General features: G+C 41.7%; 1 protein-coding gene and 4 pseudogenes across 1 annotated transcript; 3 read left to right on the top strand and 2 right to left on the bottom strand.

Moving 5' to 3' along the window:
- Positions 1–2,393: 2,393 nt before the first annotated feature.
- Positions 2,394–4,040, top strand: LOC147441138 (uncharacterized; annotated as a pseudogene).
- A 1,020-nt stretch (positions 4,041–5,060) lies between these two features.
- LOC147441139 (uncharacterized) lies at positions 5,061–5,772 on the top strand (annotated as a pseudogene).
- A 33,737-nt stretch (positions 5,773–39,509) lies between these two features.
- On the bottom strand, positions 39,510–40,302 carry LOC147441140 (uncharacterized). The gene is made up of 3 exons (XM_086483396.1): positions 40,186–40,302; positions 39,793–40,098; positions 39,510–39,527 (listed from the first exon to the last, which is right to left on the bottom strand). Exons 1-3 carry the CDS (start codon positions 40,300–40,302, stop codon positions 39,510–39,512), a joined length of 441 nt encoding a protein of 146 aa, XP_086339522.1.
- A 101-nt stretch (positions 40,303–40,403) lies between these two features.
- Positions 40,404–40,933, bottom strand: LOC147441141 (uncharacterized; annotated as a pseudogene).
- A 17,192-nt stretch (positions 40,934–58,125) lies between these two features.
- Positions 58,126–67,170, top strand: LOC147441142 (uncharacterized; annotated as a pseudogene).
- The last annotated feature ends 4,919 nt before the right edge of the window (positions 67,171–72,089 follow it).

The raw sequence follows: 72,089 nt of genomic DNA on the forward strand, positions 1-72,089 counted from the left end.
ATTACTTGGGTATACAATTTAAGTAGTGTAATGGTGGTATTGCCTCGTGTTAGAAAAGTTACATAGAAACATTGCTATGTAAGTTTGGACTTGAGGATTGCAAACCTATTGCCACTCCCATGGAAACAAGTTTAAAATTGAGTCTTCATGATGTTTCTGATCTTGCATATGTCACTCTTTACCAAACTGCTATTGGATGCCTCATTTATGTATGCAATACAAGGCTGGATATTCAGTTTGCAGTCTCACAGGTGAGCAGATTTATGCATAGCCCAGGGTCTAAGCATTGGTAGGTTGTCAAGAGGATTTTCCACTACTTGAGTGGCACTTTACATCTTGGTTTTTTCATCCCAAGGGGGAATCATTTCCGCCAAACTTACAAGCTTTTTTAGACTCAGATTGGGCTGGTTGTTTTGACAGGCAAGTGTCCGCAAGTGGTTTTTTTTTCATGCTTGGTAGTTCATGTATATCATGGTTGAGCAAGAAGCAACGTACTATGGCCACTTTGAGTTGTGAGGCTGAGTACATCGCAGTCTTCACAGTTACGGTTGAGTGTGTATGGCTCAGACGCCTTATGGCTGATTATAGCAAGCATGCTCAACAACTACTGCTTCTTCAAATAGCAATACGTATGCTAAGTCAAGCAATAAGGCAAAAAGAAGCAGAAATGTAATTAATGTAAGTCAAATGATCATCTCATCAAGAAATTCCCTAAGGTTAATGCTAAAGAGATTCAAAAGATAGAAGCAAATGGAGTCATTGCACATCATTCTTCCAATGCAAATTTGACAAATACGGAATGGGCTTTTAATGTGCAATGTCATTATGACCTATATTTTCATGATGCATGTATTGCAAAATCTGTGGATCATGTGTGGTACATGGCCACTAGTGCAACCAAGCACATTACGTGTCATCATGATTTGTTCGCTTCTCTTGAGACAGTCCCTACCGATAATGATGTCATGTGTGCCAACAATGCCGCTTACAAGAAGTAGTTTCAAGGTAGCTACCTCAATGTGCAATGTAAGCAAGTGCTTTTTGTAGGCGCCTTGACTCTTCTATAACGCGTTTTGATATGTATACACCACAAGATCAGGCACATACAATGTCAGTTTTTCTATGCAAAAATAAACTGTGTATACATCACATACTCATTAGAAGCATATAGACACACAAACAAAACTTGTTAACAATAATTTCTATGTTTTAATTGTTTTAATTAAAGTCGTTCAAAGTAGTAACATCTACATGTGTTTCTAGCTACTATGTAGTTGCATTTCTTCCTTTATCTTCTAAGAGAGGCATTAACTAAGCATCGTGTGTTGTACACATAGGCATTTGTTTCAGTCGACATCTCTTTTCCTATCCTATCCTATTTCTATACAGAGGAGCATTGAGTGGTGTGTCACACACACTCTTTTTCATCTTCTTGTGTAGGATATCGTGACACTTCACCGTGTTATTTTCTTTAAAAGAACACAAGCATGATATGCATACCTCTACACCTTAAAAGATTATGTTGAGTTCACACGGAACGGCGGCACAACAAGTGGAAGGGGCTTGGTAGAACATTGGTGCTTAGTGATTGGAGCAAAAGGAGCTTCAGAGTTTCAGACCCACCAACCGGGTAGGCGAGTCCCCCCCCGGACTAACTTACACGGGGTCTCAAGTGAAGGGCGAGAGGTGGGATTGAGGGCAGGGAAGCCGGGCGCGAAGGGAGAGGGGATCTCGGCGCTCCACGTCAGCGTAAAAAGTAAACACGGACAAAATTTGTAAACGCGGACAGGCCTGCTAATGTGGCGGGGCTAGTGGCATGGCGGGGCTGAGCTAGACAAAAAAATTGGATTTGCGTTTGGCGCGAGGCGTATTTTTGAAATTGCGAACGCTAAGGGAACGCTATGCGTGCCTGCTTCTGGTGCAGGGCGACCCTTACTTGTTGCAGATCAGGCATCCTGTGCACTCCTACTTCTTGTGCAGGACCACCCTCCTTGCTTGTTGCAGAATATGCGGCTGGATGCAAGCTATGCCTGTCAAAGAGAGGGCTGTCCAGTAAGGCTACGGATGCTCCTCAAAAATATCCATTAAGTTTTAGGGCTTGGGAGGGGCACCATATGGTGCTTGTTTAGGGTTTGAGAAAGAACAGAAAAAAGTGCCTTTGACAGGCTACATGCAATGGAGTCCAATGGGCATGTCAACCAGGTTCTATTTTGATCTTTTTCTCTACAAATGTCTCTCCCTTGTGTGTGCATTGCAATAAGCATCTAATGTCTCCGCTATTTTGCATGTCTCTTTGTCTACCAAAGTCTCACTAATTTGTGCATGTTTAATATTAGCAAGTTGGGTTAGTTCGGTTGCCTGCAAGGGGTTAAAATTGTCAGGCTTGCATTGTTATGCTCCTCCAGGTGCATGAAGCCAACAATGCAGCCAATCTTTTGTTTAAAGATTACCTTGGTTTGCGACCACTACGGAGGGCGAATCAAGCGATGATGATCTGGATCAATATGGCTTTTTGAAACACCATTCTCTTTGGGATGAGATGGATGTTTGTATGGATTCATTGCCTGATGTTGAGGACCTGGGGGATTCCTTAGATGCATTTCAATACTTATCAAACACATTCTTCTCATTTGATGAGAAGATGTACTCCTTAATGGGTGAATAATTTGGCTGGGACAGTCACAATGTCGCTCTCAATTCTAAAAGCACATGATGTGAGAGGGATGATCAATCTAAAGAGGTGGAATAGAATGAGAGATGATCTCTCCCTTTGCCCAATTGCCACCTCATAACAACTCTAATTGCAGCTGAAATCATCAGGCCTAAAAATCGCATACATAGAAGATTGGGCGCGCATTGTACGTGCAGCGCATTGTCCCTCAAGGCATGAAAAACACTTGGGAGTGGTTGCCACTATTAGCGCAATCAAGACCGAATGGTGCATTGACATGAGAAAACATAGGATATCTCATGACTACATAAGAGATTTGGTAATTGGTGTGGTTGTTTGTTGGAAGAGAAAGCTATTTCCCATGATGTCTCCTCTTGGCCTGCTTGTAGCTGGTCTACTACTACTTCGAGCACATCGATTGAGACAACACTATCCCAAGTGGAGCCACGATTGGCAAACATCATGATAAAGCATCAGACAAGGCTTGTCTTGGTCAGATCAACAAAGAAGCATGGATTCAGCAAGTGGGTGCAAGAATATATGTGTCATCGATGGGGTAGCATTCAACGAAAAGGTGCACACAAGCGACGAGATCGAAAATCCAAAAGGCGGGGATGTGGATTCAAGGTGATGGTCCAACACTTTGAAGAATTTGATAAGGTGATTATCAAAGTCCAAGGTACTCATGAGGAACATGTACCTGGCTCTCGTGCAGACCTTTATCACCTGCCAGTGCATCCATCTGTAATTGCATGTTGCACAAAGGACATGTTTGATATAGGCACTTGCTGGCATGTTGCAAAAATATCAAAGTCAAAGGAACACCTTCACATGGATCATGCATCTACACTTGATCGTGTGATCTATCAGTTCTTCATGATACCAAAATAAGTGCGAATGTTGCTACACCGGATGCGCACACAAGGTATTTCACTCTCTCCCAAAGCATCTCAAGGGTTGAATCGTATCGTTTTACAAGTAATTTATTGCATGTCTATATTATGTTGTATCTCTTGGCCTTATTGTAGGAGAATATGCAGAGCATGATTGGACTGCAATGCTTACGGAATCTCTTCACTTGCAAGATTTGAAGAAGGTACCATTGAGAGCTCAACTTCTGGTCACATTTTTCATGTTTTTTTGTTCATGGACATGCGCTTGCTTGTAGGCCGTATTTGTCCAACGATACAACCCGAGGGCAGATGATGAATGCAAGAGACCGTTTATTCTTGTCATTCAAGATGAGGATATGCTTGAAATTGCTATTCGTTTCTCTCGTCATAACTCTTGGCAGTGGATAGCACATTCAAAAAAATTGTCTTTGGGTTACCGCTTTATGCTGCAGTCTTGCCCAACCAAATTGGAGTAGGGATGCCAATATGGCTGATGTTATGCACGAGTGATGTGGGCACTAATCACGAAAAGCTGGCTTTGGAGTTGACCTTCAAGCTAGTCTTTGCAAGGCTAGGTAAAATTCGTCCTGCAGCTATTGTCATTGACAAGAATCAGCAAGAGCTGGAAGCAATTCTTAAGGTGGTCAATGTGGATCCTCATTGCTGGAGAGAAGATGAAGCCGGCAACCCAAAACAAGTTGCATGCCATGTGTTACTATGCTGGTTCCATGTCAAGAAGGCATGGGTGGAGAACTTATTGCCGCAGGTATGCAGTTGTTGTAGTTGTTGCATAGCTTTCCGTTCCTTTGGTGTGTCAAGGGCTGTTATCAATATTAATAACCAACTTGTTGAAATCATTTCATAGGTCCCTAAGGACAAGCGAGCTGATGTCTATAATCACTTATCAAATCTAATGCAAGCACCAACCGAGGATATTTTTAATCTAGGATATAGACAGTTGCTGGATACATATTCAATGCATGAAAATATCCAGCGTTACGTGACAAACGGTTGGTGTGGCAGCACATGCATGTGGCGAACAAGGTGGCCAAAGTTTGGGCGTCTATTTGTACATGGGAATGTGGACACGACCAACCTGGTTGAACGATTATGGCAATATATCAAGTATACTTTGCTTGATGCAAAGATAAATAGATTGGTACTTGTCCTTTTGCATGCACTTGTGGGTGATTCATTGCATGGAACCTACATCGGAGGAACCTTGCTTGAGTTCTTTAAGCAAAAGCAAGAGATTGGTAAGAGTCAATTGGTTTTGGAGTTTGTAACTAGTATCATATTCTATTGTATATGTCAACTCCTAACTTCTTGTGTTTAAACTTGTGGCAGCTGATTCCGGGCGTTTTAATCGAGTTGGGTCAAGCAAGCAGCACACATCCAAATTAGCAGGTGGTGAGGTGATTTTGAAAAGGTTTGAGGCTGATCCTACCACCCTTCAAGTGATAGAGGAAAGCACTTTGCTATTCAAAATTCTTAGCATGTCATCTCCTTCCCAATGGTATCATGTGAGCGTCCAATCCAGCTATTGTGATTGTCATGACTGGGGTTCAGAATGCAAGCATCAGTACGGAATCCGACTAATAGTTCAAAAGCACTTTCCTCAACTTCTATGTATTTTTCCAGTTCTTGATAGCATACATGCCTTCAACCATGTGGTTCGGGAAGCCAATGCTCAAGTAAGGGAGCAAGATGCAATGATGGGGGACCAAGATATGTCAAGCCAGCTACCCACCATGGCCGAGGAAAGTGTAGCCATTATTGATAATAACCAGATTCTTGGATGCAACTCAGACTTGAAAGGACTTTTACAAAGCTTTGAAGAACAGTTGAGACAGTGTGATAGTGACCTAAAACTGATCCTCTTTAATCAGTTGTGCAACTCAAGGGATTGCCTCTCCAGTCTGATTGTCCCAAAGCGCATCGACTTGCAAGCAAACAGGCTCAATTAGACAGATCCAAGCACATGTAACACAAACTCGACTTGGTCATGGTGTGGCATGAGAAGCCGATGGATGTGGAGCTGAAGCTGGGCTGGTCTCAGTTGTCCCTCCAAAGGCCAGGACTACTGGCGTTTTAAGACGCAAACATCAGCAAGGGAGGAGCCGAGTACGCTTCGAAAAGAGACGTAAAGTGTTCTTCTTCCATTGTTGTAGCAAAAGTCTTTTGCTTGATCCAAGAGAAAGCCACTAATGCCATACATGCCATGCTCTCTTACCCTTGACACTTGAGCAAGCCCCAGCTGGTTCAGAGTCTCCTCTTCTAAACCGACATGTTACTCTCTTCAATGATGTCATTTCGAGGGGGCAAGTGGTTAGATGTGTACATGGATATCTTGGTACAGAGGAGAGGAGGTTTACGATTCAATGTGGGGACATCTCAATACTTGATGGGGTCCTTACATCCCAGCAACGAATGGTTCTCATAACATGAGAAGCGAGGCTGCTACCGCTCTTTGCCCTTCAAAAATATTGCTATTGGATAACAAAGCAGTACATGCGGTGGTTTACGCTGCCGAGCCAAGATTGTAAGTGGCTCTTCATAATGCGTGTTTGTATTAATACTACTTTGACTGGGAGTTTTAGTGATGTAGTGCTGTCTTAAATGGTCATTGCTAGGCAGTCTTGCTAGATGTTGACAGTTTTTGTCTTCCCTTTTCTTCGGACATGCAAGGATTGCTTACATACCAAATTGGTGGACAACTAACAATGCAGTAATTTTTGGATCAATATTTGGAGCTTTAATGCCTGGTCGTTTATTCAATTGATGTTTGCATTGATATCTGTAGCTTTGGAGGCCTTCTTACATACCAAACTTTTGGGCAAATGAGCAGTGTTGGGTCTAAGGTTGAAGTAGTGGTGGGTTGATATTTGTAGCTTTCAATACCCGGTCACTTATTGCATTGATTTTTGGATCGATACCTATAGCTTTTAAGGCCCGCTTACATACTAAACTTTTGGGAAAATAAATAGTGTTGTGTCTAAGGCTGAAGTAGTGGGGATGGGTTTGGAGGTTGACGACAAATTGCAATTATTGCATATTTGTCTGGGTTGATATTTGTAGCTTTCAATGCATGCTTATGTACCAAACTTTTGGGCAAATGAATAGTGTTGTGTCTAGGGCTGAACTTTTGGGGAAATGAATGTAGTGTAACACCATTTTAGATAATTTGGAAAAATCCCGTTTCCCAAATTCTAAATGTGTATGCTAGGATTACGTTATTTAATGATTTCTAAGCTCTAGTTGTCTTTAATTTAGATAAATTATCATGATTGTATGAGTCTATTTTAATTTCTCTACTATAAAATTCAAGAATAAACCTCCAATATAGGTTTTGGAAAGAGGTGCTTTTCAAAATTCAACAAATGCTTCTAGATGTAGCTTCTCAAAAAATGAGGTGTCAAAAAACCAATTGATATGATTTTAAAGCAGCATATAGATTGATCATAGCAATTAAAAAAGATAATATGTAAAGGCAAATACTATTAAACACTCTTGTCATCATTTGGTGACCTTAATCCATGTATAACAAAATACTTGGTCATGGTTTTGTAGCATGCTATCAATTTTTAAATACATGATAATTTAAACAACATTCAAACTAATATTTCACACTTAAAAAGTCAAAACAATACTATATAGTATCCTATGGCTATAAGACCATGAGATGTCATCTATTGCACCTATGGCCTTAAGGCCATATGGTGCTCTTTGCAGACATGTCTATGACTTTAATATGTCTCTTTATGACCTCAAGGCCATAGGGTTAGGATTGTTAGCTGGTCCCAACGTACAAAGAGGTCCAGTCCTTCAAAGCCATATGGGACTTTATTTATGTGCCACCCTATGTCCCTAAGGATGTAGGTTGTCTTAGGGCCACAAGATGTTTTTTATGCCAATAAGAAACCCTTTTATGCTCTATGTTGGCACACTATGTCCCCAGGTGCACAAGGTGTGCCTCGTATGCTAGTTAGAAACCCTTTATTCTATATGTTGTCACCATATGGCCTTAGACCATAGGGTGCCCTCTGTGCTAGTAAGAAATCTTCTATACTCTGTGTTTGCACCCTATGGACCTAGGGCCACAAGGTACCCTCTATGCTAGTAAGAAATCCTCTACGCTCAATATTGAGACCATGTGGCCCCAAAGCCATAGGATATCCTCTATGGTAGTGACAAAAACCCTCTATGATCTATGTTCACAAACAATTAAAAAATATAAACAATACTATAGAGTATCCTATGGCCCTAAGACCATAAGATGTCATCTATTGCACCTATAATTCCATTTGTATTTTATTTAACTATGCAAAGTTAGATGAGACACTTACTTAGATAAACTATCATAATTTTAACTTTGAAATTATTTCTTAACATAAAACTACAATATAAAAACTACTAATATAAGTTTGTGCCAAAGAATCAATCTTAAGATGAAGATTTTTTACATCAAGTACATGCTTTAAAACTTCACTCAAAGGTTTTAGAGATGGTGTCTCAAAAAAAGGAGGTGTTTAAAAACACCATTTGATGTGAATAATACACATTGTATACATTGATTATGTCAAAATAGTATAAAGTATAAACATAAAGATTACCACCAACTTGACAGTTTCATAAAAATGATGGTCTTCATAGCATATACAATAAAAGACTAACTAGAAAGAGTATGATATCTCCAAGATTGAGGGTGTTCAAAAAACACCGTTTTGTAACACTACCAAATGTCAAGAAATTTTGATTGTTTGGATCACTTAATAAAGACAATTAATAAGAAGAAAAAGTTAACAATACCGTAGAAGCATCAAACAATGAAACCAAAGAACTTGAATGAGAGAAGTCTCCTGACATTAGGATGCACTTCATTAAAAAAACATCTTAAAGATGTTTCAAGATATCCCACAACATTCCATCAAGTTTAAATTTTGAAAAGTACACATTGCCAAATACTTGGTAGATGCTATTTAGAATACTTAACTAGTACACTTAAAATGGCCTCCTTCTCTTGAGATTTTGAGTCCTTTGAGACATATAACATTGCATTACATAGTGAGTCTCAGGATCAGGATGGAACATTACAAAATTTCTTATGGTATAGTCTCTCTTGTCTTTAGCATACAACCATCCACATAACCATGGAACAATTTCATCTTTTAAAAAACTTTGAAGCAATTGAGTAGGTTGGTTCCAAAACTTTGGAAAAATCATATAAGTTCCTTGCATATTCCACATCACTCGATATGGACTATCATCAAATATTATAGTGTTGCCCCCATCTAAATAATCAAATAGCTTCCATATGGTCGAAAGATTTTTGTGATAGGCTCTTTTGTAACCGATCATGAAATTTGAATTTTGGCAGCACCGGTTATCCATAATCATCTTGAATTTGTGACTTTGTGTAGGAAAATAGGTCTTGATTATGTGTTGAGCTTTTTGTAATCGATGGCAGCTCCAAATCCAAACCTCAAAGAACTCAAAGCAAAATCTTAAGAAATACTCTGCATCTGGACGCACCGCATACACCTCATTGTTATCTTCTATAATGCACATGTACTTGGTTCAAGTTGGCCTTGATTGAAGCTCAAATGTTGCAAGAAGCACACCCTCTAAATCCAAGATAAGCGTTCTTTTGTTCTGTTTGAAAGATGTTGGTAGATAATGAAACCATTGCTCTTGGTTTGAATGTGATGTTTGATGTAATATGAAAGGGAGCTCCTCTATTTTGTGATAATTTAATAGCAAAACATTTTTTCTTAGAAGCCCTGAAATGATTTTTAAAAAAAAAAGTTAATATAGAGATCTTAAGTGTGTTGAAGACCTTAGGGACATAGGGTGCTAATTTGTGGTTACACTTAGTAAGTCCTATGCAAGAACACATGCCAAACTATGACCCTATGGCCTTAGATTCATAGGGTGTTGAGACCATAAAGTGAAATTCCCCCAAGGACATATAGGGTGAGATTTGACCTTATGAGCATGTAGATTGTCCTTGATGGCACAGTGAACTCAAATTTCAAAGCAAACAACTATAAAAGCTTTTTAAAAAAAGAGCATTTGGCACATGAAACTCAGTAGTTACTTATAGTATTGAAAGACAATTTAAAAAACTATTAATCATTTACATCTTCATATATCTTGAAACCCTAAGCACTCTAACAAAGTCTCTGAGTACATCAAGATCTTTGTAAATGACAAAATGTTACAAAACATTGCTCCATCATTTCTTGATATAGGGCTATTTGAGATCATACTGAATTTTTAGATGCTTTATATAATTCCTGGCTTCATGTACTTTGATCACAGGCTCCTTGTATCCCAATTTTTGGGCAAGCATGATTGCTTCTGTATCTTTCAAGGCTGATAATGATTTGATATTCTTTAAGACCCTTACTTTTTCTCGATCACGTGTTGAAAGTTTCTTGTCTTGACTTCGAGTGGACATTCCACTAGTGCTAGATGTTGTAACTTTCTCATCGTGAAGAGGACAAGAAACTTCTAGTAGTCTTCCCGTGGAGTAGGTTTTTCCTAGAAAAATTAGATTTCTCCCCTCCCACTCTGCAACAACCTTGTGTATACGGTTATAAAGCTCATGACCTTGAACAATGGGTGCTTCTCCATATAAATGAGACCATGTAACTGTGCGAATGTCATTAACATGATTGAGAGCTTTGATATATGGTAGCAGCTCCCCAAGGAGGATATTATCCTCCTCATCATCAACATTAAATGATGGTGGAAAAATACAATTCAATGCAGGATTCACACATCCCTTTAATGGTTCATCATCTAAAGAAGCAATCTTCTTGCATCAAGCCCAAATTTTGATGATGCAATAGCCAGCGGTTTGAAAAGTGCTTCTACTCCTAGATTATCTAAGCGAGTGATCCTTGATTCTACGCATGGTTGACATTGGCTTTGCCCCCAGATCATAAAGAATGGAAATTTTTCTTTAGCTTCCTTTTCTAAAATCTTGATGATGTCCACAACATGCATGTCATTAGCAGCTGACCATATCCCTACATTGAAATTGCTAAATAGAGCCTTTAAAAGCTCAATGCATCCTGGACGAAGAACAATATGCTCATGTCCAAACTTTAAGCTCTTCATTTTCTTGGAATTTTGCCAGCATCTCCTCGGAACAATCCACACAAGCTCACTATTATAGTCAGCATTGGTTTGTTGGTGGATGGAAGGTCTGACTCACCATGCACTTCGATTTCCAAATCCTGGGGTGCTAAAATATTTGTGTTGGATTCTCCTTCTAGCGTTGCACATGTTCTGGAACTTCCATTGCCTTCTACTTCCATTGTGGTGTCATGCAATCCAATTCCCAACTCTTGGGCTACTAGAATATTTTCATTGGATTCTTCTTCTTCCCTTGCACATGTTCTAGAACTTTCACTGTCTTCTTCCATTGGATTACTCTTTAAATTTATCTCCAGTCGTTGTAGCAGTTGACCTTCAAAGACTTGTAGATTCTTGTCATCTTCGTCAGAAACTCTTTGGTTGACATGGAGATTGATAGAATCTTTCTCAGTAGGGTCAATGGCATTAGCATCCTCTATACCAACAGTCTCGAGTAAAACTTTGTCAGCCGCAATATCTTGTTGAAGGACTGCAAGTTTAAAGAACACCTAATTTTAGATTCCAAAGTATCTACATTTTGATAACTCTTTTTTGTCACACTCTTAGAAAAAACTAATCACAAATAGCAAATTTACTAACTGACAACACATCTACAATGAATTTATTTTTATGCTCCTTATTGTCTAGAGATTCCTAATCTTTATCTAGCTACATTAGTTCTTTGTCCATGATGGTGGCGCCTAGAAGTATACTTGGAGAAACATTTATGCCTTTAAGCTCTAGAGCAGAAGTCTCATTTTCTATTTCCATGATCTTCTTGCATTGGATGATTTCCTTGACTAAGTTTCTTATGGCCTGCCATACAGTTCACTTTGTAGATATCTCTATGACTTTAAGATAATCCAAAATATGTTTGTTTATGGCCTCAAGGCCATAGGGTTAGGATTGTTGGGAGGTCTCAACATATAAATAGATATATGGCTTCAAATCCATATGGTACTTTATTTATGTGTCACCCTATGGCCCTAAGGCCATGGGTTGTCATAGGGCCACAAGATGCCCTCTATGAGCACTAGTAAGAAACCATATATGCTTTATGTTGGCACCCTATGACCCGAGGGCCACAAGGTCTTCCTCTTATGCTAGTAAGAAACCCTTTATGCTACATGTTGTCACTCTATGGCCTTTGGGCCAAAGGGTGCCCTCTGTGCTAGTACGTAACAAATCCTCTATGCTCTATGTTTTCACCCTATGGACCTAGGGCCACAAGGTACCCTGTATGATAGTAAGAAATCCTCTATTCTCTATGTTTGCACCCTATGGACCTAGGGCCACAAGGTAGCCTCTATGCTAGTAAGAAATACTCTATGCTCAATATTGAAACCCTATGGCCTTGGATGGCCCCAAGGCCATAGGATGTCCTCTATGCTAGTAAGAAAAACCCTCTACGCTCTATGTTGGCACCCTATGGACATTTGAGGGCCACAAGGTACCCTTTATAATGCTACTAAGAAACCTTGTCTACATTGGCAACCTACAACCCTCGGGCCATAGGGTGCATCAAATGGCTCCTGGGCCACATGGTGCCCTCTATGCTAGAAAAGAAACCTCTGCGCTCTACATTGACACTCTATGGCCCCAAGGGCATAGGGTGCCCCTTACACCTAGTATAAAACCATTGAAACTCTATATTAGAATCTAAAGACCGTAGGCCACAAGGTGAGCTCTATGTTAGTAAGAAACCATCTAAACTCTATGTTGGTAGCCTATGGCCCAAAGGCCATAGGATAGCCAAGGAACCCTTTAGGAGCATTCCCCACAAAGACCACCTTATGGCCCCATGGTGATTTAGTGGCCTAGGTTCCCTTCTTAAGACTCTTTTATTTTTGTATCATATGGCCCCAGGGAAATAAGCTATCCTCTATGCTATCAAAAAACCGTTTATGCTCTTTGTTGGAATCATATGGCCCCAAGGCCATAGGGTGCTCTCTATGCTAGCAAGAAACCCTCCATGCTATATTTTTACACCCTATGGCACCAAGGACACAGGGTGTCCTCCATGATAGTAAGAAACCCTCTATGCTTTAAGTTTACACCCCATTTGACTATGTTGACACCCTATGGCCCTGGGGCCATAGGGTGCTCCCTAGGGCCACAAGGTGACCTTCAACTTAGGAAGAGACCCTTTATGCCCTAAATTGGTTCTCTTTGGCCTTAGGGTCATAGGGTGCCTTCTATGCTAGTAGGATACATTATATGGTCTAGGTTTCCACTCTATAGTGTAGGACTAAAAGGTTTGCTCTATGAAGAAACCATACATTATATGGTCTAGGTTTCCACTCTATAGTGTACGACTAAAAGGTTTGCTCTATGAAGAAACCATGTATACTATATGTTGGCAGTGTATGGCCCTAGGGATAGAAGGAAACCCTAGGGCTATAGGGTGTCCTCTATGCTATTATCATATGGTCCAAGGGCTAGATAGTGACCAAGGTATCATGTGTGTGAGAATTCTCTACTATATATACAAAAACCACTTTATGGCACTATGGCGTCCCAAGGGCAACAAGGTGCTATAAAAAGCCCTCTATGCTCTATGTTGGCACCCTAGGTCCCAAGGCCATAGGTCGGTCTTTATGCTAGTAAAAGTCCCTCTATGCACTGTGTTTACGTGTATACTTATAAGAAGACATTTATGCACTATGTTGGCGTCTTATGACCCTAGATCCATAAGATGTCCTCTATGGTAAAAGAGAAATTGTACATAGGATATGATGGCATCCTATGGTCCTAGGGCCATAGGGTGTCCTCTATGCTAGAAAAATGTGTAAGCTAAAAAATGCGATAAATATGCAACACGATATACAAAATTGAATCATTATCATACATCATACATTTGTTGCTGGATCATTATTTGTGCTAGATTCTCCTTATGGCATTGCACATGTTTTGGAACTTGCATTGCCTTCTACTTCTAATTTACAAACGTAAACAATGGTTATACATTATACAATCATTTCTTTGCAATAAACCTTGATACAATGTTCCGATTGCTACATTCCTGAGGGGCAAAAGTATTTGTGTTGGATTCTCCTTATAGCATTGCACATGTTTTGGGACTTGCATTGCCTTCTACTTCCAATTTACAAACTTAAACAATGGTTATACATTATAAAATCATTTCTTTGCAATAAACCTTGATACAATGTTCCGATTGCTACATGACAAGCTAAAAAATTCTACTAGTCCTAGCTTCTCTCTATTGAAAAAAATTCAAGATATAAATTCCAATTCTCTGCATCATCTAGAAGAGAAACAAAATCATAGTTTGGAACAAAATACTCGCACTTTATATCTTTGAATAAAATCTTGTTACAATCAAAGAACTAGATCTTCACATAATCCAAAGGACAAATGCTTCAATAACCATTTATACTCGATGTTTACTATCTAAGCAAATAATTGGCATTTACAAAAAATGTTGAATATATGTTTAATCTAGTTAGTTGCAATGCAAAGATAATTATTTCAAATGCTTACACCATCAATTCACAATAGAAGAACTTACACCCAACAAAAAATGATCATACATCAATTGTTCAAACTCTCATTTTGGAATTTTGAGGACTAAATACTTTTTAGTGTTTTCTAGCTTATTTCATTCTCAATAGAATATTAAACCTTAATCACAAGATAAGAAATATATGTCCCTAATGTATATGGACACAAGATATAAGGCCATTGAAAAATGTTCTTGAAACACTTAAAGAGTCTTTAGGTGACCTAGAATAACCAACCTATGGTCTAAAGGCCATAGGGTATCATGTGATGTTTTATAAGATGTGTCCATAAGAGCTAGGTGATTTGCATCCATGGGGTGATTTAAGTGCCCCTATGGAGATTCTATGTCGCCACCCTATGGCCCTAAGGCCTTAGGGTATCCCAAATGCTCTTGGATAACTTATGTTTCCTTCTAGAATAGCCCAAATACTCATGTGCCCGTTTAGAGACTTTATGTAATCTCTCTATATACATAAGATTGTAGGATAGCTGTGTTGACACCCTATGGCCTTAAGGCTGTAGACTAGCCCAAATGCTTATGTGACCTTTTAAAGACTCTATGTAATCACCCTATATCCGTAAGATTGTTGGGTAGCAAAATGCTTTTGGGGGATTCTATGTTGACACCCTATGGGCCTAAGGCTATAGAGTAACCCAGATGCTTATGTGCCCTTTTAGAGACTCGGTGTAATCACCCTACATTTGTAAGGTTGTTGGGTATCCCATTTTCTTTTGGGGGATTCTATGGCCCTAGGGCCATAGGGTGTCATGTCTACAAAGAACTCTATGATCCTCAAGTCTACAAAGAACTCTATGATCCTCAAGTCATAGTGTATTCTTCCCAAACCTCATATGATCAATTAACTTTAAAGTATTACATAATATATATCTTATGACCATATATAAATGTAGAATTCTATTTACCAAAACATGTCCATATAATATCATACACTTAAGTCTAATTCATTTATTGTAAAAAAACTCAAACTCACAAGTTCACATTTTTCCAAAGAAAATAAATTGAGAACAATAACGAGCCAAACATCAATGTTTTTAACATCATGGGCAGATTTGAGATGGGACAAATAAAATAAAATGACAACAATAATAATCTAAATATCAGTAATGTAATATCATGGGTGGCTAGCTTAACCTGTTTCCTGTAGACTTTCTAGAATGGCCTCAACACTTGCATCCAATGGTTCTTCAATTTCTTCTTCCTCTGAATCCTTGGCATTGACTTTCTCTGTGTTATCCACACCTTCCCACCTTCTAAGATCAAGGTCTTCTTCCACTATGGAATGGCAAAGAGATTCCAATTGCGTCATTTGATCACTACTACATGCAACTGATATCACCTTTCTCTGTTGTTGTAGTGCCTCTTTAGTCCCATAGCCTAATGAGAATATGTCTATCACTTGATCATCTTCTTTGAGACAGATGCATTTGATTGCACGACGTACAAAAAAGGATTTGGCCGTGGTCACAGCATCATACTCGTCGTCATTGATGCAGAGAGTATGCATTGGCTCCAACAATGACTCTTCAACAGTAGAGTAGTTGGTGTACTGCTCTCCTTGACTGAAAAATGCCCAAACCCCAAAAACTACTTCGCGAAGAGCACATGTTTGGATGGTCTCTGATCCCATTAAGGAGCTCAAAGGTAGAACGTGTATTTCATACCATTTAGCTTTTTCAAAAATTGCCTTCTCTAGGGAAGCAGCATGCTGATACTTGACTAAGCCGGAAATTAAAAACTCTGATGGTTGATGTGCTACCCCACATACTCCATCAATTACTTTACCAAATTGGGCAGCACTCCAACCACTAGATGTAAGACTTTTGTGTGTTGTGTCTATGATGCAAACACCAACACGAATTTTAGATCTATTCTCACTGTAGAGAAACTCAATGCCAACATACTTGATTGTCCATGGTAAAATGAATTGCAAACTAGAAGTGCCATTCTTTTGTGCAATGATCCACTGCACATATCCCCTAGTGATCTCAGGAATTGGCTCTTTCTCCTTTCCTTTTTGTAGTAGGAGATTTAGCCATTGCGTACAACTCGTGAGAAGAGATTTTTAAATCTCATCTGTAATGTTATAATGAGACTTACATTTATCCCATGAAGTAACTGCTATTGCTGATGGATCGATCTCTTTAAATGCCATCAACATTTGAGGCTCAAAAACCTTGGTCTTCTTTAAGACCGTTGCACGTGCAGTGTGTTAGTGCCTGATTTATCAGGGCTTTCAGGGCAGTCAGGCTATTACTTTTTGAACTGTAACTAAAACCTTTATCTTTGAACCTTAGGGATAAGTGAACATGGGTATTTTATATTTTGGGGAAGTTAGTTGTGTGTCTCGTGAATTCTCAGGACGAGAAGCAGTTATGTCTATGCCTGTTGATTGCAGTTGGCTCTCTACTGCATTAGTTTTGTGTTTTCTGCTGTATTACTGAATAATGATGATGAATGGCACACTATTTTCCCTCTATCTATGATGTTATGTACCTGTTTCCTTTGCAGTATAGTGTTTGAAGTATGCAGTTTCCTGCTTCCTGTTTGATATGAATTGTATGTTTACTGCATTGGTTATTTGTTATGGCAATGTGTGCCTAACATTTGGCGATCCTGCAATTGGTTCGAATTTCACCTAAAACCATATGGGTGCTAAGGAATGAATCACAACGGCGACCTGTTTCCTGATAGGGACCATCTGCGGGATTTTGCGAACTGGAAAACACCGGGGGAAGAGTCTGAGGAGTATACATCACAATTCTTGAAAGAATTCTACCCACAACTGCCCAGCGAAGTCAGATTTCTCATTCTCGAAAAGGTAGTTACAAAACTGTTACCCTTTGGAGCCTGTAATTTACCTTCAAACTACAATGTGCATAATCAAAGAATGCTAGTACAGTATTCTAGACAAGGGAGAAGCAGCAATGCATGAGTAGATCAGGGCAAGGGTCCTATGTACCACAACATTCATATGGAACAAGGCTTATATTAAGAAGGGAGTTCTCTACAAGAGGAAGACAAGGAGAAGAGTCGGGTAATGATGACCAAGAAGAACCAGTAGGGGAACTTGCTGCAGAGGCAGAAATTGTTGGGGAGGGGACTGAACTGCATGAACCTGAAAACAGGCTGCAGGAAACCCTACCTGCAAACCAAGAAGGCCAACAAACAACTCATCCCACATCAGACCCACTTTTGGGACCATTGGTCAATGTATTGTTAGCCCAAACAATTTTGAAGTCTCTGTACAGTTTCTGTGCAGTTTGTTGCAGAATGCAGTTTCAATTTTTCGGTTTGCAGAATGCACTTTCAGTCTTTCAGTTTACAGACTACAGTTTCAGGTATTTCAGTTTGCAATGCAGTTTAAGCAGTTTCAGGGTTTAAAGAGGTACAAATGCTCTCTATTCTTTTGATGGGTGATTAATGGCAAAGAAAAAGAAAAAGTGTGCTATTTGTCAAAAAGATGGGCACTGTGCAAAGCAATGTCCTTACGTGTGCAAGCCATGTCAAAAGGAAGATGTATGTGTCAAATACTGTATGCATAAACTGTGCAAGAAGTTGTATCGAATTGTCAGATCTTTTCGAGATGCATCATATCATGAGGAACTATGTGATGCACAAGAGGATTTGGATGATTTTTCTAATCTTCTTGACAAGGCAGAAGACTGGCATGAAGGTCGTGAAGGAAAAAGAAGAAAATCATGCTCTAGTATGCGTAGGATACAGGTGTTACAAGAAGCAATTGAAGGCTTGACAGAGAAGTATGAAGATCAGTTTCAGGAGGAAGACGAAAGTGATGATGACTGGGGAGTTAAAACACCAATGTTCCCCTTGGTTGGGAACAATCAGGTACAATCATGTTTAACTTCTCCAAATGCACTTGTTGCCAGTCTCAAATCAATGAAAGAAGCTCAAGCACAAAGCCAACCTGAAGAAGTCAAGAAGGTGATGTTGGAAAGGGCAGAAGAAAAGGAGCATCCTGAGAGCCAAAGAAGCCAAAACGAGCACTTAGTATCCCAAAACCACACTCCAGATAGACTCAAGGGTTTGCACAATGTTGAAGTACCAACAGTTTTTCAGGCACCTGCAGTTTCAAAAACTGAAGTTTCAAAGCCTGAATTTGAATTTTCAGCACCTTAAGTTTTTCAACCTGATTTTGATGTTCTTGAATATGGGATCAAAGTTGTAGATACTCAGATTATTGAAGAGAAGAAGTTGATTCAAGAAGGAGAGTTTGTTCAATGCAAGGGAGATATAGTCCAAAAGATGATGAAGGAAGAAGGAGGAAGCCAGGAGCAACTCATGAGCCAAAGGAGCCAAGAGGATTGCCAGCTATCCCCAAACCTCACATCGAAGAAACTCACCTCTTTGCAGGAAGAGAAGGACAGTTGCCCAAAAGAAGAATTACTGATTGAGAAGAAGGGAATACAATTGGGAGTGAGCGAAAGAAGACACCAATATCCTATACAAACCCATATACCAACATTTGACATCAATCTTGAAGATGTTGAAATTCAGGGAGACATCAAATTTCAGTGTAATGCAGTGGAAGATCTGAAGATACATAAAGTCATAATGTGTGCTACTGATGAGGATGATGTGATGAATCAATTTTTGATGAATCTTGATGAGGAGTATTCAACAGCTGACAATTTGAAAGGTGTTTGTTTTGATGGAGAAGAGTTTTTTGGAGTTTTGAAGACTGAAAGCCAATTTCCGAAAGCGGATATGAATTATTCAGGTTGTGAAGACAAGGATCTTCAATTTCAGATCCTTGAATTACCAGTTTTGATACCAAAGGTTCTTGATTTGCAAAGTTTCAGAATTCAGGTCCCTGATCAGCAGATTCTTGATTTGCAAAGAAGTTATGTACCTGAACTTGCTGAATTTCAAAGTCTTTTTCTTTCTCAAGTGAAGATGATCAATAATCTCTCATTCGAGCTAGAGAATGAGAGGCATTCAAGTATGGTTGCGGCAAATGAAGCGCTTTCCAAAATCAATCAACTTCAAGAAGAGAAGACATCATTGATGGTGGAGATTTCTCAGGTTCAAACTGAAGTTGATTTGCATATTTCTTACTGTTATGAAGTTCATGATGCTCTTAAGCAAGTTGTTTTGAACAAGGATAATCAAATTGAGGACTTGAAGCTTCAACTTACTCAAATCAAGAATGTGGAGTTTTCTTCAAATCTTGATGTTACAAAAGGTTTTTTGAATGATGATGCTGTTATCAATGATCTGTATGATGTTGGTTCTTTTACAAATTCAGTCAAGGATATTGGAAGTTCATCTGTTTTCAAGGAAGTTCACTTTCTTGATGATTTATACCAAATTTTGATGTCAATGGTTTTGTTGATGCTGAGGAGATGGTTTTGATTGATGATTATGCAAGTATTTTGCAATTTCCTAATGATGGTGAAGTGGGTTTTCCTGAAGACGGTTCTACATTTCTATGTGATGTTGTTGATGAAGGAGATGATGTTGATATTCTTATATCTCATTGGTTTTATATCTTCATGCTTGATAAAATAAGGGAAGTTTTTCAAGGAGCAGAAGTCAAAAGTTTTGAGTTTCAGGGAGATATCACTGATTGGACAGTTTTGCAGCTACAAAGTGGATTTCTTTATGTTTTTGATAAGGGATGTGAGGAAGCCATCTTGGTGGTGTTTTTTATGTGTAAAGGAGAGTTCAATCTGTTATTTTTAAGCCTTGAATCAAATCAGTTTGATGAAGAAGCATATCAATTTTGGTTTTTCTTGAATCAACATTTTCAGGGAAATCAATTGATTTGGCATGTGGAGTCTAAATCAGGTCTTCAAGTGTTGCATCTACATGCAGAGATATTGGATGTGTTCAAGAGACAGTGTCTAATGGTTGCAAAGTTTACATCCTACCTTGAATCTTTCTTCATTCTTCTTGAAGGGAAAACTGACCCTGAACCTGAACCTGACCCTGAACCTAAACCTAAACCTGCTACTACTGAATTTGGATATGTATTTGAATATGAAAATGGGCCTAAAGATCTGAAATCACTTGAAGAAGAGAAGAGTTTTCTACTTTGTAGAAGGTATCTCAATTCAACAGTTGTGGAGAAAATGAAGACTGAAGTGATGGAGTACATGAAGAGAGTTTGGGAGAAAATGAAAGTAATGGTGTATGATGTGGTGAGTAAACCATATCAGATGTTTGCAGAGGAGGAGATGAAGGAGGAAAACTTGTTTATGGAGAAGCAGAATACTGAACTGAAGCAGCAGTATACTGACCTAAAAGAGCAGTTTGAGGACCTGAAGATGTAGCTGCAACAACAAGAAGGCCAACAATCTGAGCAGGTGTTTGTTAAAAAAAAAAAAAAAAATCCTGAAGTGTTTGCAGGAACTGATGTGCTAGTAGGAGTTCAGGAGCATATGACTGAAGCAGCAGGGACAAGTGCAGTTGCAGGACAAGCTAAAGATGTTGCAGAGGAGGACACAGAAGCTGCAGGAGGAATTCACAACTTAGATGATCCAGTGCAAATGATTGTGGATGAGAAACTCTGTCAGGAGACTGAAAGTACTAAGGAGGCAGTTACAGTTCAGGTGGATGCAGAGGTTGAAGAATTTGACAAGGAAACTCCAACTACAGCAGCAGTTTCACAACAAACTGAATTCAAGGATTAGCTGGTGGATGAATTTTTTGATCAAGGGATATTGTGGGTTCTCACAATGTTTGAGAAACATTGCCCACCAGGTGTGCCAGGTGTTAGTGCCTGATTTATCAGGGCTTTCAGGGCAGTCGGGCTATTACTTTTTGAACTGTAACTAAAACCTTTATCTTTGAACCTTAGGGATAAGTGAACATGGGTATTTTATATTTTGGGGAAGTTAGTTGTGTGTCTCGTGAATTCTCACGACGAGAAGCAGTTATGTCTATGCCTGTTGATGCAGTTGGCACTCTACTGCATTAGTTCTGTGTTTTCTGCTGTATTACTGAATAATGATGATGAATGGCACACTATTTTCCCTCTATCTATGATGTTATGTACCTGTTTCCTTTGCAGTATGGTGTTTGAAGTATGCAGTTTCTTGCTTCCTGTTTGATATGAATTGTATGTTTACTGCATTGGTTATTTGTTATGGCAATGTGTGCCTAACACAGTGAGGTCGAGCATGCCTGCTTGTTGACGTGGTTGCTTCACTAAGCAAATCTTCTCATCTGCCAGCTCTTGTTGTAGTAGCTTGACATCATTATCTTCTAAACCAGCTAGGCATCTAAAGGTTGTTATGCTTGGTTGTCGCCCACGAGAAGTTGATGTCTGATGCTTCTCCAAGATGTGTATCCACTGATCATAGATTTCATCATCGTACATGACCATGTGTGCTTCTTTGTTGGCAAATGATTTATGGTTGAACACGATGTTCGCCACATTTACAAAGGCCTTCAAAATAAAGAAAAGAAAATTAACTTTATTTCAAGACATATTTGTAACAAAAACAAGCATAGGGAAGTGGAACTTACATCCCAACCTGCTCGACTTGGATGACCGATAGGAACACCTGCCTTGGGTTTTGTTGGTTTAGAATATGCAAGCCATTGACTACGGCCATGCTTCAAGAACTCCACATAAGGCTGGTGTTTCATTGCTATTATTCTCTCCATGTTCTCCATTCTGGAAATTCAAACAGCAACCTCTTTCAGAGCATCTACCACTATCCTTGCAATTCTAAACTTGTAGAACTCTTTTCTCAAAGCATACTTAGTGTTGTTGTTACGCAAAAAAGCTCTAGCCGCTATGATGGAATGCTGACCAGCCAGAATCCAGTAGTGGTATGTTGATAGCTTGTCTCCATGCACTTCAGTTGTTTGTAAAGGCATTTTTGTAATTGGGTTATACGGCATCAAGTCTGCTGCACTGGAGACTGGCCTAGAGTGCCCTGCAAATTGCTTCAAGAGATATTTCACATATACATCTGACAATGGTCTGCATCTATAGCCTTCTGGTGCAAGGTTGCATTGCTCAACTGGGATCAATTGGGTAATTGTACACAAAATTTAAAATAGTGGTCAATTCCGACGTATCCATCTAGCCCACTCTTAGAAGTTTTGGCAACTTCTTTATCAAGATCTTTTTCTTTGGGCTGTATAGTAGAGTCCAACACAGCTAAGGATGCTGAGTCCACAACCACTGCCATTGAGGGGGTTCCAACTGTTAGGGTTTCAAGTCCAGTAGAATCTCCTGCTTCTTAAGTCTGTAAGGGTATAACTGATTTTCTTCGGCCACATTTCCACTATTTTCTCCAAGTGAGGGAGTCTGACTCTCCTTGAGCGTCTTAGATTGATTTTTTGTACCTGTGTCTTCATTCTTTCGCTTCTTATTCTTCTTTGTGCTGCTCAATTTACCTAAATATTGATTGACTTTCTTAAAGCCCTCAATATATAGGTCTATAAAGTTCTCACTTGGAGTGTCGTCTTGAAGCTCCACCCACCCTGCTTTTGTCATTGTCACTCCTTCATAATCAACCTTCACCAATTTTTGAGCAAAGGCCACAGGCTCCAACAAGTAGGAGTCACCATTGAGTAGTTTTACTCCAAGACATGGAGACATTTCAAGATCTGAACAATCTTTCTTTATCTCCTTGACAATACCACCAGGCCTGGAAATTGAAGGGTGCCCTTGTCCTTCCTAGGGAAGGGGAATTCCCTTAGTTGGCCTTCGGAGAGGAAGGGCCATCATACACTTTGCCCGTCATCATGCAAGGCAAAAATGCACCAACCCGTCACTCGATACCCTTAATTTTCTTGCTCCTATGAAATATTCACTTGCTTTTGGTGTATCTTTTGTTGTTGCATACTTAAGAGTAGCTAGCATTAGGTATTCTTTAATTAAATTTGATGGTTAGTAAATTTTTAGAGTATTGGTATATTATACTTTAGCTCTGCTTGCTCCTCTTCCCCCCAAAAGCATCACCATTAGTTTTCACGTCTCTCTCTCTCTCTCTCTCTCTCTCTCTCTCTCTCTCTCTCTCTCTCTCTCTCTCTCTCTCACACACACACACACACACACACACACACACATCTTGAGAGCACTCACTTTAGACAACATGTGCCACAAGAAGAGTATGCAAGAGTGTGCAAGTTTGAGGGACATTTATGAGGTGAGGCCCTCTGAGAAAAGGAAGAGGAGGAAGGCAAATCAACGAGGTAAGGCCCTCTAAGAGGAAGAAAGAGGAATGTGTCTTGGTCAATGCCTATTGAAACAAAGGCATGGACGACATGATCCAGGAGTTTGTGCAAGGGTAGAGGGCCCAAGAAGTGGTTCGAGAGTCTCTTGGGATATAGTGGCCCTTCAACAGGCATTCTCCTACTTGCATGCTATAGCTGCAAGTAGGTGAGAGGGCAGTGGGTGGCGCAAAGAGACAAAGAAGTGTACATAGAAAGTGTTCATCTCTCATGTGAAGCCATGCAGAGGCCAGAAATTCGTTGAGAGAGAGAGAGAGAGAGAGAGAGAGAGAGATCGTGACTCGTTTCCTTGAGCCTCAATGCTATCTCCTCATTTCCTTTAAAAGATTTATGCCCAAACTCAATTGTAGTCACACATGCGCTAGAGGCTAGGACATTAGAGGAGGAGCTTAGAGGCCGCTAGATTCTAGAATCATCATGCACGTTGCACACATCACAAGTTTGGTTGCATCAGACTTTGCATTGCAAAGCATCTACATCCGTATAAAAAGCATAACTAGTGAGCTGTCACTCTCAAATCTTGTCGCATTTTGATTTTTTGAAGGTCTTCATTAAAAATAACATATTTAAAGTGTTATCTCTTCTTTGATTTAGGTGGTGGGATTCAAATTTTAATAAATTTGAACTTATATTTTACCACCTTAGAGCTTAGGCTTTGTTTTTTTTTCTAATATATAAGCAATGCTCAATAGGAGCTATTTATATTAAAGAAGAAAAACACTACAAGTGTCTTGGCTTTTATATGGACCCGCAACCCACCATTACAGACCATGAAAACCCCATGTTCATCACATGCCACAAGGAGCATAAACACCATAAAGACTAGGATCTTACAAACAATATGTTTGGGCACAGATCTTGAGCAACGGATGCCACCACATCGAGGTCCTTGCCACCCCACCCCAACATGTCCAATGGATAGGAAGACAAAATGACAGATGACAACAAATTATAATCTATCGGAGAAACTTCCTACCACCATAAAGCTCAAACTAAAACGAGTCAATCTTAAATGCAACACATCCAAGTTACACCTTAGAACTTAGGCTCATGTTTTAACTAAGCAACCTTCTACTTTGATTTTTTTTGGGCTATTTTATAGAATTTATCTGTGAAGGCTTATTTTCAAAGGACCCGTCTATTGGGAAGGGGCCTCTAAACAACATGCTCTTCACCGGGAAGGCCTATCACAAAAGTGCCATGCATGTGCAGGGCTAGACCCCTAAGGAAGGGTGGGAAGGGTTGCAATTTCCAGCACTGAATACCACAGTCCTTGAAGGGAAATTGCTCTTTATCTTAAAAGAACAAGTGGACTTTCTCATCACTTCCACCATTTGGTAAGTGAGAATCTAGATACCAAGAACTTGGTGTTGAGCCTGTTGCATCAACTAACTTTGACTTTCTCTTCTGAGACATTTTCTGTAAAAAGAATGACATATATTTAGACAAGATGGATATTATTACATCCATATGGACCTAGGGCCATAGAGTCGCCTCTATGTTAAACCATGTGGTCCTAGGTCCAAAGGGTGCCAACAAAATGGTTCTACAAGTGTACCTAGGCCACTCTATGGTAGTGTGATCACATGTTCCCTTATGACATTAGAGGACCCTCAAAGAAGTATCCCTTGAATGGCCTAAATACCCCTTTAGATCCTCTACACCAACACCATATGGCAATCTGTGGCCTGAAGGCCATAGGCTCCCCTGCATGCTAGTAAGAACCTCTCTATGCTCTACATTGGCATCTTATGGCCCCAAGGCCACAAGGTGGCCACAATGTTTTAAAGAAACACTTCATGAGGGTTTTCTGGTAACCTATGACACTAGGGCCATATGGTGCTCTCCATGCAAGTAAAAACCACTATTTGCTCTATATTGAGGAGACCTTGTGGGATGAAGTCCATAGGGTCCCCTCTATGCTAGTAAGAACCTCTATTTACTCTATAATGGCACCCTGTGGCCTGAAGGTCATAGGGTTCCCTCTGTGCTACTAAGCATCTCTTTGTGCTCTATGCTCTATCGTCTATGCTCTATGATCTATATTGACTTCCTATGGCCCCAAGACCACAAGGTGCCCTCATCGTTTCCAAAAACACCTCATTGTTTAGCAATGGCCCTAGGGCCATAGCTCTCTATGCCGATATAAAGCATCATGCTCTATATTAGCTCCCTAAGGCCTGAAGGCCAAAGGGTTGGCCTCAAGGGCCCCAAGGGTACTCTGTATGCAAATGAAAAATACTATTCGCTCTATATTGAGAAGACCTTGTGGGCTGAAGGCCATAGGAACCCTTCTATGATGGATTTTTGACAACCAATCCCCCTAGGTCAGGATGTTCTTTATGCTAGTAAAAACACTATTTTCTCTATATTGCCACCATGTGACTTGAAAGCCATATGGTCCCCTATATTCTAGTAAGAGTCTCTCCATGCTCTATATTGGCACCCTTTGGCCTGAAGTCCATAGGGTCCGATCTTTGCTAGTAAGAACCGATCTATGCTCTATATTGGCACCCTATGGCCTGAAGGCCATAGGGTCCCCTGTATGCTAGTAAGAACCTCTCTATGCTCTACACATCCGATGACCCCAAGGCCACAAGTTGCCCTCTATGTTTTGAAGAAACCCTTCAGGAGGGTTTTTTGGCAACCTATGGACCCAGGGCCATAGGGTGCTCTCTATGCCATTGAACAACCCTCATTGTTTTGGTACCCTATGGCCCCAGGTATAAAGCACTATTTGAAGGAGTACGAGTGGAAGTGCGACGCGAGAGAGAGTGCGAGAAGAAGAGCACGACGATATGGTGAACTCGCTCTACCATAATGTGTAGAGCATAGTGAGTTCTTATTAGGTTTTTACAAAAGAATATGTGTACATACCTGGCGGCCTGCCCACTTACCTGGGCGACCACATTGGGCTTTATACCCCAACAACCTCCCACTTAAAGTCCAATGTGGTACTTTAAGTGTGAGAGAAGCTACTATACAAGCTAATATACAAGAGATGTAGAGAAGTGATGTACTAACCTACACCTAACTGCTTGTGAAAATGCGCAAAGCTCTCTGAGGGAAGTCCTTTTGTAAGTAGATCAGCAGGATTTTCTGTGGTGTGAACTTTGACAAGATGAAGTTGCTTATCCTCGAGAATTTCCCTGATGAAATGATACTTCACATCCACATGCTTTGTCTTTGAGTGATAAACTGGATTGCGAGCCAATTGTATAGTACTTTGACTATCACAATATAACACAGGCATCTCTTCTTTGATTCCCAAATCTGTTACTAGTCGATTAAGCCAAATTGATTCTTTGCATGCCTCTGATGCTGCAACATATTCAGCCTCTGTAGTAGACTGAGTAACACAATCTTGTAATCTAGAACGCCATGATACTGCTCCACCAGCCAATGTAAAGACATACCCTGACGTAGACCTTCGGTTGTCTAAGTCACCTGCATAATCTGAGTCTGTAAAACCCTTTACACTTAGCTCCTGACTCCCATAGCATATACGCATACTCTTTGTAGCTTTCAGGTATCTCAATATTCCTTTCACTGCCTCCCAATGTTTCTTGCCTGGGTTTGACATGTATCGACTTACTACTCCCACTGCAAATGCAATGTCTGGGCGAGTAGCAATCATTGCATACATTAAACTACCCACTGCAGACGCATATGGAATCTTATCCATTTCAGCATGTTCTTCCTCAGACACAGGACAATCTTGTTTGCTAAGTTTCACATATGGTGGAAATGGAACACTCAGTGCCTTTCCCTTGTCCATATTGAAACGTTGCAAAACCTTGTCAATATACTCTGTTTGAGATAACCAAATCAACTTCTTTGATCTGTCTCTCTCAATGCGCATACCAAGTATATGACTTGCCTCACCCATGTCTTTCATGTCAAACGATTTTGCTATCTTTGACTTGAAAGCTGAAATTTCTTCCAAGTGCTTGCCAGCAATCAACATGTCATCCACATACAAAATAAGGATCAGCCAACTCCCATCCTTATCCTTCTTTGTATATAGACAGTGATCGAACTCACTACGTTTGTAGCCTTGAGAAATCATAAACTTGTGGAATTTATGGTACCATGCCCTCGGTGATTGTTTTAAGCCATAAAGACTCTTTAACAACTGGCATACCCAATCTTCCTTGCCTTTCTCAACAAACCCTTCTGGCTGCTGCATGTAAATTTCCACATCTAAATCACCATGCAAGAACGTTGTCTTGACATCCATTTGGTGCAACACCAAATCTAATATGGCAACCAATGCAAGAAAGCATCTCAATGTAGTCATCTTGACCACTGGAGAGAAGACTTTCTCAAAGTCAATGCCTTGTTCTTGCTTAAAGCCCTTGGCAACAAGCCTTGCTTTGTACTTTGGCTGACTATCGTGGGCGGTGATCTTATACCTGTAAACCCATTTACAAGGTAGAGCTTTTTTGCCCTGTGGTAATTTAACTAGCTTCCATGTCTTGTTTTTATGCAGAGTTGTCATCTCTGACTGCATGGCCAATTGCCAATTCCCGGAGTCCTTCATTTGCACTGCTTCCTTGTAACATGAAGGCTCATTGCAATCAATCAACATGACATAGTTCATAGATGGAACAAACCTATTAGGAGGTCGCATGACACGTCCAGATCTACGCACAATAGGTGGCTCAGGCTCAGCCACAACTTGTGGTTCCACTCTATCCTGTCCTTGCTCCTCTTCAGCCCTGACATTTTTTCTTGCACGTGCAGGTCCATGTTCTTGGAAGACAACTCTTCTAATCTCCTCAACCCTCTCTGGTTTAGAATGATATTTGGATTCATTAAAGTGAACATCATTGCCGTGGACAACCTTTCTGGATTCGGGATCCCAAAGTCTGTACCCCATCACACCATAATTACCATAGCCTAGAAAGATGCACTTTCTACTCTTTGGCTCAAGTTTGTTCCTAAATTCCTTTGGAACGTGAGTATATGCCTCATAGCCAAAGACTCTGAGATGCTTGTATGAGGGCATTTTGCTTGACCATACCATCTCTGGCACTGAATCCTTCTGCAAAACCTTGCTAGGAGATCTATTTACAAGATGAATAGCTGTTGATACAGCTTCAGCCCAAAACCCATTTGGCAGCTGTGCATTAGACAACATACTTCTGACCTTCTCTTGTATGGTCCTATTCATCCTCTCAGCAACACCATTTTGAGGAGGATTTTAAGGAGCAGTAAGTTCACGTTTTATACCTTTTGACTCACAAAAGTCCTGAAAGGCCTTTGAAACATACTCTCCACCATTGTCAGTGCGTAAGCATTTAAGCTTCTTGCCACTCTGATTCTCCACAAGTGTCACAAACGTTTTGAAAACACTAAACGCTTCATCCTTGTGCTTGAGAAAGTAAACCCATACTTTCCTCAAGTAATCATCTATAAATGTCATAAAGTAAGAAGCTCCCCCTAGAGATAGGTTAGGCATAGGTCCACACAAATCACTATGAACAAGTGCCAAGTGTGTATCTCTTCTACTGCTTCTATGCTTATGTGGCTGCTGTGTTTGCTTATCATACAGACAATGTTCACAGAATTCAAAATCATTAAATGAAAAGCCAGGCAAATAACCAGAACGAGACAAGATTTCCATTCCCTTCTTGGACATATGTCCTAACCGGCTATGCCACAAAGAAACGTTCGGCTGCTCGATTACATTGATTACATTTTTAGAGACATTCCTTCTAAATATTCAATGTCTAGTTTTATCTTAGTGACTACAAATGAATTTAAAGAAACTATATTACACCATATCTTACAAGCACATATAGTGTACACTTTCTTTCCCACCTTCTTGCCTCTTTTTTTTTCCCATCCTCCTGCAACTGAACCCTAATCCATCCTCATACAACAGCGTGCTCTACTTGTCCTCTTACAACGTGTGCCCAACTCCCCACAACCCAATTACAGGTATCCATAGTTGCAGCATTTTCTGTAGTTGTTGTCTTTTGCATTTGCAAGTTTATAATTTTTTGTTGTAATTAGAGATGTTTGCAGTTAGAGTTTTACAATTTTACAGCATTAGGTCACTTATGAGGAGTTTTCTGTTTTACAGATTTAGGTCCCTAATAAGAGTTTTTGGTTTTACAAATTTAGGTCCCTAATTAGTGTCTTCTATTTTATATTTTTAGGTCTTTAATTAGAGTATTCTGTATTACAGTTTTAGATCTCTAATTAGAGATTTTTCTGTTTTATAGTTCTACAGTCTACAATTTTACAATTTTAGAGATGTAATTAATGATTTTTGTTTATTGTTCTAGAGAGAGGTGATTCACAACTTAGCTAAAACGTAATTATATTAAGAACGGTTAAAACCGAATTAAGAAAAAAGATTAGGGTTTCTACAGGTTACCTCTGAGTAAATCTGTGTTTGATGAAAATCGGCTGCAGCAGTAGCAAGCAGTAACTTAGGTGTGTTGAGGCCGCGACGATGATGGTAACAGATCTGTGTTTGGGAGGTCCCGACAGCAGTCCTTCTGTTGAAGGTTGTGGCGATGGCTTCGCGTAGATCTGTGTGCTCGTCGCAACGATGGCGTAGAACTGTATGCGTAGGGAGATAGGGAGAGAGAGACAGAGAAAGACAAGCTCTGTGTGTGCAGGTTTCTGTGTAGGTTTCGAGCAAGAAACGAGAGAGAAAAAGAGAGCGATAGCGTGGAAAAAATTGTGGTAGAGAGAGAAAGAGAGAGATAAGGTTAGTTAGGTTAGGTTAGAAATTCAAAATTTGAATTTTGAATGTAGGGGTTGTTCTCACGGGTTTGCAGTCGAGATTACTAGAGTTTCTAAGCTTTGTGCGAAAATGAGACATAGCTCGTCGGCTCCGAAATTGAAAGAGGTTATTATAAAAATAAAAATAAAAATAAAAAAAGAGTATGGAAAAAAAAAAGTTGGTGCAAGGCTTTGTCAATGTCCATATCTTTGTAGTACGAGTGGAACGACACCCATGAAGCAAAATTTGACTTCAGAATCAAAATCTGCATAGTAAAAAATACAGTAAAAATAGCTAAATTTCAAAAAAATTATCCCGAAAATTGTGCGCTATTTTTTTGTCCGATATCAATAAGTGTATTTGAAAACCCATTATGACAAAGTTTGTCGTAGCTTAATTTTTTTTAAATTTTTTTAATTAATTTTTAATTACTTTTTAATTATTTTTTAAATTTATGCCACTTGCGGATATCCCTTGAATGGCCGAAATTGTTATGAAGACACCTCAGCCACCCCTGGGCTCACACCATAGGACGGCAATGTTGGAGGTCAAGGATCAAAGCGTGCACTCAATTCCATTAGGGTTTTCTTCTTCTATCTTGTGAGATCCTTGTGGCCCTACGGTGGCAATGTGAAAGCTTGTGGACCTAGGGCCATAGGGTGGCAATGTATAAGCTCAAGAGCCATAAGTTGCCCTATATTCCATTTGGAAATCCTATGGCCCTAGGGTTTAGGGGCGACAATAGATAAGCTCCAATACATAGCCCTATGTTCCAGTTGGAGATCCTATGGCCCTAGGTCCACGACAATGTATAAGCTCAAGAGCCATACGTTGCCCTACTTTGTAGTTGGAGATCCTATGGCCCTAGGATCATGGGGTGGCAATATGTAAGCTCAAGGGCCATAGGGTGCCACATGTCCCATATGGAGATTCTACTGCCCTAGGGCCATGGGGTGGCAATGTATAAGCTCAATGGCCATACATTGCCTATGTTCCATTCGGAAATCCTATGGCCCTAGGGTAATGGGGTGGCAATGTATAAGCTCAAGGGCCATACATTGCCTATGTTCCATTTGGAAATCCTATGGCCCTAGGGTCATGGGGTGCCACATGTCCCATATAGAGATCCTATGGCCCTAGGGCCATGGGGCTGCATTGATATCTTGGCCACCCTTGAACCCACACCCTTGAGCTTAGGGGCCTTAGGTTCTCTTATTGTATGTTGTGAGATCTTGTGGCCCTAAAGCCATAGGGTGGCAATGTATAAGCTCAAAGGCCATACATTGCCTATGTTCCATTTGGAAATCCTATGGCCCTAGGGTCATGGGGTTGCAATCTATAAGGTCAAGGGCCATAGGGTGCCACATGTTCCATATAGAGATCCTATGGCCCTAGGGCCATGGGGCTGCATTGATATCTTGGCCACCTTTGACATCGTGGCCATAGGTTTTCTTTTTGTATGTTTTGAAGTCTTGTGGCCCTAGGGCCATAGGGTGTCAATGCTCACACCCTTGGGCTTAGGGCCATAGGTTGTCTTTTTGTATGTTTTGAAGTCTTGTGTCCCTAGAGCCATAGGGTGTCAATGCTCACACCCTTGGGCTTAGGGCCATAGGTTGTCTTTTTGTATGTTTTTAAGTCTTGTGGCCCTAGGGCCATAGGGTGTCAATGTATAAGCTCAAGGGCCATACGTTTCCCTATGTTCCATTTGGAAATCCTATAGCCCTAGGGTCATGGGGTTGCAATGTATAAGCTCAAGGGCCATACATTGTCGTATGTTTCATATGCCCATCCTATGGCCCTAGGGTCATGGGGTTGCAATGTATAAGCTCAAGGGCCATACATTGTCATATGTTTCATTTGGAGATCTTATGGCCCTAGGGTCATGGGGTGCCATAGGATGTATATATACTTGACATGAAACTCCGTGAGGTGATCTTGAGGACAACCCTATGGCCTTCAGGCCTTAGGGAGCTAATATAGAGCAAATATGCTTTATACCGACATGGAGAGATATGGCCCCAGGGCCATAGCAAAACAATGAGGGTTTTTTGGAAACAATGAGGGCGCCTTGTGGTCTAGGGGCCATAGGAAGTCAATATAGATCACAGAGCATAGACGATAGACAATAGAGCACAAAGAGATTCTTAGTAGCATAGAGGGAACCCTATGACCTTCAGGCCACAGGGTGCTTCTCATGAAACACCCACATACATACTTGTTATGCTTTATGCTACGTAAATCAATATACTCTGCAAGCGGTTTGTTTAACAATTATTCTTGCAATCTTCTTGCAGGTATGGCTAATTTCAATCATGGTGATAGAGTGAGGTTGCCATTGGGACTGTATTTGAAATAAATCCAAGTGCATATTGTTATGGAATGCTTATTGGGGAAGGCAATGTATCGGTGTCAGTTGATTTGTGTTTTGAAAAAAAAAGCACTCATCCTTTTTCCAACAATGGATGCATTGACAGTGGGAGATGCTTTTCATAGTATTGTGAAATGGAGTAGTGGGTTGTTGCAACATATAAATGAGATGCAGTACAAAGGGGCTTCTATGCATGAGGCTGACAAAGCAGAAGGAGCATTGGATGCACAATGTAATGGAATGAGCTACAGAGAGGTTTGGAAGGATAAGAGGGTTCAACTTTGGGATGAAATCAAAACACATGTAGTAGCCGAAGGGGTTGTCATGTACGTGTGTCCGTTTGACTCTGTAAACTTTCGTGAGCTAGGTGAAGATAACATTAGTATTGGTATCGAAACATCCTATGCAGATGAGGCTACTATTTCTGCAGAAGCTAGTGTATGCAGCATTAATCTAGTTTGTTGGCCTATCAAGAGAGTGACAACTATGGATGGAAAAGAATTGTTATGCTATGAGGATCTACATGCTATGCATGCGTTACAAGACATATGCATTGAATCAGCTTATTTGGTAGAGCCTATTTCAAAAAAGCGGAAATACTGCTTTGTAAATAGGAATCCAAAAATGTCAGTGAAAGCTTCTACGAGATCCAATCAAGCATCTCTAGCATCTGTCCAGCTTGTTTCAACCATAGATTGTTGTTCCAAAAGGTGTTGTCAATATGCCAATCGAGATAAGGTCATGGCTATGCGCAATGAATTTTGGGGACAGAGTTTGCAAAATAGAACAAACTATGTGTATGATACAATGTTGACTGCATGGCGTGAGAACAAAACAACTACAAAGACATGCTATGTGTTTTCTTTTAATGGCAGTGAGGTTTGCAGTAGAGCTTGGTACGAAATTCATGGCATTCCAAAAAATTCATTTTATCGTTATCCTGAACATTTTGAGAATGGGGTTAGACGCTCAGTGCATGGTAATGATGGTGTCATGAGAAAAGGAAGAGACCATACAGAAATGGGAAGGGCATTGATGCGCTCTTTTGTTGATGAAAACTCGGAAAGAATTCCACATAAGAGTAGAACCATGGAAGATGGTACTAGGGAAACTTTGCTTGCAATACCAAACACGTACAAGCAAGTAGACATTTTACATGATGTCAATAAAACACTTGACAGTATGAGTCTCAAGCCAATGTCTAGCACGACATTCAATAGGATTTGGAATACACAGTTTGCTAATGTGACATTGTCAAAAACAAGTGAGTTCTCCAAATGTGTTGTGTGTAGTCGGATAAAGTCTCAACTAGAGTCAACAAAGGATGACGAGATGATTGCACGTTTGAAGGATAAACGTCGAATTCACATGTTGCAACAACAAAGTTGTAGGAATGTGTACTACACCTGGCATAAGTTCTCCCAGTTGCAAAAGGATAAGTATTTATGCATTATACATGATAAAATGGATCAAAAAAAGACAGCAATACCTAGGTTGCGTGTGAACTCAAAAGATTATGCGAATGCATATCAATTGCAAGTATCATTAACAGGTATGATAACACATGGACATGGTCATGGAATGTATGGTCACTTCTCACTTAATGGTCTATGGCCTTCAGATCCCAATGCTACAATTGGTTCCCTTGCATTATGCTTACAGAATCTGGAAAGAACAGAAAACCATGGACAAGGAGATTTATGTCATGACGGTATGCCACGTAGCAATGTAACGTTATTCGATGCATTGAACTCAAGGAGAGCTCTAGACCTCCAAAACAAAATGAAGCAAGAGCGTGAGAGGAATGTAGCAACAATGACACCACCGTTGGCCATCCAGGGATGTAATGAAGAGATTGTACACATACAATCAACTTCCTCTCAATGTGTTGTGGATACCATATCCACTCCTGTATTTCAAAAATTGCCTGAGAATCTTTTGCTACAGCTAGATAATTGTGCAGGAGAGAATAAAAATCGATATTTGTTTGCATACTTATCCTTGTTAGTAGCAAAAGGAGTTTTCAAAACCGTGCATTTGGGATTCTTAATGGTGGGTCATACACATGAGGACATAGATGCAATGTTTAGTAGGTTCTCAGAAAGATTGCGAACAGGAATGACATTCACTTTTCCACATCTGATGGAACATTTTCAAAAATGTGAAAGCTCAGCTCCAGCACCATTTCTGATGACACAAGTTCCCGACTTTAAATCCTTTGTGCAAGGGTACATGTGTGACGGACAAGATGCTCTAGTCGGATACTCTAAGCCACTTCAATTTCGTTTCTATATGCAAGGTGAAGTCCCAGTAATGCATTACAAAATTCATCCCAAATCACCCGATTGGATGCCAAAGGAGTCGGGAATTGAGTTGTGGAAAAAAAATGACCAGGGAAAACCAAAATTACCAACAGGCTGTCCAGATGTGGTACCTATAGCAGACTATGTGAGAGATGGTCCGCTTGTTATTCAAGAGATTAAGTCATATCTTGAATTTTGGAAAAGATGTTCTCTATTAAAGGGAAAGGACCATGACTCCACAAAATACATGGAGCCTGTTATCACTTATTGGCAAAACATAATCAATGAGCTTGAACAACCAACCAATAAACACATTGGTGAATATACAACATTTTGGCCAAAGACTGTAGGGAGTCATAGAATGCAAGAGATAGAGGAAGACAGAGACGAGTTTCAAGGATATGAAGAATTGAATGATCACTATGTTGGTCCTCAAAGTGCAAGGCCACAAGAGGCCTTTAGGCCTCAAATTGATGTAAGGAAAGGGGATCTTGTTCTTGTGAGACCCGCAGATCCTGAATATCCGATATGGCTAGGAGTGTTAGAGTCAAACGTTGATGTAGACAAATCATCTCCTAACTACAAGAAAGTTCTGATTCAGTATTGGGCACCAAAACATCGAAAACGAAATCCCACAATCCAAGAACAGTATGAGAATTGTTGGAAAAAGAGTTGGTGCTGCAATCTTGCTGACCCAAAGCGTTGGGAGTGTGTTGATACAATTGTATGGTCATGGACTCCAAGGGGTGGAAGAATTGCGAAAACAATCAAGATCCCATCAAATGTCATGGAGAAGGCACAGGCTAGCTTAATAGGAGAAATTGAATAGCATTTCATATCTTGCTCATTGTTTTATTTCCCCAGCTTATGTATGATTTTATGAAGTATTTTTAAACACCCACATAAAAATAAAAATTCTAAAAGGTGTTTCTCAACACCACCGTTTTCTTGGGAATCTATCTCTTTTATGAAGTGTTTTGAAACACCCACATAAAAATAAAAATTTTAAAAGATGTTTCTCAACACCACCATTTTCTTAAGAACCTATCTCTTTTATGAAGTGTTTTGAAACACCAACATAAAAATAAAAATTTTAAAAGGTGTTTCTCAACACCACCATTTTCTTGAGAATCTATCTCTTTGTCACATTCCCAAATTAAATGAAAATTTTCTAAATTTAATGGGAAATAGGAATCCATAGGCGTTGAAATTAGTCCCAAAGTTGTGGGATTTTCCCATTTCATCTAAAATGGTGTTGTGTTGTTTCTAAGGCTGAAGCAGTGGGGATGGTTTTGGAGGTTGAACATTAATTTTTGCATCGATTTTTGGGTTGTTATTTGTAGCTTTTAATTCCAGTTCTCTTATTGCATCGATATCTGTAGAGTTCAAGGTGTGCGTACCATGCTTGGTCACGTATTGCATCGATATCTGTAGAGTTCAAGGTGTGCGTACCATGCTCTTAGCCTCGGAGGCCGTACCAAACCGTTGGGCAAGTGAGTAGTGTTGTGTCAAATCGATCCATCATGTCTCAATGTCTCATGCATTGAGGAGTCAAGGTTATGTTGGTGACAATAGCCGTAAACAAGTTCGAATCCACCATGGTCAAGTTCCGGTGGTCTGACAAGGGCTGACGCCATGTTGGCTGTTACTTAGTCATGAGGGCAGACGACCCACATGCCTAAAGAACACGGGGTCTTTAATGAAGACCCCGTCATGGGATCGACGGCAGGTGTGGCAAGTACGAATCTCGAGGGAGATGGACGTCCAACAAAAAATGCAAGTCAACGCCCACTCGGTGATTCGAACCCGGCACCTTTGCCATGGCAGCTTGGTGAGCTAACCACGCATGCGCGTGCATTTCGGTGTCAACAAGGCGCCAAATAAACTATATAAGCTAAACTTAAATGGAAAAAAGTAAACACGGACAGAAAAAAATAAATACGGACACGTCCGTTTAAAATCGGACTGCCAGGAGTGCCTCTGCTTTTTTGCGCATAGCTGCTCGCCATGGATCCCATGACGGGGTCTTCATTTAAGACCCCGTGTTACTTAGTCCTGAGGGTCGTCCGCCATCCTCGAGATTCTCGCCACTCAACCACAACCGTTGATCCCACCGCTCGGGGTAATTTAAGACCTCGTGTTACTTAGTCATGAAGCCGGCACGGGGCCATGGGATCGACGGCGGACGACAAATGGCGTGGATCTCGAGGAGTTCCGACGGTAAGTAAAAAATTGAGAGCTAGTCCCCTCCTAGATGGGAGCCTTGGTAGCCATTCCCCTAACCGGATGCCACGTGTGCATTTCGTTGAAACGTAGGTGTGTTTACATCTGCTTATGCTGGTCTGAGGTTACTCTCTGGGGATGTCCAAGTTTACAAAACTTGTCTGAGTTTACTTCCTCTTTTGGACAATTTTTGTAAACTCGGACATCCCCAGAGAGTAACCTCAGACCAGTATAAGCAGATGTAAACACACCTACGTTTCAACGAAATGCACACGCGGCATCCGGTTAGGGGAATGGCTACCAAGGCTCCTGTCTAGGTTCGAATCTAGGATGACACCCACCACCAACTTTTTGTTTGCCGTCGGTGGATCTCCTCGAGATCCACGTTGTCCACCGTCTCACCGTTGCTCCTCTAAGATCAAGAAGGTTGTCCCTCATCCAAAGACCAAATGCTCATTCTTGGTGGTGACAGGCTGATTTCAACCCACAACCCGATTGCCATGAAACCTACAACCCAAAGTTCCCTGTGGCAAAAAAGATGGCGTTTGGTAAACTAGGACAAGTATAAATGAACAAGGACAACTCTAAGTATACTTGAACCATAACTCGCTGATTTCAAGGTACACCCCAATGACCTCTTGGGTTGTCAGTCCTCGATTTCATGGCCATCAAGTGCTGGGTTTCATGGTCATTGAGGTCCCCATGGAAAAAAGGGTGAATATTGGTAAACCATGACCTAGGACAATCAATGAAAAACATAGATAAACAAGGACAGAGTATACTTGAACCATGGAGGCACACAACATATAGTTGGATGGGTACGGCATGAGAAGAGACTGGCTACTGCCATCATAGTGTGAGAGCTTAGTATGATGAGCTTGGGCTTGAGGGTATGGGCTGAAGTTGCATGCATTGAACCTTTGGTGGATGAAGCTTCAGAGAAGTCCTCTACTTGCTCATTTTCTGAGGACAATCTTTCTCTAGATGGCCATATTTGTGTCAAAATTTGCATTAAAAGTAGGCATGAGGATTGCTCTTACTGCCATGATGTTGTCGCTAACGACACCATGATTTAAGTTTGAATGGTAATAGGGAGGGAGCGTACTGGTGTTGAAGGAGCCTTGGTGTTTGGAGGTATTGCCGTGAGGCTTGGCCGGCAAGTGCCACTGGTTGGGCTCCCGTAGATTGACCGCAGAGAGCTTCTCCTTGATGTATTTTGGCCACCAAGGGTTGCACTTGTAGGTCCACACATATGTGGTGATGAATGCCTACCAAGAGGATAGAAGGGCTACCATCAAAATAATGGTTTGTAATGTCTCAGGGACGGCCAATCCCCAGATAATGACCTCATCAAGAAGAACCTACCAAGAATCCATACACTTGGCAGTGCTTTGTCCTTCTTGCATGTTGGTGTTCACCAATCTCTTGATCAAGGAATCTTAGTAAACTAAGTCGGTATGCCCATATGTCTTGTGAAAGAAAGACCGTATAGCTTCTACCGACTTCAAAGCACCATTGGCACTCGTCAATCTCCATAATGGAGCATGATCACATAGACTCCACTGACACAAGATTTGGACCTAGAGTCGAGACAACATCCCATAGTAGAAGCTCCTTGACGCAGAGCTTTGTCTTCAACCCTCATACTTGATAGTCGTTACCATTAAGTTTGTCTATGGTTTGATGTCTAGCTTTAAGAGAAGGGGTAAAAGAGATCTCTACCATGCCATCAGGTTTCGGATACCTTGGAAGAGAGGAGTAAGCAGCAAGACGAATGTCGCTAAGAGGGATTTTTCGTATGCCTTGGAAGAGAGGAGCAAGCAGCAAGACGAATGTCGCTAAGAGGGATTAAGGATTAAGGATCTAGTTGCTTGCAAGCTTGAGTGAGCTATTAAGCTAATAGGGGCTCTGATACCATGTAGGAAAAACCAAAACAAACACTAAAACAATAATTGAAGCTAATGACCGATGTGTGTAATGAATAGAAAAGAGTACTCAGCTGAATGTATTGCCTCGATTGCACAATAACATGGTGAATTGATACAAGACTTGTTTATATACATGAATGGGAGTTCATTGTGCGTGATATCTAGAGCTAACTAGGGCTGCAATGTAGGAGCTAATGTAGGAAGGTAATTGGCCACTAATTTAGGGGTGATTCATGAGAGAAAATAGGAACTACTTTAGCTAAGAAGTGGGATGACACTCCCAATTACAAAGAAAGACAATGGCCATGAAACTTATAACTTGCTCACATGCTTCATGGAGATTCAAAGCATGCAAGGAACTTAAACATTCTCACAAGAAAATGGAGCAACACTTGGACAATGGTGGGTGGGTAAAACAGGCCCATAGTAACAAACAAGCGCGAGGAAAGACCTAGTGGCCATGAAAGCTACATGTAACCAGCTAACATGCTTCATGGAGCTTCAAATAATACAAGAAATGTAAGTTAAATTGTAGCATCCATAAGCATAGAAACACTTTGAACATGCTAACAAGCTGCCCTTCAAAACCTAAAAGCTGTGAAATTACCTAACCTTTGAGACTTAAACGCTTGTCATAGCAACCATAAGTAAACAAGGAACTTAACCATGCTAACATGATAAAACTTCAAACATACAAGGGACCTAAAAAACATACATAGGCAGGCAGGAAAGAAGTCACTTAACCAATTAATTAACCAGCTTACATGCGCATCATAGCCTTCGTCGATACGTTTTTGAATGCGTGCAAGGCGCAATTGAGCTGATGCATGGTAGGCAGTCATGTACTCCTTCACAATATTCTCCACAAATTGCTCCTTTGGCACGGTTCTAAACTCTGGTCTGAGCTTGTCCCATTTCTCAATTGCTCGAAGACGATGAAGATCCTCAGCCTTTTTTACATTTATTGCGAACTTCCTCTCTTTGTCCTCAAACCGCTTCTTTGCCCACTTCTGCCATTCAGCTTTCTCTACTCTCGACCTTGGTGCCTTGGCTCTGGAGGGCAATTGAGCCTGGGAAGCACGACCCGACTTTCGTACTGGGATGTGTATGTCAAGGCCATGTTCTATCTTGAGATGCCTCTCCATTCGCCACCTCACCAACTCAAAACAAAACCGTCCAGGGCATTCATCACTTGCACGACATTGTCGGGCAAGCTTCCCATCGGGCAAGAACACTTCCACATATGGCATCAACCCGGAAGACATGAACTGCATGCTACTACCCTCAATCTCCTTGTCATCTTCTTTGCATTCACCTGGTTGGCCTGCTTTCCTTTTTGTATCATTCGGCTGCCCCTCCTTCAACTTGGTGTCACCTACCTCCTCATCAAGGACCTGTTTGCCTTTCCTTTTTGCAACTGCAGCCTCTGCTGCCTTTTTGTGGTAGGACAGGGGTTGTGCTAGCATCTTCTCATCCTTCTCCTCATTCCAATCAAACGCCTTCTCCAACTTCTTCCTAGGTCGTGGATTGGTAGAAGCAGGCGTTTGGGGTCGGCCTTCTTCAAAAGGGCTGGCTATGGGGCTAGCGTTCAGGTCTATGATCTGCCTTGCTCTCAGACGGGGGCTACTTCGGATAGGTTTTGGAGGCATGGCCACCCCCAGTCTCCCCAACCGTGGATGCCTGCTCAACACCATGCCCGCTCCTGGCCCCTTTCTTGTCGGAACGCTGTGTTTTTCCCCTTGTTGGGGCCATTGGGCTTCTCCAGCACCCCACACTTCCTGTTGCTCACCTATCCCCTCCACAAAAAAGATATGCCAGACTCACAACGCCCTCCTTGTGCGCAATGCCCCATTGGCAATCCCTCGACAATCCTGCCAATAAGACCCGCTCCCTCAGATTTTGCATGCAGAGCCTCTCGCATGTCCAAGGACACCTTCCCTCTCCCCCCAATCATGCGCCCCACGCCCAACGCCAATCCAAATTTTTTGTCCAACTCAGCCACCATTCGGACAGCTCAGCCCCGCCCCGCCACGCCACCAGCCCCGCCACATCAGCAGGCTTGTCCGCGTTTACAAATTTTGTCCGTGTTTAGTTTTACGCTGATGTGGAGCACCGAGATCCCCTCTCCCTTCGCGCCCGGCTTCCCTGCCCTCGATCCCACCTCTTGTCCTTCACTTAAGACCCCGTGTAAGTTAGTTCTGAGGGCCCCCCTTTTTTGCGCAAAACGCGTGGACGATCATTTATCTCTGACGCACTGGAGAGCAGCTTCTAGTTCTTCCGCCACGCCATCATCCACAACTCTTTCAAGGTTCTGTGCTCCGGCACTGTGTGTGAACGAAGATGGCGGAGGTAGAATTTTCAGTGAGAGCTGGCGTCGGCCTCTTTTGAACCCAGTCTATAATGCTCAAGTTGTTTTCCTTCACACATCCCCTTACTCTGGGAAAGCTTCGACCATGGATGACTCCGCTTATTGAAATTCACAGTGTACATCATCTTCAAAACTTTGGTCTCCCTTCAAAACACCTTGTAATGGGCCTTGAATTTATGCTTCTGTGAACAAGAGTAGCCAATCGGTCAAATGTACTTAGTAGGCGGAAGGATAAAGGTCCAAAAATGGATTGCCCTTTTGCCAATCGATCAAATGTACTTAGGCCTCATTCAGACTGCGCAATCCATCTTCAACCCTTTTCCACCCGGAAGCAGAGCTAACTTTTCGACTGTACGCTGCTTTGTTCACGAACAGAAGCGGGAAAAAAAGCAGCTGCAGGGCGCTGTGGCTTTTGATTGGCTGGGGCAGTGCAGCACAAGCTACGGGCGGGGTGGGCAGCCGGAACATGGAGCGGTTCCCTTGGGCATGAATCAGCGTTCCAACTCAGCAGGGCTAGCCAAGTTGCATCTGCAGTCTGAACCGCCTCCAATGAGGCGTGCATTTCAATTGGTCCACCTAAGCAAAAAGTCTCTTGCGCACGGCAGTCTGAACCCAACCTTAGTAGGCGGAAGGGTAAAGATCCAAAAATTAAGTGCCCTTTCGTCAAAACGTCGAACACTCTTTGGTCTAGAGCGTTAGAACTGAAAGCAAGAGTAGAGGTCCATGGCATCTTTGCTGTAGGGAACATTTGCACTCGACCCGATCTGCATGTATGCTTACTTCTGTGGATGAGAGTGGGTGCTCCTTGAATGCATGCTTGCTTTTGTGGATGTCAATCTACCTTCTTGCAATTAATCATTGTGTCTCTTCCATGGCTATCTCTTGATCAGCAGCTTTATGCACCGTTATTGGTTTCACGAAAATCAAAGCCCCTGTCGAGGTAAACTCCACCGTCGACAGAGCCAACACGTTTCTTGCCAAGGAGCCTTCATGGACCCCTGCTCTTGAGTCGGACCTTACCCACATTCTGTCACATGATGTTGCTCCCATGGTTCTGTCGCAGGTGTGACCTCTTCATCTCAAAATGAAGCGTCGTCAACTGATCGACGATGCAACAAAGATGATGTTTAGTTTTGAGAAGAACCCAAAATTGGCAAAATACATGAGTGAGACTTCTTTTCAAGAAATGCACAAGCAGTGACAGAAAACCACAACACCACCTCCGAAACCCGCTCTCAAGAAACCTTCTGTTCACAAGCAATATTCAGAGAAGGAATTAGAAGAGGTGGTTGATACACGGATTGCTCAGCTTTTTGACGTGCAGAACAAAGCCAAAAAGCACAGCAAAAAGCAAAAGAAAAGCACTGACTTCCCGAGTTATTTGGGTCATCAGTCAACGTTTGATAAAGCAAAGAAACAAAAGAAGCGTGTTCGATTTGAAGAAGTACCCAGTTCTTCTTCTGACAGTTCTTCTAGCTCTTCATATTCGAGCGAAGAAGACAGAAAAGGAAAAAAGCGAAGCAAGAAACAACGCTTTGTAAAGGGCAAGAAAAAGGCAAAGAAGTCTAAATTTCTCCCAGTGAGTGACAGTTCTACAGAGGACTCGTCTATGGATAGTTCAGACTCTGGTGACGGTAAATTTTATACGAACAAAAAGAATTTTTATAAAGCCAACCAGTATGACTTTCTGGAAGATAAAAGCAAGAAAGTCCGAGAGTTTAAGGACGGTGGATAGTCAATCAAATTTGACACTTTTTCAAGATACAAAGATGCTTCGAAGGCTTTGTCTTTTATATAGCAGTTTGACATCGATTTCGCGAGAGGACGCTACTCAGAGCACTCCAAGATTCGGAGAGCTGCCTCTTACTTTAAGGGGAATGCTCGAACTTGGTGGTCCACGCTTCTTTTAAACAAGACTGCACCAGTTAAATGGTTGAAATGACAAAGAGAGATACAGTGGATGCTTACTATAAGAGATTTTGGAGCTCTTTTCTACCCGCCTCTTCATTCAAGAAGATCTCGTTCAGAGAACAAATTGAGCGGTCTACCTTGGGTCTACCTACAGGATCCGAGATCACTGCTTGGAACAGAAGTCAGCTTCTATTCAGGAGTTGATGATGAGTCATGCGAAGCGGAGCTTTGTCATTCACTCTGGCAGTCTGATCTACCCCACCGATGAGGTCATGACACAACGAGCCGAACAGACTTCAGGGAATGAAAGTAGAAAGAGATAGAGCAACCCAGAGAAAAAGAATGCACGACCCAAGCTTACTCCTCAGGAGAGAGCTCGCTTCATTAGGGAGGGAAAGTGCTTTGGATGCGGGGAACATGGACATATCTCCACGAGGTGCCCAAAAAAGGCACAGAAAGAACAGAATGATAAGGACGACGACAGGTCTAAGAGTTCGAGAGCAACTGAGGAACGTGGAAGAAAAGGCAAGATGAAAACAGGACTGGTTCCAGATTGTGTGGGTACTGATCCCAACACCATAACGAGAGTACAGAACTTTACCGAGCTTGGGGCAAAGTGAAAGACCAAGAGGCCCTGATCTTCTTTGATGGAGGAGCCAAGGCCAACTTCATTTCACTGGAATTAGCGGCGCGGCTCGAGATCACTCCCGATCAGATGGGACCACTTGCGGAGGCTGTTCTAGCGGCACTCGGAAGGGACGTAGCCATTACACCTGTCATTGGCAAACTTCGGTTGCATTGTCAGGGGTATTTGGGACATGAGGACTTTTTCATAATACCTTTGGAAGGTTGTGATGTTCTCTTAGGGATTCCCTGATACCACAAGCACAATGCCATGGTCGATTATCGGGCGAGGAAAGCGACATTGACTACAGAGAAGGGCAGAACCATTGTACTTGATATTAAACTGAAGGGCGAGTCTGTCCCTATGTATCGGCTTCTGCCATTTTCAAATTAATAAAATCCAATCTATTTGTTTACTCGATCTTTATGAAAGAATTGAGCGATAAGGATAGGACAAATATGTCAAGATTTTCTCCACTCTCACGTCGATTGCTTCTCACAGGGCCTACCAGGCGAATTACCACCTGCTCGTCCTGAAGATCATACCATTGATCTGATACCTGGAATCACACCACCGAACAGACCATCTTACCGTATGAGCCGAGCACAAAATGAAGAGATTATGAACCAAGTGAAAAGGGTCTTGTCCAGCGTAGTACTTCACCGTATTGCTCTCCAGTGTTGTTGGTTTTGAAGAAAGACGGATCTTGGAGAATGTGCATCGATTATAGAGCTCTGAACAAAATCACCATCAAGAACAGATTTTCGATTCCTAGGATTGATGATATACTCGACAGATTACAGGGATCCTCGTTTTTTAGCAGGATTGATCTGAAGAGTGGATATCATCATATCAGAATCGTGTCGGGAGACGTTTACAAGAAAGCTTTTCGGACCACTTTTAGCTTATTTGAGTTTTTGGTGATGCCTTTTGGCTTAACCAATGCTCCTGCGACATTTCACCGGATGATGGACAAGATTTTTTGAGAGTACATGCTATTTGTTGGCACTTTCTTTGACGACATCATTGTTTTCCTTAAGAATGAGGCAGAGCACAGAGATTATTTGCTTCAGCTCTTTCAGGCATTACGAGATCACAAGTTAGTAATTAATGCAAAGAAAAGTGAATTTTTCCTACCAGAGATACACTTTTTGGGACACATTGTCTCAGCAGCTGGAGTACAAATGGATCCGGCCAAGATAGAGACTATCCGTGATTAGCCCTGTCATAATAATCAATATCTAATTCTCCTAAATGATTTTCTCATATTAAACTGATCATTTAATGTGGGGAAGGCGAGGGGAGAAAAAGCTAGAATATTGGTTAAGCTAGCAGATCGGCCACAGTAGGGATCCAAAGGAGGGAAAATAGGGATCTAAAGGGGGGGCCATCTGCAAAAGAGCCATGTGCAACAATGGGCTAAAAAGACCCTAAGGTTCAGCCCATTAAGACTTCCAAAATGCTAAGGTTCCAAAATTCAAAGGTTGTGTCCAAAGGTCAACCCTAGGGAGAATTGGATGCTTTGTGTGTGCCCTAAAAGTCTTTGCACATCCCTACATGGGAGGGGGCGAGCCCTAAAGGTAGGGGATGAGAGAGAAAGCCACACACACACACACACACACACACAGGCTCCCTTTACACAAAGGGAATGAGGGACACATGTCAGCTCCCTAGGCCAGATGCCCACAAGGTGTGCCCAATTTCTATTGGATGACCCTTGAAGTGGACCAATGAGAATTAAGCTAGAGTAAATCTAGTTTAATTAATTTAAAAACATTTAATAAAAGAAACCAATGAGAATTAAGTCTCCTAGAAGACTATTGGGCAGTCTCCCAAGGGGTCCAATGAGCATTCAGGAACCCCATGGCTTGCCTGATTCCTATTGGCCAGGAGGCAAAGGGGTCCAATGAGAGTTTAGTTTAATTATTTAATTACTTAAAGCTCTCACAAAAGGGGAAAGGGGGACACATGTCAGAAGGCTATCACTTATGCTGCTTAACACCCATTGGCTTGACTTGGGGAGGGCCAATGAGGCAAAAGCCAGACCAAATTAGCAGCAAGGGCTCGCCCAAGAGAGAGAGGGGGCTGATTTTTGCAAGGCATCATCACACACACACTCACACAAGCTCATGTGTGAAGAAAGAATACTATATCTCCTCCCAAGCTTTAATGGAGAGCTCATCACCTACTCCAAGCTTGTGAGATAGAAGCCTACATCAACACCCTCTTGGCATGTGGATGCAAATCCAACCAAGAGCCAAGCTTCAATGCATGCTCATCTTCTCTACCAAGCTAATTACTAAGCTAAGCTATGCTAATATGAGTGATTATGTGAGGAGATGTACATCTTTCTCGTAAGATACTCCTTCTTCCTCTCAATCTACTCTCATACCCTGCTAGCTCTCACCATCTTCGAAGGTGTGTGAGGTCTTGGATCTGAGAACGGGGATAATTCAAGTTGTGTTTGATTAAGTGTTTTGCTTAGTGCATGAAGCTTCCATCTTCATTCCACTAGCTAGTCTCGAAGGAACACAAAGAATTGTATTGTACAATGTCTCTCTTAATGGGAGAAACCATAATACAAAGCCTTTTGGAGGGGGGACCGGCTCCATGCAAATCCGGTCCTCAACTGTTGTCAATAGCTTAATTTCTCTCTCTTTTGAAAGTATTGTTGATGCTATCTAACTAGGTGTTATGCTTTTTGTTTCTCTCTCCACCCAAGCACTCTTGTAATTCTCATTAGGAATCTATTCTAATGAAATGCCCACTATGTTCATGCTAATTTCTGCTACACATAAGTTTTTAGGCCATTAAATGTTACATTGGTATCAAAGCTCAAGGTTTCTCTTTTCTTGCTCAAGAAGGGATGTCCTCAAGCTAGCTACAAATGGTTGGTATTATTAATTGCCTGTGAGTAAGTAGAATAGGGATGTTTCAGCCTTGTAGTGCGCCTTCCTTCGTGCAATTAACGGGGCATCACCGTCGAGAGCTATGGTCTTAATAGTGGAGTCCTATGGGGCTTGCCTACGGCTTAACCACTATTGAGCTATTAGAAGCTTGACAGGAGCCGGTACTGTTTTGGTGTCGAAAGACCCTCTCTTCTATTCCTTGCAATTAATGGTATTCGAGCCGCGGGTACAGTAGCTTGAGTGCTTTTTCTAAAGGGGTACAGAGGAGTAGCAATTAGGGCTTGAAGTGCCAAAGTACACTTAAAAAGTTTACACCTAAAATTTGTTAGAATGGCTGACAATAGTAAAGAGAGTGAAATTAATGTTGATAACTTTGATTTTGCTCATGAGCAAGCTACTAATGATGCTTCAATGCTTGTTAACTATCTTGTTTCTAGGCTTCAACAAGCTATGGGCAACCCATCTCTCCAAAGTGAAGTGCAACGCCAGCTTCATGCTCATGGGATTCTCCAAGCTCATCACCATGACAAGAGAACACCTATGAAGCCTCTTTGTGAGACTAACAAAAGAGGTCTCTCTCCGATTCCGGAAGAAGAAGAGAATCCATATGAAGGGCTCAAGAATTTACTTCTTGATGATGCATCTCCTTCCCAAAGGAGAACTCAAGAGCCTCCACCAAAGGAACGAGAAAGAAGCGAGTCTCCCGCCACCTCGGCGGAGATGGCTCCACGAAGACGGCGGGCTAAACCCTCTCCATCACCACCAAAGCGGAGAAGACCATCATATTCTTCTCCCCACCACAATTCAAAGAGGGATGATAAAAAGCAAGAGAAGAAAAAGGCGAGAAAGAGGACACCCTCTTCTCCATCTTCTTCATCCTCTTCCTCTTATGAAAACTATGGTGAAGATGACAAAGATCAAGACAAGAAAAAGGCGAGAAAGAGGTCACCCTCTTCTCCACCTTCTTCAAATTCTTCACCCTCTAAAGAAAGTGATGGTGCAACCTTTGAACCATCAAAAAGAAGAGGCCATAGGAAATCCTATGCCGCATGGAAGAGGTCGTCCAAGTTGAAGAAATTCAAAGAGGGAGGGAAGAGTATCTCTTTCCTTACCTATGATGGTACCTTTGGTGCTACGGACAAAGTCTTGGCCTTTATCCAGCAATTCGATGCGGCGTTTGGAGATGAGGGCTTCACGAAGTCCTCTAAGCTACGCCATGTAGCTATGCACTTTCAAAAGTCCGCCAGACAATGGTGGTCTAGCCTACGAGCCAACGGTGAAGCTCCACGAACATGGAAAGCTTTAAGAGATTCCATTATGAAGCAGTTTTTGGCCACGGATTCCAAAGACAAAGTACTCACCGAATGGCGAAGCTTAAAGCTCTCTCCCAATGAATCCATCCACAAATATGTAGACAAGTTTTGGGACCTACAACTCAAAGCCAGTGTCTTCAAAAGGTTGGATTTTGGAGAGCAAAAGCAACAATTTTGTGCGGGCTTAACCGAAGAAATGGCGGAGTATGTCAACTCCCAAAGACCACGTACCATATCGGCGGTAATACACCACACTATGGTCGCCTCTCGAATCAATTTCCAAACGGGGGCAAAAAGAAATAATAAGCCCCCGGAAAACAAGGGTTCCAATGAGCCTAAGGGGAAGGACAATGTCCAAAAGTCTCCTAAGGGCAACTCCAACAAAGCTAAAGAGAAGGGAGTTTACAAAGGTAAGAATAAACTCTCTCCTGAAGAGCTTGAGCGTTATCGTAAGGATAACCGGTGTTTCAAGTGCGGCGAACAAGGGCATGCGTACCGCGCTTGTCCCCAAAAGAACAACCGCCAAGATCCTCCTAGAGCTTCCTTGGTTGAAATCCAAGAGGAGGAGACTCACCAAACTCACCACAAAGGATCTCCTCTATGCCATGCTTGGGGAAAGGTAAGAGAACATGATGCTTTTATTCTCTTTGACCCTGGTTCTACTCACAATTTTATATCTATGGAGTTAGCCACCAAGATAGGCATACAATCCTACGAGATGGGAGATGTCCTACCCGCAGACAGTGCCTTCAAGGGGCAAGAAGCTTCAGTCACTCCCTTAATTGGGAAATTAAGGCTTCATGTCCAAGGCTATGTGGACAAAGAAGACTTCTTTATCTCTCCTCTCAAGCATGAGTATGTAATCCTAGGGGCACCATGGTTTGACCGCCTGGCTGCCGATGTTAAATTTCCTGAAAGGAGAATCTCCTTTAATTTCAGGGAAAAAGACATGTATATAGATGCTAAGGAAATGGGTAACACCATCCCCATTGTACATACACCAGCTTTAAACAAGTCAATAAAGAGCTCTATTTCCGTGTACATGATTTTTGTTAAAGACCCTCAAAATGAACCTAATGCTTTAGCAAAAGAAAATAAAAGCAACCAAAAGGAATTAGAGTTATCCAATTTTCTCAAGGGGTTTCAAGATGTTTTTATTGACGACATCTTGTCAGCTACCTCCTAAACGAGGTAATGATGACCATGCAATTGAACTTCTTCCAGGAAGTTCACCGCCTAATAAACCTCCTTATAGAGTTTCTCAAGCTCAACAAGAGGAGATTATGCGGCAAGTGCATGAGTTAGTTGAGAAGGGTATGGTTAGGCCAAGCTCATCTCCATTTAGCTCACCTGTGTTATTAGTGCAAAAGAAAGACGGCACATATCGTATGTGTGTCGACTATAGAGCACTAAATAGGATCACTATCAAGAATAGGTTTCCCGTTCCACGGGTAGAAGACCTATTTGATAAGCTACAAGGATCAACCTACTTCAGTAGGGTTGACCTAAAAAGTGGCTATCATCAAATAAGGATAGTTGATCAAGACATTGTAAAGACCGCATTTCGTACTACATTTGGTCTTTACGAATACATTGTCATGCCTTTTGGCTTGACCAATGCACCAGCCACATTCAACCGCTTGATGGAGAGCTGTTCAGGCCTCATCGAACCTTCACTGGAGTGTTCTTTGATGATATTATCATCTACTCTAATTCATTGGAGGAACACAAGCAACACCTCCAGGTAATATTTCAAGTTTTAAGAGAGAATAAACTTTATGTTAATCGAAATAAAAGTGAATTTTTCTTGCAAGAGATTCAGTATTTAGGTCACATTATCTCTCAAGATGGCATCCAAATGGATCCATCCAAGTTAGAGGTAATAAAAGGCTAGCCTAAACCAAGGAATCTTCATGAACTAAGAAGCTTCATAGGTATGTGTGCATACTATAGACGCTTCATAGAAAAGTTCTCACAAATTGCGGGACCATTACATGACCTAACAAAGAAAAGCGTTAGGTATACATGGTCTGCTAAGGAGAACAATGCTTTCGAAAAGCTTAAAGAAAAGCTTATCCCTCAACCTGTGCTTACACTACCGGATCTCTCAAAACCATTTGAGGTCCAATGCGATGCTTGTGGTGATTGCCTTGGAGCTGTTTTGCTCCAAGAAGGACACGCCATAGGCTATGAGAGTCGAAGGCTCGACCCTGTTGAGCAAGCTCTAGGCATATACGAAAAGGAACTCCTTGCAGTTCTACATGCCTTAGACTCATGGAAGCACTATTTATTGGGGACTCCTTTCATTCTGCGAACGGATCACCAAAGTCTTAAGTACTTCATGACGCAAACCAAGCTCTCCGACAAACAAATGAGGTGGGCAAATTTCCTTTCGCAATTTCATTTTCATATTGCTCACATTGCTGGCAAGCATAATCAAGTAGCCGATGCACTCTCAAGACGACCGAGAGTGAATGCGGTTTCCATAGCAACTCACAATGATCTATCTTCAATGATAGATGAGTATGCTATTGATCCCGATTTTAGAGATGTGATTTCAGCCCTTGCATTAGGGAAGAAAGAAGAACCATTTACTTTACAAGATGGTTATCTTCTCTATGGCAATAGACTATGCGTCACTAACTCACTACGTGAGAAAGTAATGTATGAATCTCATGCTCCACCTTATGCGGGGCATACAGGGATTCAGTCTACCTTAAAGGGAATTGAAACATATTTCTATTGGGCTACCATGAAAGTGAGCATACAAGAGTATGTTTCCAAATGTGTGGTATGCCAAAAGACAAAATTTGATAGAGGGAAGCAACCTGGATTGCTTCAACCCTTGCCAATCCCTAATTCACCATGGGAGAGCATATCCATGGATTTTATCTTTGGATTGCCTAAGTCTATCCATGGGAATACGGGAATATGGACGATAGTAGACAGGTTCAGTAAACAAGATCATTTTATTCCTGTCAAAAAAACTATCAAAGCCCATCAAATGGCAACCCTCTTCATTTCACAAATTTTCAAATACCATGGCTTGCCAATGTCCATAGTATCGGATAGAGATCCTAGAATGACCAGTAATTTCTGGAAGGGTCTCTTTGAGAATTTAGGAACAAGGCTAAACTTCTCTTCGGCCTATCATCCACAAATTGATGGCCAAAGTGAAATAGCTAACCTAACCATTCTCGATCTACTAAAAGCCTATGTAACGGAAGTAGATCAAAGATCCCAATGGGAGAAGTACTTACCCTTAGTGGAGTATGCTTACAATAACATTGTACATACTTCCACGGGAAAAGCACCTTTCGAGGTAATTGAGGGAAGATCAAAAAGTCCCTTGCTACTTAAGGTACATGGGAAGATCTTCGCTGCAGATGAGTATAGCCGAGACCTACAAGAATCTTTCCAAAAGATTAAGGATGCTATCTCTATCTCACAGCAAAGGCAAAAGGCTGCTGCTGACAAGCACAGAAGAGCCCAAGCCTTTAAAGAAAACGATTGGGTCTTGTTAAAGTTTCCCAAGGCTCGATTAAGGCACACGACGGGCAAGAATCCTACGGGCCACCAAAAGTACTATGCTAAACTAGCAAAAAGGTACTATGGTCCCTTCCAGATTCTTAGGCCAATCAATGACATGGCCTATCAACTTAAGTTGCCCAATCATTGGCTCATACACAATGCTTTTCATGTGAGCCTATTAAAGCCTTACAAAGGAGAGCCACCTCAAGAACCAACTATTGAAGACCCACCGGAGATCGAGGACCAAGAGGAGGTGCTGCAGCCCGAGTCCATTCTCCGACATGAAGACAAGGTATTAAGAGGCGGTAAGACTATCCGACGATATCTTATTAAGTTTAAGAATTATCCTTTTGAAGATGCTAGATGGATGCAAGGCATACAATTAAAGGATAACCTAAACCTTGTCAATGCTTACAATGCTTCCCAAGAGTAAGCAAATGTACAAAATGTTAAAAATGAACAAAATTTTTGTCTTATAAGACTCTCTCTTTTTCTTTATTTGTGCACAAAAATAAAGTAGTATGCATGCTTAGATCAAGTTTGTGGAGACGACGTCTCCCAAACACCAAGTAGAGCTTGTCACTCTACAATGGAAGACTGATAGGACTAATGTGCAAACATGCTTGCGGCAGCCTCAGGCTCTCAAGCACCAAATGGACTAGTCATCCATCGTGGAATGATGTCGTAGGGTAACATAGGGATCCTCTACCCGCTAAGAAAAGGACTCATGAACATGCTTTATCTTCTCTACACCATAGTCGAGGACGACTATGATTTCAAGAGAGAGGTAATGTCATAATAATCAATATCTAATTCTCCTAAATGATTTTCTCATATTAAACTGATCATTTAATGTGGGGAAGGCGAGGGGAGAAAAAGCTAGAATATTGGTTAAGCTAGCAGATCGGCCACAGTAGGGATCCAAAGGAGGGAAAATAGGGATCTAAAGGGGGGGCCATCTGCAAAAGAGCCATGTGCAACAATGGGCTAAAAAGACCCTAAGGCTCAGCCCATTAAGACTTCCAAAATGCTAAGGTTCCAAAATTCAAAGGTTGTGTCCAAAGGTCAACCCTAGGGAGAATTGGATGCTTTGTGTGTGCCCTAAAAGTCTTTGCACATCCCTACATGGGAGGGGGCGAGCCCTAAAGGTAGGGGATGAGAGAGAAAGCCACACACACACACACACACACACAGGCTCCCTTTACACAAAGGGAATGAGGGACACATGTTAGCTCCCTAGGCCAGATGCCCACAAGGTGTGCCCAATTTCTATTGGATGACCCTTGAAGTGGACCAATGAGAATTAAGCTAGAGTAAATCTAGTTTAATTAATTTAAAAACATTTAATAAAAGAAACCAATGAGAATTAAGTCTCCTAGAAGACTATTGGGCAGTCTCCCAAGGGGTCCAATGAGCATTCAGGAACCCCATGGCTTGCCTGATTCCTATTGGCCAGGAGGCAAAGGGGTCCAATGAGAGTTTAGTTTAATTATTTAATTACTTAAAGCTCTCACAAAAGGGGAAAGGGGGACACATGTCAGAAGGCTGTCACTTATGCTGCTTAACACCCATTGGCTTGACTTGGGGAGGGCCAATGAGGCAAAAGCCAGACCAAATTAGCAGCAAGGGCTCGCCCAAGAGAGAGAGGGGGCTGATTTTTGCAAGGCATCATCACACACACACTCACACAAGCTCATGTGTGAAGAAAGAATACTCTATCTCCTCCCAAGCTTTAATGGAGAGCTCATCACCTACTCCAAGCTTGTGAGATAGAAGCCTACATCAACACCCTCTTGGCATGTGGATGCAAATCCAACCAAGAGCCAAGCTTCAATGCATGCTCATCTTCTCTACCAAGCTAATTACTAAGCTAAGCTATGCTAATATGAGTGATTATGTGAGGAGATGTACATCTTTCTCGTAAGATACTCCTTCTTTCTCTCAATCTACTCTCATACCCTGCTAGCTCTCACCATCTTCGAAGGTGTGTGAGGTCTTGGGTCTGAGAACGGGGATAATTCAAGTTGTGTTTGATTAAGTGTTTTGCTTAGTGCATGAAGCTTCCATCCACATTGCACTAGCTAGTCTCGAAGGAACACAAAGAATTGTATTGTACAATGTCTCTCTTAATGGGAGAAACCATAATACAAAGCCTTTTGGAGGGGGGACCGGCTCCATGCAAATCCGGTCCTCAACTGTTGTCAATAGCTTAATTTCTCTCTCTTTTGAAAGTATTGTTGATGCTATCTAACTAGGTGTTATGCTTTTTGTTGCTCTCTCCACCCAAGCACTCTTGCAATTCTCATTAAGAATCTATTCTAATGAAATGCCCACTATGTTCATGCTAATTTCTGCTACACATAAGTTTTTAGGCCATTAAATGTTACAAGCCCGATTTAAAGAATGTCCATGAAGTTAGAAGCTTCTTGGGACTGTGTTCGTACTACATGCGGTTCATTCGAAAGTTTGCAGAGGTTGCTTTCCCTTTGCATATCTTGACACAGAAAGGAGTCCCTTTCTCGTGGAGATCCACAGAGGTGACTGCCTTTTAGACATTGAAAGAGAAATTGACTACAGGACCAGTTTTGACTTTGCCGGACTTGCAAAATTCATTTGAAGTATATTGTGATCCTTGTGGTTGTAGTCTGGGTGCGGTCTTAATGCAAGAAGGCCATGTCATTGCTTATGAAAGCCGATTTTTCTCAAGGCCGAAAATGACAGCACGGATTTATGAGAAAGAGCTTTTGGCGGTTATGCTCTTACTCAGTGGCGGCATTACCTACTCGGAGCGGATTTTACTTTCTTTACAGACCATCAGGGTTTGCGCTACTTCTTGTCACAGAAGCAGCTATCGAAACAGCAGATGCGGTGGGCGAACATCTTGTCACAGTTTCACTTCCAGATTGTCCATGTTCAAGGATAGAAGAATGTGGTGGCAGATGCTTTGTCTTGGAAGCCGTTGGTTCTAGCTATTTCCGCGATACATCATAGGAGCTTCAAGGATATGGTCGGCCAGCATGCCACAGATACAGATTTTGCAGACGTTTTCACACGGATATGGGATGGGGAGAGAGTAGCGGGATATTCCATTCGGGATGGCTACTTGATGAGAAAAACCATGTTGTGCGTTACACAGCCGTTGAGGGAAAAGGTTATGACTGAATGCCACTGTCCACCTTTTACGGGTCACCACGGCATTGCTACCACCATGAAAGGGGTAGAGAGATACTTCTTTTGGCCGAGACTCAAGAAGGATGTGGAAGAGTTTCTGCGTAGTTGCTTAGTATGCCAGAAGGTCAAGTTTGACAGGCATAAATCACAGGGATTGTTACAGCCTTTACCCATACCCACCCGCCCCTGGGAAAGTATTGCAATGGATTTCATTTTTGATCTCTCGAGAACACAGAGTGGGCACGATGGTATCTGGACTATTATTGACAGATGTAGCAAACAGGCTCATTTCATTCCAATGAAGAAAACAATCAAGCCGGATCACTGAGCGAGACTGTTTGTGGCCCATATTTTCAGATTACATGGCATGCTCGAGACGATTGTCTCCGATAGGGACCTCAGATTTACGAGTTTGTTTTGGAAAGCAATTTGGGAGAACATTGGCACGCGGTTGCAATTTTCTTCATCGTTCCACCCGCAGACTAACGGGCAATCTAAGATTGCCAATTCAGTGATTTTAGATTTATTGAAGTCTTATATCTCAGATCAGAAGACTCAATGGGAAAAGTACCTACCTTTGGTGGAATTTGCCTACAATAACATGATACACTCTTCGACGGGGAGGCGCCATTTGAGATTGTTGAAGTGCTGCGAAGGTTACCCTTCCTAAGCACGAAAGATAAGATTTTTGAAGCAGATGAATATACGCGTGACTTAGATACGGCTTTTGCCAAGGTTCACGAGACTTTGCAGAAATCTCAAGAACGACATAAAAAGGCAGCGGATCGCATCGTCGCGACTTGAAATTGAAGGAGGATGATTGGGTGCTCTTACGTTTTGAGAAGACACGTTTGAGAAAGAAAAAGGGAGAGGAGAGGCTTTTTCCAAAGCTTAGTATGCGATACTACGGACCTTTTCAAATCACTGAAAAGATAAATGATGTCTCCTTCCGACTGAAATTGCCTGATACTTGGAGGATTCACAATGCATTTCATGTGAGTCTCTTGAAACCTTTTAAAGGTGATGTGCTTGATGATGGGGAGCCTAATGAGCAACCCGAAGTGAAAGAAAACAAAGAGATCCTTGTTCCTGAATAGATTTTGGCACATAAGGATACGAAGAATAAAGGTAAAGTCCGAAGGCAGTTCTTGGTTAAGTTCAAGAACTATCCTGCATTGGATGCGAAGTGGATGGAGGAGGAGGACCTGGCAGATACTCCTTAGATTGTGAAACATTACCTCGATGCTTTTGGTTTAGCATAGGCTAAAATCTGCAATCTTTCTACTGCTGTCCAAAAACGCTATGGACTGAAATCTGCGACTAGTCCAAAAACGTTGATTTGGGGGTTGTTTTCGGTGGGTCTTTGACACTGAAAATCTGCAGGTTTAGGGCTGAAAATAGAGGTCTCATTAGGCTGAAAACTGATGGTCTTTCCGAGCTGAATCTGCTACCTTTTTGGGCTAATCTTGCAGGTACTTCACTGTTGAAATCACTGCACTGCTGTGGCTGCAAATGCTGCAATCTACAAACGTTTGGTCTGCAGAAAACGCTAGGGAAGCTGGTCCAAAGACGCTAGCTGTTGTGTTCCAAAAACGCTAGCTGATGCTTTTTCAAAACGCTAGGTGTTGGGCTTTAGTGGCGACGATGCTGATGCAAAACTGATGATGCTTCCCAAAAACGCTAGGTGAGGGAAGATCTATGGTGATGGTTCTTGCTTGGGAAATCCACCAAGGGTCCTGTTGAGAAGTTGTCTGCTGAGCTTGGCTCCTGTTGCCTCTTCTACCAAATAGTGCTAGCTCTAGTTTGCTTATATACAAACTTAGCAAAATTGCCCTACCTACTTTTGTTGGAAAGTCACTTAAATTAATAAGTGAAAAATGCCAAAAATAGGTAAAATAGGCTAAATGCACTGGAAAATTTCCCTGAAGGATTCTGATGGATTCTGATGGGAATACTTATGATCATGATGTGTACAACCAGAGGATATGCATCTACACTAAGTGACTGTGCATGCACGGTCTACGAATAGACTCACAAAAGTGCTAGATCACTTCTAATCTAGACTGACTAGACTGACTGATCCCTGATCATGCTGTAGCTTGTCCACGGGCACATAGGGTTGGATGTGTCACGTGACACCAATATCTCTAGGCACGGAACTCCGTCGGGCCATTGCAAATCTATTGTGAACTGTGAATTGTTCTGAAGTGGTTATTTGGTGCTGTCGTGAATTGATTCTTGACTTGGAGTGTCCAAGTCTGTTACACCTTACATTGGTATCAGAGCTTTGGCACTGTTCAATATCACTCAAGGAAAGAACCACAAGAACCACAAAAAAAATTTTGCTTGTTGCGGTCACACGTAACCCAAGATTCCTTGGGCGTGCCGATTCCTAATCGTGTTTTTGAAGAGTGACGAGAATCCCAAGAAAGAAGGGCTTGTCCAGCCTCCCCTTGTGTCTCTTTTCACTCATTGAGAGCGGACCGTGCACTTAGCGGCTGGCCAATCGACGTGAGGTGGGAAAAAGCAACCTTGGTGTGAGCAGAAGGCCGCCAAGGGGTGCGCTCGCGAAAAAGAGCAGAACTCGGGTGAAGAGAAGATCCTTCTCTAACACAGATTGCAAGCGAAAGAAGAACCTCAAGACCCCCAAGAACTCAAGTTCCTTGTGAACTTAAGAACCCAAGACCACAAGAACCCATGATTCAGTGGATGGTCATTAGTCGAAGCGGAATGGATACTTTGCTTGGAGGTGATGAGCATGAGAGAGGTGAAGAAGAATATTTCCCACCATGAGGTTTTTCCGACACTCCCCCTTCCCCCATCTACGACAAGGATTGCACTAACTCCTATGGAGGAGTTGCCGCATTTGTTTATGGATAAGAAGTTAGAACACGAAGAAAGAAGGCCAGTCATAGATCGTGACTACAAAGAAAGAAAAGCAGAAATTGAGCGTAAATACGAAGACGGAATGGCAACCATAGCGCGTGAGCGCGAAGAAAGAGAAGCCAAATTTGATCGCGAGAACAAAGAAAGAAAAGCATAAATGGATCACGAGAACAAAGCAAGAAAAGCAATGAACGGCCGACACATGAAGGAGATGTTGCGACTCTTTTCTCAAGTATAGACACAAATGCAAGAGATTCGGGAAAAGGAGACTCTCTCTGTCTCTTCTTCTCCAACGCATGACACACAGAATTTGAATGATAATGATAAGCATGATGATTTGATTGATAATGATAAGCATGATGATTTGCATGATAATGATAAGCATGACGATTTACATGATCAAGATGTAATTTGTCACAAGCATGATGCTTTACATGAAAAAGATATGATTGTTCACAAGGATGATGGTTTAGTTGATGCTTTTTTTAGCAAAGCTAACCTCGTTGCAGATTTGATCAATCACCAAGAACCGATCTTGGCTCTCGACTCGAGGTCCACAGAATCCCCACATGAAGATTCGATCAATCACGAAGAACCGATCTTGGCTCTCGAGCCTAGGTCCAAAGAACCCTCACAGGAAGTACTATGTGTTCGAATGATTAGTCAGCACGTATTGTTCGAGTGTTTCATTCGTGATCGTTTCCTATATGTTAGTCAGCGTCTTTATGTGATCCCTTTTCCTAGGCATGACATATTGTACGTTGAGTATGTTTCACTCATGAATGAGCACGGATGTATGCGGATTATTCATGAAAAGCTGAAAAGTATGCATTCAAGGAAGTCACATTCCATGTCTCTTCTTTGGCATGATGTGATTGTTCACAAGGATGATGGTTTAGTTGATGCTTTTTCTAGCGAAGCCAACCTCGTTGCAGATTTGATCAATCACCAAGAACTGATCTTGGCTCTCGATTCGAGGTCCACATAACCCCCACAGGAAGATTCGATCAATCACGAAGAACCGATCTTGGCTCTCGAGCCTAGGTCCAAAGAACCCTCACAGGAAGTACTATGTGTTCGAATGATTAGTCAGCACGCATTGTTCGAGTGTTTCATTCGTGATCGTTTCCTGTATTTTAGTCAGCGTCTTTATGTGATCCCTTTTCCTAGGCATGACATATTGTACGTTGAGTACGTTTCACTCATGAATGAGCACGGATGTATGCGGATTATTCATGAAAAACTGAAAAGTATGCATTCAAGGAAGTCACATTCCATGTCTCTTCCTTGGCACGACACAGTTGTAGAAAGAACACATGAAAGTATGATCACCAAGCATGAGCATTTCCGTTTTGAGTTGCCACAGTTAATTGCTTTTGATCAAAAGAGAAAGATTCAATCTTATGGTTTGTGTGTGTGTGGTGAACGGCACTCCGTCTATTGGTACATTGCATGCACAGTCTTTAGAGAAGATGAGATTTTTTCCAGTCACTTTACATGGAATGGGTATGTTCATGTTTTTGTGGTGGAAGTGGTTTCAGGAATTTTCAGCCATGGAGATTCTTGAAGAAGAAAGAAGCATGACTCTAGACAAGTTGAAGCCTCAAAGGAGCCACGGAAGACTTTGTGTCGCTTTCGACGCGGCCCAAAGAAGCAAGCATTGCAGACCTTTATGAAGTTCAAGTATCGCACGACCCACACATCAGAGTGGGTCGGCGAAGAGTCCCTTCCAGGATTCCGGATGCTATTGGCGATCTTCCTCGACGCCATACAATTCGCTATGAGTATCTCACTTTGAAAAGGAGGGGATGTCACGTGACACATCCAACCCTGTGTGTTCGTGGACAAGCTACACCATGACAAGGATTCAGTTCAGTCAAGTCAATCTAGAATATAAAGTGATCTGGCACTTTCATGAGTCTGTTCGTAGACCGTGCATGTCCAGACACTTCGATTAGATGCATATCCTCTGGTTGCACACATCATGATCATCAGATTTTCATCAGAACCCATCAGTAGTATTTTTACAGTGCATAGACCTATTTTTCCTATTTTTGATATTTTTCACTTATTATTTTTTAAGTGACTTTTGTTGGAAAGTAGGTAGGGCAATTGTGCTAAGTTTGTATAAAGAGAAACCTAGCGCTAGCACTTTCTGGCAGAAGAGGCAGCAGGAGCACCGCTCAACAGGCACCTTCTCAGCAAGGACCCCCGACTGCATGGCCTAGCGTTTTTGCAACTCAGCATCAAGCTAGCGTTTTTACAAGGGCAGATCAGCCTTGGCGATTTTGCATTGCAGAGGAGCTTCGGCATTGGTAGACACAGCAGAACCACTTCATGACAGCAAATCAGCCCTAGCGTTAGTGGATTTTCCCCAGTAGCAGAATTCAGCCCCTAGCGTTTTTGGATCAGCCTGGACCTCAGCGTTTTTGCCGTTTCGTCGCGACAAGGCCACAAGAAGACCAGCGTTTTCAATTTTTAGCAGTTAGTACCTGCAGTACAAGTCCCGAACCTCGCAAATCTCACCTTCCCGCAGCAGATCCTTGCCGCACGGTCAGATCTCGCAAAGTTCGCAGTTTCAGCCCGGAAAACGCAGATTTCAGCATCTACGTTTTCAGCGCATTGTCATCGCATCGTTGCCATCGACATCGTAATCGACATAGAGTTAGAATTCAGCAGATAAAGATTTGCAAATTTCAGCCATTAGAAATCTCATATTCCAGCCCGTCTCATCGTCGTCGAAATCGTCGGCAAGTCAAAGCATTGTAGGGATTTGTGCAATCATAAGTAGACTGCTCTCGCCATAGAGAGTGGGGCCTTCAAAGGAGGGTTTGACAACATTCTGGTGTCGTATTCTCTTCTCTCTTTATCTCTCAGTCTCATGCACCTTCACGCACAGTGTCCATTCACTTTGTTGTGTCCATTGCACTCTCTCATTAAGAACGGAAGCCTCTCCCTTCCCCAAGTAAAAGGAACCTTGAGCACTTTTCGGAGCACTCATCTTGAGCAAAGTTCCAACATTCGCTTCCGCTGGACTTAACAAGATGCATCCTAGATGTGGTCACCTATAGCAGCCTGATGAAGGCCAAGGAAGTCGACAAGGCTCTTGCCGTACTGACTCGGGGTTGCATCCCAAACATGGTCACGTACAACAGCCTGATGAAGTCCAAGGAAATCGACAAGACTCTTGCCGTACTGACTCAAATGGAGAAGAGGGGATGCATCCCAGATGTGGCCACCTACCCCAGCCTGATGGATGGCTTGATGAAGGCCAAGGAAGTCGACAAGGCTCTTGCGGTACTGACTCAGAAAGAAGACGGGATGCATCCCAGACCTGGCCACCTACACCAGCCTGATGGATGGCCTGATGAAGGCCAAGGAAGTCGACAAGGCTCTTGCCATACTGACTCAAATGGAGAAGAGGGGATGCATGCCAGGCATGGTCACGTACAACAGTCTATTAGATGGCTTATTGAAGGAAAATAGGGTCAGCAAGGCTCTTGCCATACTGACTCACTTGAGGAAGAGGGCATGCACTCATGACGCCATCCCAGATTCTGTGACATATACTCTCTTTATGAACTGGATTGTGAAGCAACAAAGGCTAGAAGATGCTTTAGGACTTCTAGAAAAGATGCACACTATTGGTTGTGATCCGGATGCGGTCACCTACACCATCCTTATTGATGGACTACTCAATGTGAATGAAGCCCAAAAGGCACTTGGCATAATGACTTAGATGGAAAAGAGAGGAATGGACCCTGAACACAATACTCTACAATGCATTTATCAATGAGCTTGTGATGGAGTAAAGAATGAGAGCTTGTGATGGATGCAATATGGGTCATAGAAACTTGTGATCTGTGGAAAAAGGGCTTTGGAGCATGTGAGAGGGAAGGCATATCTCCGTAGCCAAATTAGAAGTGCATTGTCTTTGTGCGGGTGACAGTCTTGGACCAGAATGGAGATGTTTCACCATAGTATTCAGAAGATCAATTTTTGATGTTTCACCATAGTGTGAGCACCCAGATCAACTTTCCGTTGGGGCTATCAATTTTGTTATAAAGGAAGAATGTTTGGCAGTTGTCGGTGCCAAGGTACTTAACATGTGAACTTACGTCATCAATAGAAAAATGAGGAGGAGGATCACAAATATTCAGACTCAGAAATAATAAAGAGGTCGCAGGTTCAACAATGCAAGCAAGCGAGGTGGCTTATACATATGACATTACAAGGAAAGAGGTCTTGTGTAGCAGAACTGATCACAAGAGGTCTTTAGTTTTGTTATCATGTGGTTTGACTATTTTATTGCTAGTTTATGTAGCTTGGTTTAACTGCCTATGAAGCTTCGTTGAAGGGCCAATTGCATCTACGACAAATCTGTGATGCAAAAGGGGGCTTATGGATACAATGTAGGAAAATTGGAGAATTAAGTCACTCAGAAAGTTGGGTAGGTTTGGAAGGTTCCGTGAGGGTATAGGGGTTGGAATGTCCTCTGCTACTCATTGGTAAGTGCTGTCTCTCTTGAATGCTAGAATAGCTAGTATTCCGTCACATTTGTGAGCAGACATGTGCTGAAAGTCTTGAGAGGTGAGCATTAGAGCATAGTCACAGCCAAGCGCCCATCATCAACTTTTTAGTTTCCTTCATAGCCTGCTAAGGGCATTGGAGAAAGAAAATATATGGAGTCATCAAAAGGTAGGCATGGCCTCCGTGGAGTAGGTAGTGCAAGTTGGTCAATTCGGGCATCATGGCATCATGTGCCTCAAGGCACCACCTCTTAGGGAGTTGTCTGATTTGGGTCTCGAAGAGGGCCATGATAAATATTGTGAGATTGAAGAGACAGAGACATCTATGGGACTACTTGTCCATAGTTGTCAAATACATCAGTTGAACGAATGTCAAGTGAGGAGAGGATAACCCGCATCCCCCGCCCCCCCCCCCTCCCCTTGCAGCATTGAAGTTATACATGATGGAAGGCCTATCTGCTGATTTTCATTTTAAGGTTATCGAACTGCAGAGAAAGGGGCCCAACATAGGGGTAGTCGTGGCTCTCCTCCCAAAATGACAATCATTAAAGAGGGATATAAGGGTGAGAAGAGGGACAGAGAATGATCTTGGATTGAGATAGTGAACTACAGGTGAATTAAGGGTAAGCTAGGGTGCCCTAATTCACCCCTAGTACACTCAATTCACCCCTAGTTCACCGACTCAACCGTGCAACCAAGATCGTCCCCAACCATGACACCTTTATCAACCATAGATCCTCCACGAAGGAGGCTCGTGTGAAATGGTGACAAGGGATGGTAATGGAAGGATGCTATAGCTGATAAAGATACACCACATGTTGACACTTTTTACTTATTATACCTCACACTATTTTATTTTGTTTTAAACAAGGTGCCCTCATTGATATCCTCTACCTTTCACACAATGTGCTTGGATGTGGAAGCGGTTTCCAAGTAGTGAGCTAAAATGAGCCCGCATGTGCGAAATTTCCTCAAGCCCATTGATATCTCACATTGATTGCATTTGCATTTCTACATACATTTGAGAATGCCTACTGCATGTGCCAACTTGATGTATGATAATGCACAGCATAATGAGTGTGTTGCACACATATACATGTGTGCACATGCTCTACACTCTCTCTCTCTCTCTCTCTCTCTCTCTCTCTCTCTCTCTCACACACACACACACACACACACACACGCAGAGAAAATAGTAATGCCACGACATGTAGCTTTTGAATATATAAATACTAATACCCAAATCTAGCAACATTCTAAATGAGAGAGACATATATGTTAGCTTGAAAACATGCACATGTCAATGCCACACGCACGCACGTGCACACAGCCTTACATACACACCATGAACCACATAGTTGATGGTAGTTACTTTTAACAAAACAATGTAGAATGGAAAATCTTGGCTTGCTTTAAAAACATGGTTTGGTCGGCATCAGTTGTTGCGACATACATCAAAGCATAAAAGGCTTGTACTTGCAAGGAAGGTTGACATGCAATCCCAAGCTTGTATACCTTAAATCAATTCTAGTAAAAAATGTAAGAAGATTAATTCTCATCATGTATAGTCCAAAGCTTTGTCCACCTTTTATACATCAAGGCGTAAATGGCTTGTACTTGCGAGAAAGGTTCACAAGCAATCCCAAGCTTGTATACCTTACATCAATTCTAGTATAAACCGCAATAAATCTAATTCTCATCACATATAGTCCGAAGCTTTGTCCACCTTTTAGTCGTGTAAGTCAATTATATGTAAGAATCCTAATTCTCATCTCATTCAAGGTAGCTAACATGAATATCTCAGCATGCTTATGCATGTACTCACTATATGTACGTACGTGTGTGTGTGTGTGTGTATGTGTGTGTGTGTGTGTGTGTGTGTGTGTGTGTGTGTGTGTGTGTGTGTGTGTGTGTTTTGATGTATTATTACTAATACATAAAAGAACTTTTCGTTCAAAAGACAATTGGCTTTAAACAATTGGAAGATGGCTTGCACAAAACCAACTTGGGTATTAGATTCATTTTTGTTCAATATGGTTAGAATGAGGAATCATTGTAATAATCATCTATACAAATTATTTGAATTAAGGTATTAATCTTCAGAGTTGGATAGAAGCTAAGCTAAACCATTTTAAGCAAAGATAGCATTCTCACATGCAACCATATAAATAAGACAACAGATTCGTTAGCTTTGAAATATATTATAGGTATCAAAGAATCTATTAGTTGTTATCTTTGTCCTACTTAAAGATAGTTTAGAAAAGCTATCATCCTAATACATGAAAGAATTTGTTTTGTAATTCTTTCAAAAAGAAAATATAAGTGATTTTTTTAGAAAATGTTATTATAACTCATTAACAGGCCATGACCCCTTTTGATGCAAATGGTGATACATGCTAAAAGAATTTTCAAGAAAAGTGTAGTTTGTTTGCTTTGTTTGATCCCATCCCCCTTTTTTTAAAAAATCAAAACATTTCTTTCTATTGCAGCAAATTGCATTATCTGAAACACAAAACATATAGCAAATGTTTTCCCACAAAAGCTTGTATCTTTCCATCATCATAGAAATTTTCATCACCATAGAAATCAAGTAGCTAAGTATCATCAGAGAACTAGAGTGCCAAGATATTCCAAAGGGAACAACTAACCTTAGTGAAGCCCTATCATAACAAAACATTATTTCTTCTAGTATCCCAATTCTTCTTTAATCAACCAAACACGGTCAGAAGTTCTTAGTTTAGCCTTAACATAGTATATAATTCTTAGTATGCCAAATGTAAAGAAAATGCATCATATATATTTGTAGGATCTCCAAGGTATCTACAAGAAAAGGTCTTGTGCATCAAAATTTGTCACAAGAGGTCTTTAGTTTTGTTATCATGTGGTTTGACTATTTTATTGCTAGTTTATGTAGCTTGGTTTAACTGCCTATGAAGCTTCGCTAAAGGGCCAATTGCATCTACAACAAATCTGTAATGCAAAAGGGGGCTTAAGATTTAGATGGTTCCATGAGGGTATTGTCAAAGTCGACGATACGGAAGCGTAGAGACCCAGGGCAGTGAGCATGAGAGAGAGAGAGAGAGAGAGAGAGAGAGAGAGAGAGAGAGAGAGAGAGAGGGTCTCCTAAACCAATCAACCTTGGCAATGAATAACTGAATGTATATACAATGGAGGAAAGGGGTTGCTTATATAGCAATCCCAGTAAATTGCCCTACCCAAGACTTTGAAAATTAAATATAAATTAAATACCTAGAAGCCAAACTAAATAAGGGGATCACATTAGGCAGTTCATTTGAGATGCCTAAACTTTAACACCCTCTTTGAAACTCATAGTGGACATCAATAGTGAGACCAAGTCGATGAAGAAGCTACCATGGACACCCCAATAGAAGGCCTTGTACTATTGGATACACCTCGGTGTTGCTCTCCTCAACTTGTACCTGAAAGTAATGCCATCTTGAGCATCGGTTGCCTTTGTAGAAACTTTGAATTGTAGACCATACTCGGTCCAATAATCCCCATTCGTGAACTGTGAACACATCACGTCCAAAATATAAAACTCCAAGATAATGAACTGTTGGAACACATCCTGTCCATAATCCGACAAACAACAATGAATTGGATAGCCCATCCATAGTGTTTTAGACGTCTGATTGGTTCCCTGCAAGATGCACGTGCATTGAACTCCGACCTACAAGTCCAAACACCAATAACTTGAACTCCAACACACGGGTTCAAATTGATTATAGGGAGCAGATATTGCCCCTCTCTACCAATCACAAGCCTCTCTCTGGCTAAAGCTAGTGGTGATAGCGATCTATATGTGACTAGAAGGTGGGAGTTCGTGCCAGTGTAGTCACCACCACACTAGGAACCTCCTTGTTATCCTTCCCTAAGTCACTATCATTTCTTTCCTCCTGTTGCTTGCTTTTACCTTTTTCCTTTGTAGCATCTCTATCTTTTCTTTTGGATTTGCTATCCTCGGCCAAATGACCACGCTTTCCAAATTTGTAACAATGGTACTTTGTCCTCTTTCTAGAATTTGAAGCAGCAAGTGCTTCACCATGTGCTTCCACTGTCTCACAAATTTGAATTTTGCCTTGAGTTATCAACACGGCTTTATCCTCAATGAGAAAAGAGCTGAGATCATCAAATTCCAGCTTTTCCTTCGTGACTTGTAGCAGTAGTGTCCTAGCCATTGTTTCATACTCTTGAGGCAACTTCGTGAGAACCAAAGGAGCTAATTGGGTACTCGTCAGTGCACTCTTCATAGCCGATAGTTGATCATGAATAAATGTAGTATTCATAAGAAATAATTGCATGGAACTTTCTTGGGGAAAGTGGATGGCAAACAACTATCCAAGAAGGGTGACTGCTCGCATCGTAGAATCCCGATCAAACATACCTAGGAGCTTGAACCACTTTTCGTTGGCAATCTTCAAGGTCTGAATAGGTGGAGAAAGGTCCTTTGTAAGAGATTCCGCAATGTCCGACATTGCCTTCACATTAGCCGCATCCCAATCGACACACGATTTGAGATATTCATCATCTTGAAGGCAGGTGTACATGTTGTGGGAATCTCGTGTGGGACGAGGCTCCACGCCATCGACAACATCCCATAAACCTTTCCGTGAGAACCAAAGTCTCATAATCAACTTCCAATGAGCGTAGTTATTCTCGTTCAATTTGTCGTTGGAGGTTGAGCAAGGCGGGGCCATGGTGAAGTTGCGAGATATGGAACTCTCGGAACCTTCTCGCACTCCAAAGTGTGGCCGCACAAACCAAGCTGCAAGATCTCCAATTTCCTCGCCTCTACCAAGCCACTCCACACCCTCTGCTATCCCTCTTTGGAACTCGAAACCGCTCAAAACTCTCACCAATTGGCCACTCAAAGCCTAGCACTCTACACTCCTCCAAGCCGTGTAATAAATCTCTCCACCAAGCTCCTCTAAAGGCTGGTCCTAGAAGCCCTTTGGAGACTCCAAATCTCCCCAAGAGCTGCTGACTTTGTGCCCACCAAGGCCAAGCCAAACCAGCTCCCTCACTGCAACCCAAGGAGTGCTCACCTTGTAGCTCACGGTGTTTCAAAACGCTCTGTGCAGTTGGGAAGACCGCCAAGTCACTTTTTTGGGCAGCGTTTCAAAATGCAAATGGGGGGGGGGGGGGGCTGGGTAGTGCTTACGTCAGCGTTTCAATATGCTGGGGACAGAGGGAGCAGGACAGGCTGTCAGAGGTGGCGTTTCAAAACCAGCAGAGGAGGGGAGGCACTTCCAGGCGCAACGTTTTAAAACACTATTAGGAGGGGAGGTGGAAGCGGGCAACACGATCAGCATTTTGAAACGCACAGCGTGCCACTGCAGGGGGGGAGTGTAGAGGGCCGCCTTCAGGGGGGATGCATTTTAAAACGCTACAGCAGAGATGAGAAGATTGAAGGCTGGTGCCCAGTGGGTTCCTCTCTTCACGGGGCTGCTCCTCCACACCAAGGGCTTCAACTGCAACCTTGCTCTGATACCATGTTAAAGTCGACAATGCAAAAGCGTAGAGACCAAGGGGAGTGAGCACGAGAGAGAGAGAGAGAGAGAGAGAGAGAGAGAGAGAGAGAGAGAGAGAGAGAGAGAGAGAGAGAGAGAGAGAGAGAGAGAGAGAGAGAGAGTCTCCTAAACCAATCAACCTTGGCAATGAATAACTATCTATCTATATATATATATATATATATATATATAATGGAGGCAAGGGGTTGATTATATAGCAATCCCAATAAATTGCCCTACCCTAAACTTTAACGGGTATAGGGGTCGAAATGTCCTCTGCTACTCACTGGTAAGTGTTGTCTCTCTTGAATACTAGAATAGCTAACATTCCATCACATTTGTGAGCAGATGTGTGTGTTGGAAATTCTTGAGAGTTGAGGATTCGAGCATAGTCACAATCAAGTGCCCACCATCGACTTTTTAGTTTCCTTCATAGCCTGCTAAAGGCAGTATTGGGGTAAGGAAATATGTTGAGTCATCAAAAGGTATGTATGGCCTCCGGGCATCATGGCATCATGTGCCATATCTTGAAGAGGGGCATGATAAATATTGTGAGATTGAAGAAGCAGAGATATTTATTGGACTATTTGTCCACGGTTATCAAGTATATGAGTTAAACAAAGTTCAAGAATATGAGTTGAACGAATGTCAATAAGTGAGGAGAGGAGACCACCACCCCCCCCCCCCCCCCCCCCCAAATCATTTCCTCTCTTTTTGGCCTTTCCCAAAGGGGTGATGCCTCCCCTTTTTGCTAATGAAAAAGGGGAGGTTTTTTGCCCTGCCCAAATGTTACCATATACATGTGGTAGTGATATGTGTGAACACACATAGGACCGCCAGGGCATTTTTTCTCTCTGTAGGAGGTTTTTCCCCCCATGCATTGTATATATGGACATTCATTCTAGGGCTATCTATCTTTCCATTGCACACTAAGTAAAACACTCTCCATTGTGTGCCTTGAGCTTCCTTCCTCTTCTCCATCTGTGTGTGATTTCCTGCAACCCTAATTCCAACAATTGGTATCATAGCAGGTTGCATCCTCCTAGGCTTAGTCGCCAGCAGCTCCAGCACACGCCAGGTCACTTTAGCTCTGGCAACCGATTGTAGGTCGACAAAAATTTCAGGATTGCTCGTAGATATCAGTCTACTCACATTTTTTATTTGAGCTCATTTCGGCCTCCGTTTCCACTACAGGACAGAACTGCACATGCTATTTTGTCATTTTGTGGAGAATTTATGTCAGTGTGGTTTTTTGCATAATAGGTCCCTTACATCTTCTACGGTTTGTGTTATTAGCATGTGTTGTTCCCGCCTCGTTTCTCCTCTTTTTGAGCAGTTTTCACATCAGGTGCAGCATTTACCATAGCTGACAACAGCACAGATGTGTTCAAGATGTTTCCTACTGAGGATAGATTGGATGGGGACAATTCCCTATGTGGGCTTACATGATGCAACATGTTCTTGTGTCAAAGGGTGTATGCAATATTGTGCAGGGCATTGATGTACGTCCTGGTTATGAAGATGTAGGCGATGTTGAGGATGTTGTAGGTATTTCTGCAAGGATTGCTGTTGTTAGAGTTGCTTTGTCTGCGGTAGAACAAGCTCGTTGTGATGTAAAGGATGCGTAGGCTCATGAATTGATTGTGTTGTCTATGAAGCGCACCATTACTCCTCACATTTATTCGGTGAAATCTACAAAACAGGCTTGGGATATTCTAACTGGTCTTTATGCAAGCCACAATGAGGCTAAAATTGCATTGCTGCATAAAGAGTTGGAGTCGAAGATCATGCATGAAGAAGATGGTATGGAAACTTTCCTTGCTGGTTTCAAGGACATCAATGAGCAACTTATTTCTGCAGGTGAAGTCATTTCAGACAGTTCCCTTGTGCAAACTGTTCTTGATGCCTTGCCAGATTCTTAGCAGAATTTTGCTAGGACTTGGAGACTTATGACTCAAGGAAATCCTGAAGTTGTCAAGTTTGATGCAGTGTGCACATTGCTGTTGCAAGAGTCACACTTTCTAGAAACAACGGGACTAGACAACATGCAGTTGAATAGGCTTTTATTGCTGCTCAAAGAAAGGGTGGTAACAGCAATGCAGCCACTTCTTATGGTTCTTCTATGAGTGGAAAATTACATGTTCCTAATGCTTCTGCTGACAACAATTCGTCTAAAAATTCTGCTGATAAGGGCAAAAAGAAGATGCATTGTCATTATTGTAAAGCTAATGATTACTTAATCAAGCAATGTCCTAAGTTGAAGGCCAAAGAGGCTAAGAAGAAAGAGGGTCATTCCACTGCAAATGATGGCTCCACTACAAATGCATACTGTTGAGTCCTCTATGAAAGGAGATTGTGATGCTGATGTTGATGCAGAATGTGCTTTTAGTGCATAGTGTATCTATAATCCTATTGTCCATGATGCATGCATGTCAGTTGTTGCAGACTATGTTGCAAATGGCGGTTCTTTCACACTTGTTGATGCACTTTACGTACCTGGGATCAAAAAGAATCTTTTGGCTGTATCTGCACTTGCTAGACTTGGTCTTTTAGTCAAATTTGTATGACAGATGTAAAGTACATGATCTCAGTTTCGGTGATGAAATTTTTGCATTTGACATTTTATGTCGTGGGCTGTATAAGCTCACTTTGTATGACAAGTGTGGGTAGAATTTTGCAAATGTAGTTTTGTATTCAAAGGCTATTTCGGATGCAAAACTTTGGCATGCATGTTTTGGTCATCTGAATTTTGCCAGTTTGCTGCGTTTGTGAAATCTGATATGGTTGCTTCTTTGCTACCTCTTGATGCACCTAACAAACACGTTTGTGAAGGCTGTATTTTGGGTAAGATACAGCGTTCTAAGTTTCCAAAGGATGGTTTAGCTAGGGCCACATGCAGGTTGCAGCTTGTGCATAGTTATGTTTGTGGGCCCATGCAAAGTCCATCCTTGGGCAATTACCTTTACTTCATGACTTTCATTGATGATTACTCCATGCATGCATGGGTATTTCCGCTTAAAGTGTAGTCCAAAGTATTTATGTGCTTCAAACAATTTTTGGCTTTGGCTGAAAATGTCTTGAAATGTACTATGGGCACCCTCCGTTCGAATCGAGGGGGGGAGTATATCTCTCATGAATTTAATGCATTTCTGGCTAGTCATGGGATAAAACATCAATGTACAATGCCTTATATGTCTCAGCAAAATGGTGATGCTGAGAGGAAAAATAGGTCACTTACGGGAATGGCACGATGTATGGTCAAAAGTCAAGCTTTGCCACATTCTTTTGGCTTGAGGCCATCATGTGTGCCACTTATATACTAAACAAGTATCGTATGAAAGCTTTGCAGTCTATTAACTCCATATGAAGCATGGCATGATAGAAAGCCTTCTATTGAGCACATACGCATTTTTGGTTGTTTGGCATATTCTTTGGTGCCACAAACATAACACAAAAAAACTGGATGATAAGGCTGTCAAATGGTTTTTTTTTTTTGTTATAATGCTGAAAGCAAAGGTTACAGGTTGTATCATCCACAATCAAAGTGTATTTTGGTTTCACGGGATGTTTGTGTTTGTGGAAGATTTTGTTCAGCACTTGATGTCATGTACTAGAGACAGTAATGTAAGCTCACATGACATTTATGACACTCTGCTGCCTCTTTTCAATGGTGGAAGTACAAATATAAATTCCAATGAGTCAAATGTATAGCCTATACGGGTTTCTAAAAATATTAGAGATCAGCCTATTACTGATGTAGATGTACATTCTCTACTTGATGAGGAAAGGGCTTAAAATGAGTAGGCTAGAGGTATGCCAAAATGAGTGGTGCATACATTTTCTGACAGTAAATTGGATTCACTTTTGTCTAGTCACACTCGTTCAGACTCTTTCCATGCATCGTGTGCATCAGATTGTTATGCTTTGGTTGTGTCTAGCTTACATGATGTTGACGAACCTCTGTCTTTTGATGAAGCACAGAATTCAAAAAATTGGATGGCTGCCATGCAATCAAAATATGATGCACTTATAGAAGATGACACATGGACTTTATGTGATTTGCCTCCTGGCAAAAAGACCATTGGTATAAAGTGGGTTTACAAGTTGAAACGCAAGCCGGGTGGTGAGATTGATCACTATAAAGAGACTTTTTCTCCCACTTGTCGTACGACTGCTGTGCATTTTCTATGTGCATTGGCAGCTCATTTTGGTTGGGATGTACATCAATCAGACATTGTTACTTCTTTGTTAAATGGTGACATATTTGAGGAAGTTTATGTAACAACG

The sequence above is a fragment of the Adiantum capillus-veneris genome, chromosome 15 (assembly GCF_014529385.1).
Source record: "Adiantum capillus-veneris isolate H3 chromosome 15, ASM1452938v2, whole genome shotgun sequence".
NCBI classification, from domain to species: domain Eukaryota; kingdom Viridiplantae; phylum Streptophyta; class Polypodiopsida; order Polypodiales; family Pteridaceae; genus Adiantum; species Adiantum capillus-veneris.

Coding starts and splice junctions, on each gene's coding strand:
- LOC147441140 (XM_086483396.1), bottom strand. CDS start 40,302: ATGCAGTTCATGTCTTCCGGGTTGATGCCATATGTGGAAGTGTTCTTG. Junction 40,099..40,185: donor GACGGTTTTGTTTTGAGTTG/GTGAGGTGGCGA, acceptor CGTGCTTCCCAG/GCTCAATTGCCCTCCAGAGC.